The following is a 72,089-nucleotide window of genomic DNA, read 5'->3' as shown; positions in this document are numbered from 1 at the left end:
ATCACAAATCCACCCCACCCCCTACTATACTCCTTTGTGTAGTTTCAGCAGGTTGATCTATGATCATGCCCACCTGAGGACCACCAGAGGTGTAAATGGTGCTCATAGACATGGAATCCCTGCCCTTAATCCCTTTGTACTCAAGATTGCATTCCAAAAACTCCAACAGCTGATTTCTTAGGTTTAAACCCAGAGAGAAGATGCACCATATTAACACCATATAGGGGAGTCTGAACATACCTTTGAACCCGGAGAGAAGATGAGTCAAAAACATGGTCACCACAGCTTCCACTGACACCAGACCTACCACTGACACCACAGCTACTACTGACAGCCCAGCTACCACTGACACCCCAGCTACCACTGACAGCAGCACCAGCACCAGCTTTTATTATTGATGTGAATTGTATATGTTCTTGGGGTATTCTTAAAGTAATGGACATAATCATATTTGTTCAAAACCCTGAAATTGCAGTTGAGCTAGATGCAACACTGCCATACACAGTAAGGCACAAACAGATGTAATGTAACGTTTTCAGAATGAACTGGTGCACACGGCTTCACACGGTCTGATAATCAGCCTACTCTCTATTTTTATAACAATATGTTGTACACAAAATGCTTGCAGTAAAACTCACATATGCATACAGTATAAACAAGCATTGGAAGAATAGAAGATTTATTCAGTTTACCAACCCACCCCCCACCTCCCCTGTCCTTCCTCATCACTGTTCAGTTCACACCCCAGCGCCCTAACACACTCCTCTGTGGAGTTTCTGCAGACTGAACTATGGCCATCCCCACCTGACAACCATCAGATGTGTAAATGGTGATCATACTTGGAATGGAATTCCTTCCCATAATAATTTAGGATGGTTATTTGCATTCCAATAGCTCCTGCAGCTGATTGGTTAGATTTGATTCCAGGAATCTAATGGGTCAGATAGAAGATGCATTATATAACCAGATTAATCAGATTACTGAACACACATTTTTAAGGTGGCACTGATGAAAAGGTTACTGATGGGTGTGTATGATAGAATGTTTGAATGTTGGTGGTGGTCGGAGGGGCCGTAGGCGCTGATTGGTTGCCATGCTTCCGTCAGTCTGCCCCAGGGCAGCTGTGGCTACTACGTAGCTCACCGGTATGACTGTGTCTAAATGACTGGACTCCTCTGTAAAGGCGTCTTCGGGTATTCAGAGAATCGCTATACAACATTGAATTGATTGATAGATAATAGGCTTGAATCCAAGAATCTGATGGATCAGGTGGAAGAATCACTATATAAACACATCATAGGGGAATCTCACAATTGGGATAGGACAGATGAATACTCAACTCACCTTTGTAAGGGAGAAAGTTGGATATTTGTAATTCAACAACTGTAAAACTATACTGTAGTTATTTGTTTAACCATATCATCCTTTGGATTTACTTTTCAAAACTGAACTGTACTGACTGGCACTGCGATGCTCTGAAGGAGTATGTGTGTCATTTTCTGCAAGCATACTGTAGACGTGTAAGTCTCCAACAGTACAACTACACTGTAATTCTTTGTTTGCACATGTTCACTATATTAGTCTTGCATTAAATCAAGGTTTGACTTGATTTGTTTTGAAAAACAGAACTGAAGTCCGAAATGTCAGAATCTGCTGAACCATCACAACTCCTCGCGTCAGTGAAGGAGGAGTTCAAAGAAGAAGAATTTGAAGATTTCCTGCAAGAGTATCTGTCTGCCATTCCAAAAGTGGAAGAAAAGCCTGAACTGGAACTTGACTATAAGACTGAGAAAGAAGAAGAGTATTTGCCATTGGAAATTAAACAAGAGGAAACATCTGATTTGAAAGAATATGGTCACGATGACTCTACTCCTACAGGTAAGTTCCTCATTAGTTTGTATCATAAAAACTGGAAAAATATGATAGTTCATATGAATTTGACATCATGTTAATATGAAGCTGCAAGAGCACCCAGAGGGTTTCTGCCTAGCGTAGCTTTTTAACTATCTGTCTCTAGCTTAGGAAACCATCTCCACATTTGGCCGCTACTAGTGTGCGTTGACATTAACTCTTAAGGGTTTCTACCATTTCTACCTATTATAATTTGACTGGTTAAATTGAAGAGACTGCAACATAGATTACTGGTATAATATTTAAAATAATAATGATAATAAAAGCACATTATAAGTAATATTTTATTTAATTGGAACTCAGCCATTTTTATGGTTTTAGGTTAGTTAAAAGTTGATTTAAAACAAAAATTAAAACCCCCTGGCTTCATGTTCTGATTCAGTCATAGGAATGTGAGACCTATCGAGAGAAGTGAGACACCATGGGAATACTTTAATGTTGTATGTCATTTTCAGTCAGCTACATTTCAGACAATCAAAATGTCTGCCATTTTTTTGTCTCCAGAGCTCTTACTCATGTGCCTGTGTCTCAGCCTACTTTTACAGTGAAGTATCTAGGTGTTCACTGTAAGCCAAGGGACTTCCACGTGATATACTATTCTAGCAATAGCCAGTCAATCAAAATTACATTGTTTTCAGTGTTACTGCTAAATAGTGCTAATGTAATAAATAGATGAGAGAGAGGATATTATTTTAAAAACATGTTCTTATGTTATAGGACAACTTCAAAGGATCTATTCAGGCAAAAGGAGTACAGAGGAAAGAAGAAAGAAAGTCTTTAGACATCAGCAATCAAATACACGGAAGACAACACATGAATGCTCCCAGTGTTTCAAAACCTTTGCTGCACCTTCTGCTCTTGCAATTCATCAACGAACACACACAGGGGAAAAGCCTCATCAGTGTTCTCAGTGTGGAAAGACCTTTAGTCAAAAGGGTGATCTCACGACACACCAAATGATCCATACTGGGGAAAAGTCACATCACTGTTCTCAGTGTGGAAAGGCCTTTAGTCAAAAGAGTCATCTCAACACACACCAGAGAATTCACACTGAGGAAAAGCCATATCAGTGTACTACCTATGGGACGGGTTTTAAAAGTAGCAATGAACTTAAAATCCACCAGAGGATCCACACTGGGGAAAAGCCATATCAGTGTTCTCTGTGTGGAAAGGGTTTAAAAAGTAGCAGTGCACTTAAAATCCACCAGATGACACATACTGGAGAAAAGCCACATCACTGTTCTCAGTGTGGAAAGACCTTTAGTCAAAAGTGTCATCTCAAGACACACCAGAGGATCCATACTGGGGAAAAGCCATTTCAGTGTTCTCAGTGTGGAAAGTCCTTTAATCAAAAGATTTATCTCAAGACACACCAGATGATCCATACTGGAGAAAAGCCATATCAATGTACTACATGTGGGGCAGGTTTTAAAAGTAGTAGTAAACTTAGAATCCACCAGATGACACATACTGGAGAAAAGCCACATCACTGTTCTCAGTGTGGAAAGACCTTTATTCAAATATCTAATCTCAAGACACACCAGAGGATCCACACTGGGGAAAAGCCACACCAGTGTTCTCAGTGTGGAAAGGGTTTCAAAAGTAGCAGTGATCTAAGAATCCACCAGATGACACATACTGGAGAAAAGCCACATCACTGTTCTCAGTGTGGAAAGACCTTTAGTCAAATGGGTCATCTCAAGACACACCAGAGGATCCATACTGGGGAAAAGCCATTTCAGTGTTCTCAGTGTGGAAAGTCCTTTAATCAAAAGAGTTATCTCAAGACACACCAGATGATCCATACTGGAGAAAAGCCATATCAATGTACTACATGTGGGACAGGTTTTAAAAGTAGTAGTAAACTTAGAATCCACCAGATGACACATACTGGAGAAAAGCCACATCAGTGTTCTCAGTGTGGAAAGACCTTTATTCAAATATCTAATCTCAAGACACACCAGAGGATCCACACTGGGGAAAAGCCACACCAGTGTTCTCAGTGTGGAAAGGGTTTCAAAAGTAGCAGTGATCTAAGAATCCACCAGATGACACATACTGGAGAAAAGCCACATCACTGTTCTCAGTGTTGAAGGGGTTTCAAAAGTAGCAGTGAACTTAGAATCCACCAGATGACACACACAGGGGAAAAGCCACATCACTGTTCTCAGTGTGGAAAGACCTTTAGTCAAAAGGGTGCTCTCAAGGAACACCAGAGGATCCTTACTGGGGAAAAGTCACGTCAGTGTTCTCAGTGTGGAAAGGCCTTTAGTCAAAAGTGTGATCTCACCAGAGGATTCACACTGGGGAAATGCTGTATCAATTTACTATACGTGGGAAGGGATTTAGATCTATCTCAGATATCACTGTCAGTTAAACATGTCCAGTATCGTACAATTCCGTAAAAACAGCATTTTACTGCATTTCCCCCTGATATTCCAACTTTATTTGTTTACTGTGTTTTTAATTGCACAGTAGTTACACCTTGATATTAAACTGCAATTAATTTACACTTCGTTTGGCTTACTAATGGTGGTATAAGGTTATGCGTGTCCTTATTACTGCCATTGCTTCAAGTCCCATTTGTTTGATGGCATGTGTGTGATGGACTGACGATAATGCTGAAGTTAGTGTGTGGTTAGACATAAGTTTTACCTTAACAACATCCCAATGAAAAAATGTATTTGTCATGCATTTCAATAACATTTTAGTATGGCTGAAATGAGCATATAAGCAATAATAATAACATTATTATTATTGTTGTGATTGTTTTTGTTGTGTGGTCTTGGATAGGTTATACAAATTGTCTGAAACACATCTACAAATTTACAGAAAGGCTTTTGTTATAAATGAATTAAATATATTTAATAAAAATAAGACACACATACACTCATCTCCTGATCAGGGTCGTGACAGCATTATCAAGAAGGACCCAGTTCCTGACTCGGGTCATGACAACATTCTCAAGAGGGACCCAACTCCTAACTCGGGTCTCCTTTGAAAATCGACCTGCATTGACACCTGCTTTGCAGGTCTGGGCATTTTATGTAGCTGGTTTGATAACTTGTAAATACCTTTTTGATATGTTCTCGCATGTAGGTTTGAATAATAACCTGATACAGACTGAAAAAGAGGATTTAGATAGCTGGGTAACTTCAGTAGTCACTGAGGAAGAAAGAACTCATGGCTTAATGCAGACGTTTACATGAGCCACAGATGATCAAGCTACTGATGGGTGTGTATGAAATGTAGGCTCCCATTAATATTTGTATATTGTCTTTATGGATTCTTTACCTGAATGTTTTATATTATTTCTTATTGTTTTTGGAAAGGCCTTAAGCCGAATGTGCCATCTCAAAAAGTACCAGAGGGTCCATTCAGATGGTGTGCTGTCCTGCTAATACATGATGAATTATCACTTACATAAATCTTTTGATTTTATGAGTTTTAAACCAGATGTGATGTACATAATGAAGTCTTATTTCTTCATATTTGAAATGTTTAGATTAGATAGAGATTGAAATAAAAATTGAGTAAAAGAAATCATAATTTCAGTGTTTTTTTTCTTCAAATATGTATGTGTGGGATGGGGGGATGTGTGTATGTACAATATATAATCGACAAGCAAGCAGTAAGTGCTTGTACAAAAAAAAGTAATGTTTGTACAGCATCTGAATGGATGGCCTTAACAGCCCCTCATATGAAGATTATCTACAGCTCAAAGATGTGCTGAGTGTCAGAGATGGGGATGAAAGAAAGAGGACATGGGGGAGGGAGCATAGCATTGTCATTGAAAAGGGTAGACACAGAAAAACATGACTACCTCGAGAAAACAGTCTCTGCACTCACTGTATTAATGGGGTAGTGGATGATGAGTTTCTTTTCCTGACAGAATGTAATGAGGATAGAGGACATTTGCTCTGGGTTTACAAAAATATAAAGAGAAGAAATATAACCATTCTTTGGTCATTCTGTTCACATGAATATGGTTTACTCCTGTTGTAATCTTAAAGTTAGAATTAAAGATAAATCAAAGCAAACATCTTGAAAGACCACTTGAGAGCAATGACAGTATTGTTAACAGAAATTTAAAAACATTTACTCCAGTTGTGTAAAAGCCTGGGTCTGTTAATTCCTTATGGTGGAAGGACAGGTAACTTTCTGGGTAGATTCACCTACTGCTCACCTCTCATGCAGTCACAGATCCAAGTCATATTAAGTCTAAAAAAGAACAACAACCCAGAAACATCTGATAACAAACACATCTCCTCATTCTCACCAAACTCTCAAATTTCTATGGAAAAATCTCCCCAATATGAGGGTGAACCTCATAGCAAGTATACAACTTGAAAATATGATATTGTTTTTAGGAACCTCTACAGGAAAATTAATCAGATACTGCTCAAGAACCATTGACTTGATTGATTTACACAAACTAGAATGTATGTACAAACTGAATAATCTGGACTCTGCTGTATCTCCGATTTAACTAAATAAAAAAAGTAAACAACTCAAAAACAAAGAAAAAGCATTTGGCTGATGGAAAACCTCCATCGCTCTCTCTCTCTCTCTCTCTCTCTCTCTCTCTCTCTCTCTCTCTCTCTCTCTCTCTCTATCACAGGTGTAGGAACTCTCTCTATCTCTCTACCTCTCTCTCTTTCACAGGTTTAGAAACTATCTCTCTCTAAAACCCTCTCTTTAAAATACTGATGTTATTGTGTCAATCATGTCTTTATTACAATAAATCATGACAGATATAGGTGCATAAATGTTAGGATATTCGCTAATTATTCTGAAAGCTGTAACAGTTGTTGTTTTTAATATGTTCTCTGATGTTAATTGAATTAATTACCTGGTGCAGACTGAGGAAGAGGGTTTCTATAGCTGGGTAATGTCAGTAGCCACTAGGCAGGAACACATGGCTGAATACAGATGTGTCCATGAACCACTGATGATCAAGCTTCTGATGGGGACGTATGGAATGTAGACATCCAGAAGATAAGAGTGAAAATAACTTTGGCCAATGTGTGCTCTCAAGAGACACCAGAGGATCCGTGAAACTTTATAATTCTAAATATAGGGTACTTAATCAAAGCTGAGCACGTACTCTACTGTTGGTCAGCCCACCACCTCTTATGCTTTCCTTTTTTATCATTTACATGATTTGTGTTTATTTCTGTTGTATTGTTTAACCCTCCTATTATGTTCAAATTTTACTCACATTTATTACTATGCTTGGGGTCAATTTGACACACCTGGATAAAGCAGACTCACATGTGAGAATGCTTTTCATAGACTTTAGTTCAGCTTTTAATACTATAATCCCACAACAACTCATCTGTAAACTGGACCAGCTGGGGATCAACACCCCCCTTTGCAATTGGGTATTGGACCTCAGTGAGCGACCACAAGCAGTACGAGTCGGCAACAACACCTGGAGCAGCATCACACTCAGCACAGGGGCCCCACAAGGCTGTGTGCTCAGTCCCCTGCTCTTCACCCTGCTGACTCCCGACTGCACACCAACCTACAGCACCAACCACATGGTGAAGTTTGCAGACGACACAACTCTGGTGGGTAGGGGTGCAACGGATCATCATTGATCCGTGATCCGTTCGGATCATCTATTTCGGTTCGGCACACGCATGATCCGCGGATTGATTTATGAAAAAAATAAATGACCATGCTGACCAAATAAAACAAAATATGAATTTATTATGATTTTACACCAAGCGCCAAAAGCGGTACTAATGCGACGCAACGTTCCACACGGGTAAATTAAAACAGCGCACTGTAGTTTGCCATGTGTGGTGCTTGTTGGAGAGAGGAGCTACGATTTAAATGTTTAGCTCGCTCCCTATCATTAATGGATCGCTGGGTTTTAAACTTAAGCTGGTAGTCTGCCTGTGCCTGTAGTGGTAACCATAGTGATGATATACAACTGTCTACCGGCTGAGCTGGTGATTTTTCTGCCACATGAAGGCAGAGAAGATTTTTTTCAAGAACCAAAAGATGGAAATATCCTATGCCTGTTGACTTTCCCAGATGTTATGTGAATACACAGACATCCCAAGTCTCCCTGAAGTTCCGGGAGTCTCCCGCATATTGATAACAACTCCTTGATGCCCGCAAATTACTTAAAATCTCCCGGAATCTAGAGCGAGCGAGCCAGACCGCGCACACGAGACAGACGTGATCCAAACTGCGTTAGCATCTGTGTAGCGCGCTCACGACAGAGAGGGAGAGGGACCTAGAGACTGTGCGTGTGTGAGGCAGTGTGCGTGTGTGCCTCAGGAGCATCCTGATTTACCTGTTTCGGTAAGTTAACAAATTAATTTTCAGTGTGGGCGGGCTTTTATCTCTTCTCCCAACCGAATTAATCAATAATGAAATTAATCAGTTCAGTGTATCTAGGAACAGGGCACAGGGAGAGTGCCCCCCAAAAAGAAAATTTAAGACATTTTACAACAGACTATACAAAGGTGTACGTACCCCTGTCTTATAAAAGTAAACCACAATTACAGTCTTGCACACTGTACTATCTGTAACAGTGATTTCAGCATTGCCCATGGTGGGTTAAATGACTGTAAAAGACTTGTTCATTTTGTATGGCCCTACCTCTCTTGCACTTATTCTTATAATGTTAAGTTATACATGTTTATATGTTTTTAAAGTAATATAAGTTTATAATCTTTAAATATCATTTGTTGCTGGTTTTTTATGTGCCCCCCTGGTTAAACCCTGGCCCCTCCTTGGCCCCCCTAGTAAAAAGGGTCTAGAAGCGCCACTGACTGTGGCACAAGAAAGCCATACAACAGTGGAAACACATCGAGCATGGCCACGCATTTACAGCGACATCACCCCGGTGTTTCACTGACAGGAGTGAAACCGAAAGCGGCTCAACAACCGCTCATCACCGCGGCATTTAAGCAGCCCCTTCCTCCACATGTTTATTTGTCTTGTCTATTTTTTTTTTTTTTTTTTTTGCTGATCCGAAAAATGATCCGATCCGTGACTCTGATCCGAGGAACGATCCGAACCGTGAGTTTTTTGATCCGTTGCACCCCTACTGGTGGGTCTCATTACCAAGAACAATGAGACCCACTACAGGAAGGAGGTCAACCTTTTGACCACGTGGTGCAGAGACAACAAACTCCTGATGAATGTCAGCAAAACTATGGAGACTGTGGTTGACTTCAGAAGAAACCACACTGAACGACCACCACTGACCATCGATGGTGCTGCTGTGGAGCGAGTGAGCATGATGAGTTCTAGTATGAGCGATATAGGTTTTTCATTAAGACTTTATTTATCACAGTATTAGTAAGTCATTCCCTCTTAAACAGATATTGGTTAGGCTAGCTATCATTGAGACTTTAGTGGCACAGTATTAATAATGCAGTCTCTTCAGAGCTTTTCGGCAGGTCTGTGAGTTTAAAAAAATCCCATTTCATTGTGCCTGTTAGTTTTAAAATGCAGTTTTAGAAAGTGCTCACTCGGTCTGTTCCGTTTTAAAACACAGTTTTAGAAAGTGCTTACTCGTGCTTACTCTGTGTGTTCCGTTTCAAAATGCATCATTAAGTGTTTTAAAATGCTGCATCATTACATGTTTTAAAATGCTGTGTAATTAAATGTGCAGATTTTCTAAATCATCACATTGGCCCAGGAGAGGCTAAAGGAACAGGACCAGAAGCTGCTGAGAAGAACCAGTTCTGATGCAGAGATCTTAGAACTTGAGCTTAGTACACCATGACTGTATTTAGAGTGTGGCAGAGAACACAACTACAGCGAGACAGAGATCATCATGACAGCAACCACCTCTACCCATCCGCACTACAGCGAGACAGAGCTCACCATGACGGCAACCGTCTCTGCCCTTCCTCTCCTCTCTTTTCCTCTATTCCTCTCTCCTCTATTCTCTCTCCTCTCCTCTCTCTTCTCCTCTATTCTCTCCTCTCCTCTATTCTCTCCTCTCCCCTCACTTCTCCTCTCCTCTATTCTCTCTCCTCTCTCTTCTCCTCTATTCTCTCCTATCTTCCTCCCTTTTATCTTCTCCTCTATTATCTTCTCTCTTTTCTCCTCTCCTCCTCTTCTCTATTCTCTTCTCCTCTGTTCCTCTCCCTGTAACTAGTAACTGAGTAGGTGCCAGAGACCTTCATCCTGCCACACAAACATGCCACAAGCATTCTGTTAATCACAAAATCTTTTATATGAATACAATGTTATTGTTTATTATTATTATCTTTATAATAATTATTATTATAATGCCCTTCTTTGCATTCTCAGGGTTGTAATGAAAAGTTTCGGGTGGGTCACAGGGGATTTTCAGATTTCCAATTGGGCCACGGCGTACCTAAGTTTGGGAATGGCTTCCAGGAATTCTCATGAACAAAGCTGCACAGGGTCATGATTATGCCACCCCTGTGCCATAACAATTCCGATAACTGCCTGAAAACTTCAGCTAGAGTTGCTAGTAAATCACTGAAGTTGCCTTCCGTTTTTTGTTGTTGTTTTTAAAATTCGAAATTATCACGTTGCATTATGGGATGCAGAAGCCGACGATGTCAGTTTAGGCTGTACAGGAGTAGCAATGTTTGCGTTTCGGAAAGTTTATACTTTCTCATTATGCAAAACGACTCACTATTTTACGCCACGATCAGTTTACGAAACGCAAACAATACAGCGCTTAGGATTCAGCACTTCAGCGCTGTTTTACGTGTCAGGACTTTTAGTTTGGTACAGCGACTCCCGCGCCGGCTTACTACCTGCGGTTATTGTTGCTTATCGCTGCAAGCGGAAAGCACTGTACAGTCGTAACTTCACCACAGACAACACGTTGTTAGCGCGGCAACGAAATGCACAGATGTAGTAGAAATACATCGTATTGTAGCGTTTTAGGATGGATTACCCGTAGCGAATACTAAAATTGCTATAGCCCGAAAGGAACAAAAGACAGCTGTAAGAGGTCTGAAAGCGAACCTATGATCCCGACTCGCCGAAGACACATTCTTTTCTGTGGAGCACACTTTACACATAAGGTAAGTCAAGTTATGATAACAAACGTATCTGTCATGTTTTGGCCGCTGTGTGTAAAGTTTTATATGGTGCTCATATGCGTTTAGCTGTGATCAACTTGACGATGCATGGTGGCTAGCAAAATCTCTGCTCAGGACCCTGTTATGGAAGTGAACGTCCAGACATCCTAGATTCAACATGCATCCTTGCATTCTAGCAATTTTGCCTACTGCGACTCCTCAATACCCGGGCTCCAGTTCGTCTTCATCGGAGTCCTTTGCTAAGACTTCGCCATTTTCAACACACTGGTTATTCGTCGCACGCAAGGATTCCATATGTAGCCTAATGTAGTTCGTGTCGATTGTCGCCAAGTCGTCTACATTTTGCTGCATTTGAAGTGGGAGAAATTTCCGAATTTTCTGCAAAAACAAATATCTATTTTCTTAAGCTAACAGTCCGTGTCCTCGTAGAGAGGGATATGTCTGGAATTTCAAGCAGGGCTAGTTTGTATTAGTGTTTAACATTATGTGATGAGAGTATGACCTTGTTTGATTAAAGCCAGAGTTTGATATCACCAACTGCTCAGCAGAAAACCGACGGCACATTTTCTCCATCATAACAAAGACTGGTGATGCATGATCTTCTTATTGCCCAACCAGGTGCTGTTGGAACGATCAGGGGTTATATTTGCCTGGGATTTGTCTTTAATTTTTTAAAGGTAGAATGACATTAGTAGGTTGGGCAGGTGCAGATATTAAAATGGCATGCGTGATAAAAGAGAAAACATTGTTTTCTTTTGCATCCCTATATGTGCTGTATGTGTTTTGTTCTTCAGGTGTCCCTTGGAATACTGTTTCTTGTGGTCATGATAAGGGCAACGTTCCTGTTGCCACCTAAATGCTTCCGAAGTCAAAAAGCACCTTTCGTTGTCACATTCTCCTTTAACATTTGCACAACATAGTTAAACAGTCTTACAATAAACAGTAACTGAAATTTCAATTTCAAATTTCAGCCATGACACAAGACAAATGGGCAACGTTTCCTTAAAATCGTTTCCCAAAATAGCAATGATTGTGTAATAATGTTCAAATGCCTACAAAAGAACACAAAAGTCGAACATTTCTTCTTATTGCTTTCTTTGTTTTTCAAAGTGCCAACAGAATGGGTCTTTGTAGCCTACATAGTACTTAGGCTAATCTGTTGAAAAAAGCAAAGCACAAAAACTATCAAAGATGTCGGCTACGCGTCGGGCCTTACAACACCGTTGGACAGTACATTATTGACGCTGCAGTACTGCCTCTCGTACCTTATTGCTTAAATATATTTAATATATTGTTTTTCCTATGTTTGTAAAAGTACTTAATATGTGTATTGTGTAATTGTATTGTTTGCCTATGTTGCTAATATTTGACTTGCCTTGCAGAAAAGTTCACCTGGATTTCCATTGCAAGAGAGAGCTGAGGTCTACAATGTCAGAATCTACTGAACAATCACAGATGCTCATGTCAGTGAAGGAGGAGATCAAAGAAGAAGAAGAAGTTGATGATTTCCCATCTGAGTATCTGTTTGAAATTCAGAAAGTTGAAGTAAAGCCTGAACTGGAACATGACTGTAAGACTGAGAACCACACATCACCAACCTTGACCTGCAAAGCAGAACATTCTTCACTAATGGAAATTAAAGAGGAAGCGGATTTGAGAGAATATGGTGATGATGATTCTTCTACAAGTAAGTTGCTGAATAGTTGTTTTTATTAGATCTCCGATCAAGGGTTCATTCCTATGTTTTGTTTACATTTATTACACACTGAAGGGTTAGAGAATGGTTTTACTTGTGCACCTTAAGTTAAGCTCGGTATCTTTAGTCTAGTGAGACATGTAGTTTTGATCATTAGCCTTGTGCAGACTGAAGAAGAGGGTTTCTATACCTGGGTAACTTCAGTAGTCACTGAGGAGGAACACATGGCTGAGTGCAAGAGCATGATAAAAGATTAGAGAATTGGGGTAAGCACACTCAAAACACCACACACACATGAGGAACAAGATCACATACATGGGCACAAACACACACACACACACACACACACACCCTCACACTCGTACACACACACACACACACACACACCCTCACATACTCTCGTCTCTCTCTCACTCATACACACACGAAAGCACACATACACACCCTCACATACTCTTCTCTCTCTCTCACTCACTGACACACACAGACACGCACACACACACCCTCACATACTCTTCTCTCTCTCTCACACACACACACACCCTCACATACTCTTCTCTCTCTCTCACACACACACACACAAACCCTCACATACTCTTCTCTCTCTCTCACACACACACACACACTCACCTCACATACCCTTCCCCCTCTCTTGCCTCAGCTGATCCTCAGAGGCTGCTGGGATCGTCTCACACACCAGTCTTGTCTCACACGCTGGTCTCTGCTGATGCTCAGAGGCTGCTGAAGGCTCCCGTCTCTGGGATTAAAGAAGAAGATGCTGCTGCTAATGATGATGATGATGATGGAAACGGAGAGTGCAGTCAGTCTGGTAAGCAGCTACAGATTAAAGTATAAATAAATGCAAATGTAAGTGTCTACTTTTCTGTTTTTGCAGACAGAGCTGACCCCAGGACAGAACAGACCCCCTCCGCAGCTGAAGACATAAAAACTCTTGTCCTCAGCTCCAATACAGACCTGTCCCCTACAGACCCCGTGTCTCTTGTCCTCAGCTCCAGAACAGACCTGTCCCCTACAGACCCCGTGTCTCTGGCCCAGTTAAGGAGGGTGTCGGTGGTGTTGGTGGACTACTACAGGACACAAGGACGGCAAAGAAAGGACGAAGAGAGCCATACAAAACAGCCAGAGACCCGTAAGAGATCGCACACACACACACACACACACACACACACACACACACACACACCTCACATACTCTTCTCTCTCTCTCACTCGCACACGCACACAATCACACACACACACACACCCACCCTCACTCTTCTCTCGCTCTCACTCATACACGCACACACACACACACACACACACACAGTGGCTATGCCAGTGGTATCCAAACTTTTTAGGCCTAAGATCACCAACCACTGCCTGGGACCTGAAGATCTACATATTGAGGCGTTGAGAGATAATCTTGATAATGGATTTAACAGAATTCCTGGGATGTTTAGTGCCTTGGACATTTTTTTGTATCCTTCCCCTCACTTATACTTTTCAATAACCTTTTCTCTGAGTTGGTCAGAGTGTTCTTTAGTCTTCATAGTGTAAGGGTAGCCATGAATACTGATTACTGTATACTGACCAGTGAATGGACCTTCCAGACACAGTTGTCATTATACTACAATCACTTGAGACACAGTCACTGCACACTGATCCCCATTTCACTAATTGTGAGACTTCTAGCACCAATTGGCTTGACCTCTGTTGAATTAGGTCAGTCACTTCATTTTGTCTTCCAAGTGATATACTATTTTAGCAAATAGCCAGTCAATCTGAAATACATTTGTTTTCACTATATACTGTGTAGTGTTAATGTAACAAATCGAGAACATCGATGATGGAGAATCGACGATATTATTTTAAGTGTATTTTCTAATGTTTTAGGAGACATTCAAAGGATCCATTCCAGAAAAAGGAGTCCAGAGGACAGAAGAAAGAAAGTCATCAGACATCAGAAGTCGAACACAAGGAAGAAACAACATGAATGCTCCCAGTGTTTCAAAACCTTTGCTGCACCTTCCGCTCTTGCAATTCATCAACGAACACACACCGGAGTAAAGCCCCATCAATGTTCTCAGTGTGTGAAAACCTTTACTACCATTAGTCATCTCAAGAGACACCAGAGGATCCATACCTGGGAAAAGCCCCATCAGTGTTCTCAGTGTGGAAAGACTTTTAGTCAAATGTCTAATCTCAAAATACACCTGATGATCCATACAGGAGAAAAGCCCCATCAGTGTTCTCAGTGTGGGAAAACCTTTAGTCAAATGTCTCATCTCAAGTTACACCAGAGGATCCATACTGGAGAAAAGCCCTATCAGTGTTCTGAGTGTGGAAAGACATTTAATCAAAGGGGTAATCTTAAAATACACCTGATGATCCATACAGGAGAAAAACCACATCAGTGTTCTCGGTGTGGTAAGACCTTTAATCAAATGGGTGATCTCAAGAAACACCTGATGATCCATACAGGAGAAAAGCCCCATCAGTGTTCTCAGTGTGGGAAAACCTTTAGTGGAATGTCTTATCTCAAGTTACACCAGAGGATCCATACTGGAGAAAAGCCCCATCAATGTTCACAGTGTGGAAAGGCCTTTACTCTTCTGTGTAATCTTAAAACACACCAGATTATCCATACTGGGGAAAAGCCCCATCAATGTTCACAGTGTGGAAAGGCCTTTACTATATTGGGTAATCTCAAGAAACACCAGAGGATCCATACTGGAGACAAAAATCTAACCAAACTAAGTGATAAATGCAAATACTGAAATATACACCAATATAATACCACGTTTACGAGTCACTAATCACAAACCTACTGATTGGTGTGTATGAAATGTAGGTTCCCATTAATATTCATATAGTGTCTATATGGATTTTTTCTACCTGAATGTTTCGATTTTTTTCTCATTGTTTGTGAAAAAATGTGTCATCTCAGGAAGTACCGGAGGATCCATTCATATGATGTGCTGCCCTGCTTATACATGTTGGAGTCTGACTTAAATATTTTCGATTTGATGAATATATGATGTACATGATTAAGTCTTTTCTCTTCATATTTGAAACTTTTGTAGAGATTGAAATAAAAATGTAATAAAAAAAATAATACTTGGGGGTGTGTGTGCAAGATTTAAGCAATAAGGTTCGAGAGGCAGTACGGTATCGTCAATAATGTACTTGTTCGAGGGAGTTGTTAGGCCCGACGCGCACCTTATTGCTTTTATAACACGGTTGCCAGCGACTTTATAAATATTAAGTACAATTAAAGTAAACAGTAAGCTGCCTTTCAGCACAAAAAAATTTGTAGACACCAAACGTTGTGTATCGCATTTCAGTAGCCAAGAGAAAATAGTCCCCCTGTGTGTGGCTGTTGCTATGCAACAGACAAATAGCATTGGGAACTTCACGTCTGTTAGACCTAGCACAAAAGCTACGTGTGTTTCAATGGGTTTTTGGTCTAAGCGCTAAAAGTCACCTACAAATAATATTCGAGACTTTAAGTAAAGACTTACAATACTCTGCAACATTCGTGTAGCATAGAAACAACTAACCGAGTCAATTTAGACATATAAAAAGTCGTGTAGATAGCTTAATTCACATGAAACATTCCCCACTACATTAGCCACAACACGCCGCCATCTTTGTTAGATATTTTCTTTTGAGTGCGCACTGATTTGGAATGCTCAGGTAGATGAAAACAGGTCGTACAGTTACTATACTGTTGAATATAGCACACCCCGGAACTCACTCTCAGAATAGTGGATTCCATCTACCCGTGTTATAATTCCATCTACCCGTGTTATAAATATTCAATATATAATCGACATTGATGGCCTTAACACAGTGCCGCCGCTCCCATAACACGCACTACGCGCTGCGCGTAGGGCCTCGAGTCCTGAGGGGGCCTCCAAAAATAGGCAACTTAAAAAAAAATCATCATAGTTATAATAATAATAATAATGCCGATATTATTTCAGTATAGAAATATAAGGAACCTTTAAGCCATGCATATCTCCAAACAGGCAGAACAAGAGATATATTTAATTGCTCAAAAAAAAGTTACGATGGCCCCCCCCCCCCCCCCTCACAAATACACATGCAGCATCCCAAGCTCACGGTGGTTGCCCTGTCTAAAGTGGCCAGGCGAACTTGACAGGAGGCTACGTCAACTTTTCGGAATGGCCTCGAAAAGACCGCATGAGACAGGGGCAGAAAAAAGAAAGAAGAGGAAACAGCGAGATTAATCCTGTGCATCACTATCAGGTAAGTCCATGTTTAATCATTGTAAAATACAGGAAATGTGCTGCTAATTGAATGGTTAGCCTATGCATACACCCCGAACTAGCTGACGTTATCGCTAATTTTAGCACACTCAAATATGTTATAACTTAGGTGCAAGAAGGGTTGCCAACTGTCCCGAATTGTCCAGGACATCCCGAATTATGATTTTGATTTGTCCCGTCAGCGTCAGGGACAGCTACAGTCCCGTATTCCAATCAGAGCCTTTTGTATTTGTATCCGTGAAAAGAGAAAAATATAACAGATAAGTGTCTGTGCCCTGGAGACAAGCGGCTCTCAACTGCACTCCTCTCCACAACAAGCATTTGTAACGCCTATAACATTAGCTAGATAACTAGCTATAATTTCATGCAAACGGAAATCTTACATTTAGATCGTTAAAGGGTATTAAAAGTTCCCTTTGCTAGCTAGCTAGCTAGCTTAGCACCTAGATAACCATAGCAACCAGGAGTCTATGCTAAACAGGTCTATTGCTATTTCAACGAAAACAACATGAAATTTGAGAGAAACTTGTAGATTGTCTTGACTATTATTATGAACAATACATCCAAGCAAGTACAGTAGTTGTTTTGCCAAAATAACACTGAATTTAATAGGTTTATGGTATGGCTAATGAAACCTTGCAATTTCCATTATTGTTGGTCAGCTGTTGGCGCGTGTGCGCACCTGGAAGAAAGTGTCCCTCATTTGGGGTTTAGGAAGTTGGCAACCCTAGGTGCAAGCTAAATTTAGATTTTACTGTTAAATATTTTGTAGTATTGTAGCGTAGCTGGGATGCCGCTACATGGCCAAGTGTTATTGTTATGCCGCGGTGTATGATGGGAGTCAAACATCGCAGCTGTTAGCCTAGCCGCAATGCTAGGTCTTGGTTATATGTTGTTGTTATATGTGTATCTATGTAAATACCCGATTGTAATGGTTCCTGTTGTGATTTGTGATATATGTGAAGTGCCACCGTGTTTGTGTAATAGATGTAATGTCGTTATTAATCCCTGAAGTTATTGTAATCTTTGTCTAAGTTCGAAGTTCGAGACAGTAAAGAGTTTGGAACCTCATCTGTGACTCAGAGCATTCTTTACTTCGCCACATTGGTGTCAGAAGTTCGGATCGGACGAAGCCTGAAGGATGTACACGCCATGGGGAGCATCTGGAGGTGTCATCGAACCGAACTACTCGAGGACCACTCTACCAGCCTTCGGGATGGAGGAGTCACCGCTGGACGCACCACCGCGATGTCTCTTCGATGGAGCCAGCGGACTGCGGCAAGGAGCGACGCCAAGGGAGACGACATCACCCTGCCCGCCTTGGATCGACTGCCCGCCCTGGAGCCGATCTACCCGGGACCACTGCAGGATAGGCAGCTCCCGATGCCGACGCTGGACGCCCAACCCGTCTACAACCCGGCGAGGCGAGCGACGACGAAGCTGCCCAAGTACCATGGAGAGGGCCTGCTGGAGACCTACTTCATACAGGTGCAGCTGGCGGCCAACTTCAACGGCTGGTCGAGCGAGGAGACCGGCGTGCAGGTCGCACTCGCCCTGGAAGGGAAGGCGCTGCAGGCGTTGATGGACTTGACACCGGGCCAGCACGCCAGCTGGCCGGCGATCAGAGACGCTCTGCAGCGCCGTTTCGGACAGCGGGTGTTCACGGAGGATGCTCGGGAGAGGCTAGCCAACCGCTGCAGATGGGACGGAGAGATCCTCGGGGCATTCGCCGCTGATCTGCGGTTCTACACTCGGAGAGGCTACTCGACCTTTGCCGATGCCGAGCAGGAGGAACTTACGCTGCAGGCGTTTGTGCGAGGCCTGCGCCCGGAACGGCTCCGGGAGCACATTCGTATGAACTTTCCCCGCTCCCTGGCTACAGCACTGGACGAAGCCGAGCGCGTCGAGCATGTCCTGTGCGTAACCAGACATCAGGTACGACAGGCAGACGCGGCGGTGGAGCTCGGTGAGGACGAAGTGGTGGAGGCGAGGCAAGCAGCGACGACTAACCCACGGCGATACCCCGGACGGAGCCCCGGTCAACAACAGCGGCGGCGAGACGACGGCTGCTATCGGTGTGGTGAGCCTGGTCATCTGGCCCGCCATTGCTTGGCACCAGCACCACGGCAGCCGTCTTTAAACTGCTGAAGGGTGGCCTAACGGGAGGATCGCCACCCTTGCCTATCATCATAGCCCCCTCCCCCGGTCAACAGAGACTAGGCCGTATTGGCCAAACACATGGGTTGTTTGTGGACATTGACATTGATGGCGTGCCCGTGCGGGCGTTGGTGGACACCGGGTCCACCATTTCAATCATCAGACCCGGTGTCCTACCCAACACCGACCAGCCCACACCACCGGGCTGGATGGCTACAACAACACGCATCACGACAGTGACTGGAGAACAAGCGTCGAACAGTGCAACACTCATTCTGGCTGGCCAATATTCAGGACAACAGCATCATTGGCCTGGACTTATTGACTGTGTGGGGGGCTAATGTGAACTTGAAAGACTCTTTGCTTCACATAGGCAAGGTGACCGTGAGTCTGCGCGCTGTTGGGGAAGTAACAAAGACACGAAGCGCTGCAGCAGTTGGGGCTGTGCCGGCAGCAATGTCAGCAGCTGCCCGGCAAACGAAACACGGCAGTCCTCTCATAGGTCCGCTTCACAGTCAGGGCGCTCCTTCCAGTCCAGGCTGGTCCCCGCCCCCTCCCACCGCCACAGCTGAGCTAGGCTCCGGATGTACAACATCACTCCGGAAGCAAAACAAAGCGGTTCGCAGCTTCAGCGCTACAACACCACAGCCGGCGTCTGAAGAAACACTACAAGCCGTCAAAGATCTGTGTGCTCGTAGTGAGGAAGGGCTGCTGCCTGCCCAAAAGCTTTGCCTACAGCAACTTCTGCTGGGATTTATTGACATTTTTGCTGCACGGGACGAAGAGTGTGTTGGCACAAGGTTGGTGCAGCACGACATTGACACGGGTGATGCTCGCCCGATTCGCCTTCGTCCCCGGCGGCTGCCCCTAGCCAAACGGGAGGCAGCGGAGCAACAGATCGCAGAGATGGCAGCAGCTGGGGTCATCGAGCCGAGCAACAGTCCGTGGACGGCGCCGGCGGTCCTGGTGAGGAAGAAAGATCAGACATGGCGGTTCTTTGTCGATTACAGACGCCTCAACGATGTCACCCGTAAAGACTCTTACCCCTTGCCACGGATCGACGACGCGCTCGACGACATTGCCGGGTCGAGGTTCTTCAGCTCGCTGGACCTCCAAAGCGGCTATTGGCAGGTACACCTCACGCCAGCGGCCCGCGCCAAGACGGCGTTTTCCATCGGGCAGGGGCTATGGCAATTCCGAGTGTTACCCTTCGGATTGTGCAACGGGCCCGCCACCTTCGAGCGCTTGATGGAGAGAGTGCTCGCGGGTGTGCCGCGGAGTCGCTGTGTGGTGTTTCCTGACGATTTGCTATGCCATGCGGCGGACTTTGAGGGGGCTATGGCTAATCTGCAGGAGGTGTTCGAGGCCATCCGAGCAGCGGGGCTACGGCTACACCCGCGGAAGTGCCATCTATTCCGGAGGAAAACGGCTTTTCTTGGACACATCGTGAGTGAGGCCGGTGTGTCCACCGATCCGGGCAAAGTCGCTGCGGTGAGAGACTGGCCGACACCCCGCGACGTCGCTGAGCTACGCAGCTTCCTGGGGCTGGCGTCCTACTACAGGCGCTTCGTCAAGGGCTTCGCAGAGATAGCTAGCCCGCTACATCGGCTGACGCAGAAGGCTCATCCCTTCGATTGGAGTGAGGGCTGCGCCACCTCGTTCGACAGGCTGCGGGCTGCGCTGGTGGAGGCACCCGTGTTAGCATTCCCTGACCCCACTCGCTCCTTCATCCTTGACACCGACGCCAGCGACGTGGGTGTTGGGGCAGTGCTATCACAACACGGCGAGCACGGAGAGCAGGTGATCGGCTACTTCAGCAGAGCCCTCAGCCGACCGGAGAGGAACTACTGCGTGACGAGACGAGAGCTACTGGCGTTGGTGCTGGGGATTAAGCAGTTTCGGACTTACCTCTACGGTCAAAAGTTTGTCCTGCGCACTGACCATGCCGCCCTCACCTGGCTGTTAAACTTTCGCGAGCCAGAGGGGCAGCTAGCTCGGTGGCTAGAGACACTGCAAGACTACGACTTTGACATCCAACATCGGGCTGGCAAACTGCACGGCAATGCGGACGCGCTGTCTCGGCGACCGTGTGCTACAACGCAGTGTCGGCAGTGTGAGTGTCACGAGTTGAAGAGCTCGGCGGCCGAGACGACACACCATCAGCATCCGGCAGAGGCGGAGGTCCGGTCAGCCAACGCCGCGGACGCAGCTCCGATCGCAGACGACGAGGGTGAGGTCTTCGACAGTCAACAGCTGCAGCAGATGCAGGAGCAAGACCCGGTCCTCGCCAGGCTCCGTTCTTGGGTGGGAGAGGGGCAGCGTCCACCGTGGTCTGCTGTTTCCGCTCTGGATCCGGAGACCAAGACGCTGTACTCGCAGTGGCCCAACTTCACCATCAGAGAAGGGCTGCTGTATCGCCGCTGGCAACCACCATCAGGTCAGCGCGAGATCCTACAGCTGCTGGTGCCTCCCTGTGTGCGTGGCCAGGTGCTACGGATGAACCACGGCGCAGTGGGGGTAGGGCATTTCGGCATCTCAAAGACACTACACCGACTCCGGTCGCGATTCTACTGGCCGGGTTGCCGCCTCGACACCGAGCAGTTCGTGCATTGCTGTGACGCCTGCACAGCCAGGAAAGGGCCCGGGCGGCGGTCCCATGCCCCACTACAACGTTACCAGGTCGGGGCACCCATGGAACGCGTCGGCGTGGATTTCCTGGGACCGTTTCCCGTGACGGAGCGGAATAACCGTTACATCCTGGTGGCTATGGACTATTTCACCAAGTGGCCCGAGGCGTACGCCACTCCCGACCAGAGTGCAGCAACAACGGCGAAGTTCCTGGTGGACATGATGTTCTCTCGTTTCGGCGCCCCGGAGGAACTGCACAGCGACCAGGGGAGGAACTTCGAGGCAGAGGTGTTCCAGGACGTCTGCCGATTGCTGGGGGTGAAAAAGACTCGAACAACCCCACTACACCCGCAGAGCGATGGACTGGTAGAACGCTTTAACAAAACGCTGGCGGAGCAGTTGACCATCACCGGCAATCGGCAGGCAGATTGGGACCTTCACATCCCCATGGTCCTGTGGGCGTACAGGAGCGCAGTCCAGGAGAGCACCGGATGCACACCCGCTTCCCTTATGTTCGGCCACGAGCTCCGGACGCCCGTGGATCTGGCGTTTGGACCACCCCCGGAGCCAGCGGTCGAGCCGGGATTAAACTACTTCTACCGGCTGCGTGACCAACTCCGCAAAGCACATGAGCTCAACCGGGAGGCGCTACACACGGCGGGCACACGTCAGAAGCGTGCCTACGACAACCGCTCAGCTGGACAGAACTTTGCTGCGGGCGACAAAGTGTGGGTTTATTCCCCGCGGCGGAAAAGAGGTATGTGTCCAAAGTTGTCTAGCAAGTGGATAGGGCCATGTGTTGTGCTAGATAAACTTTCCGATGTGGTGTACCGTGTGCAGCTAACGGGGCGTAAGAGAACTGTGGTCCTCCACCGTGACCGTCTAGCACCCTACCGGCCCTTAGCTCGCATCAGTGGGGAATTAGAAACTGTGGGGGAATCGTCCACGGGGACTGTAACATCTCCGCCTGTAACGAGGACGCGAGTGAACCACTCAGGGCGTACCCGCAGGGCCCCTGTCCATCTCCAGGACTTTGTCATGCAGGCTGGGGTTTATGGGGACATGTAACCCGCCTGGAGGGGGCTATGTAGCGTAGCTGGGATGCCGCTACACGGCCAAGTGTTATTGTTATGCCGCGGTGTATGATGGGAGTCAAACATTGCAGCTGTTAGCCTAGCCGCAATGCTAGGTCTTGGTTATATGTTGTTGTTATATGTGTATCTATGTAAATACCCGATTGTAATGGTTCCTGTTGTGATTTGTGATATATGTGAAGTGCCACCGTGTTTGTGTAATAGATGTAATGTCGTTATTAATCCCTGAAGTTATTGTAATCTTTGTCTAAGTTCGAAGTTCGAGACAGTAAAGAGTTTGGAACCTCATCTGTGACTCAGACCATTCTTTACTTCGCCACAGTATTTTACAAGTAGGCCTAACTAGCCTATGTTCAGTATAGCTCTAGCAGATAGTGAAAGACATGTAGGTACGTATGTGTATCTGTTTAGTGCGTGTATTTATGTTTAGTATCTACAGCCGCGGAAAAAATTAAGAGACCACTTCAAAATTATCAGTTTCTCTGGTTTTACTATTTATTGGTATGTGTTAAAGTAAAATGTACATTTTTGTTTTATTCTATAACCTACTGGCAACATTCCTACCAAATTTCAAATAAAAATATTGTCATTGAGATCATTTATTTGCAGAAAAATGACAATTGGTCAAAATAGCAAAAAAGATGCAGTGTCTTCAGATCTCGAATAATGCAAAGAAAACAAGCTCATATTCATTTTTAAACTACACAATACTAATGCTTACACTTAGGAAGAGTTCAGAAATCAATATTTGGTGGAATAACCTTGATTTAAAATCACAACTTTCATGTGTCTTGGCATGCTCTCCACCAGTCTTTCACATTGCCGTTGGGTGACTTTATGCTACTCCTGGCGCAAGAATTCAAGCAGCTCGGCTTCTTTTCATGGCTTGTGACCATCCATCTTCCTCTTGATCACATTTCAGAGGTTTTTTATGGGATTCAGGTCTCGAAATTGGGCTGGCCATGACAGGGTCCTGATCTGGTGGTACTCCATCCACACCTTTACTGGCCTGGCTGTGTGGCATGGAGCATTGCCCTGCTGGAAAAAACATTTCTCAGAGTTGGGGAACATTTCAGAGCTAAAGGAAGCAAGTTTTTCTTCTGGGACAACGTTGTACTTTGCCTGGCTGAGGTTTGTAAAAGACCATAAGGATTGAAAAAAGGGGACTGGAGGGTCTTCTAGTTCGTCTTCTCTGATGAGTCCAATTTTCAGCTTTGCCCAACACATGGTCGTCTGATGGTTAGACGGAGACCTGGAGAGGCCTACAAGCCAGAGAGTCTTGCACCTACTGTGAAATCGGACTCATCAGAGAAGACGAACTAAGAAGAACCTCCAGTCCGCTTTTTCAATCCTTATGGTCTTTTACAAACCTCAGCCAGGCAAAGTACAACGTTGTCCCGGAAGAAAAACTTGCTTCCTTTTGCTCTGACAATGTTCCCCAACTCTGAGAAGTGTTTTTTCCAGCAGGGCAATGCTCCATGCCACACAGCCAGGCCAGTAAAGGTGTGGATGGAGTACCACCAGATCAGGACCCTGTCATGGCCAGCCCAATTTCGAGACCTGAATCCCATAAATAACCTCTGAAATGTGATAAAGAGGAAGATGGATGGTCACAAGCCATGAAAAGAAGCCGAGCTGCTTGAATTCTTGCGCCAGGAGTAGCATAAAGTCACCCAACGGCAATGTGAAAGACTGGTGGAGAGCATGCCAAGACACATGAAAGTTGTGATTTTAAATCAAGGTTATTCCACCAAATATTGATTTCTGAACTCTTCCTAAGTGTAAGCATTAGTATTGTGTAGTTTAAAAATGAATATGAGCTTGTTTTCTTTGCATTATTCGAGATCTGAAGACACTGCATCATTTTTGCTATTTTGACCAATTGTCATTTTTCTGCAAATAAATGATCTCAATGACAATATTTTTATTTGAAATTTGGTAGGAATGTTGCCAGTAGGTTATAGAATAAAACTAAAATGTACATTTTACTTTAACACATACCAATAAATAGTAAAACCAGAGAAACTGATAATTTTGAAGTGGTCTCTTAATTTTTTCCGCGGCTGTATATTGGAGAGCACCTTAGTTTTAAATGTTTATAATTCTTAATTCTTATAATCCTTAAGATTCTTTGTTTGAATATTTTTGTCTCTTTCTATACTGATCCTTTTTCGTTGTATTTCTAAATTATTGCAGGGTCTATGCTGAAATATGTTCAAGTGGGAGCAGGTGACCAAGACGAAGATGCAGAGGAGGAGCAACCGTCTTGCAGGTCTGTAGACACCACCACAGCAAGCCAGGATGATCAACAACCCTCAACCAGCAGTTTAGGAACAGATCCGCAGAGAACTACTGTATGTATGTTATGGCTGTTCTGTGTACTGTGTTTACAAAGTAGATTTAACTTTTGCGTTTTAATAAAATGTTAAACTGGCAGAAACTAATTCTTTTTTTCGGGGGGAGGGGGTGGCCCATAAAGGAGTTATGCTTAGGGCCCCAAAATAGCTAGCAGCGGTACTGCCTTAACAGCACCTCATTAAAATGATCCACGGCTCAAAAATGTGTTGAGTGTCTGAGGTGGGGAGAGGGAAAGAGGACATGGGGAGGGAACATAGCATTGTCATTGAAAAGGTAGAGACAGAAAAACATGGCTACCTCGAGAAAACAGGCTCTGCACTCACTGAAATAGGGTAGTGGATGATGAGTTTATTTTCCAGACATAATGTTATAAAGAGACACCAGAGGATCCATAGCACTTTGTGTTTATGTTGTACTCTAAATATAGGGAACTTCATCACAGCTATTCTTTTTTTTATAATTGACGTGATTTGTGTTTATTTCTGTTATGTTCTTCAAGAAAGGTAAACAATGAAAAGGCCCTTACTTTTTACTTCAGCTGAGCATTACATGGCCACCCTGAGTCAAAACATGAACACATAAAAAGTATTCAAAGTGGTGAAGGCTTCCATTCATATTGTTATGATGTGTAAGTGACTTAGTTTCCCAAATATTTTAATTGCTTCTCATTGTTTGCCCTTAAATCTCTATGTTGTCACAAGTCTGTTCCTGTGTTTTCAGTGGGAGTACTGCCCATAATCCCCTTTGTAATGAAGTGTATTATATATATTTATGTATTTATTTATTTATGTTCTATTATTAATGTAGGGCACTTATGCATGGTAGTGCTTCTATCATTTTATAAGGACAAGATACAACATTGTTCTTTGCCCATGGCCTCCAATTTGCTAATACAGTCCCTGCCACTGCCTCCCACATTCAAATAAAAATAAAAAAAATGAAAAGTGCTCAGTGTTGAAGGGGGCTAAACGTCCTGGATACTGGTGCCAATATACAGTATGACCCTCCCAGCACTTTATCACAACCTAAGAAACTTTAAAATTGTATATCTATTTAACTTTGATGTTTTATTTAACGTCTCCACACTGGTATGCAGTTGTAATATTTTATGTATCCTCTATCCTTATATCAATTCAGATTATATTTTATAAACTATACATTCAAGCATTCACACACAAATACACATACTGTATGCCAACATAAATTCAAACACTATCATACAGTATGAAAAGGTTTGAAATATACACCATTGAGTTTCTTTAGCTGGATAACTTCCATGGCTGAATGCAGGTGTTATCATTAATCGCTGATGATAATGCTACAGATGGGTATGTTGAAATGTAGGCTTCAAGAACTCCTCCCGCTCATTGATTATATTTTGAATCCAGAAAGCTCATTACTCAGATAGAAGATATATAATATTATCACTGGAGTCGGGTTCTTGAACTTGTATTTGTTAGGTGGCACTGATGATAAGGTTACTGATTGTTGTGTAAGACATATAGGCTCCCAATCATTCTAATGGTGTCTTTATGGCCCTTTCATCTGCATGCTTATATTATGTAAGCTGGTGGAAATATGTAAATAAAACTGTGTTCCTGTTTGACTAGTAGGAGAACAACCAAAATAAAGCTTTTTTTATCATTCACATGATTTGCATTTATTCCTGTTGTATTCTTAAAGTAAATTATACAATGAAAAGGGCCTTAATATACATATATATATGAGGGATGATCATCAGAGGACGCACACAGGGGACCAAACTTATCATAGAAAAACCTTACCAAAATACTTTGTATTTGCAAAGACCGAAATATACACCTACCAAATATCACCAACCTTGTCATGCAAAGAAGACAAGTTAATTAATTGATGGAAATTAAAGAAGAAATGCATCACCTTTGTATTTATATATAAATACATGAATTTTAGTTTTAGTTTTAATTTTAGTAAGTTGTGCTTTACTAAAACAAATTTACATATTATTGGAGAGATACTATGGGAATGTCTTTTCCATGGTCTACTATTAGTGTGACTTAGTTACCTAGGAAACATGGAAGCTCTAATCAGTTCCCAACCCCACCTGTCCTCTAATTCCCCATCACTTTTCATTTACCACCCCAACCCAATACTACCTTCCATGTTTGGAGTTTTTGCAGGCTGAGCTATGGCCATGCCCACCTGAGGACCATCAGACGTGTAAACGGTGCTCATACGCATGGAAATCCTTTGTCATTCTAGTTGGATTCTCAAATGTTACTCCAGCTAATTGGTTTTACATTTTTAATCAAGAAAGCCAATGGGTCAGATAGAAGATGCATTATAATAGCCCCACAGGTAAAGTCAGATTACTGAACTCACATGGCACTGATGATGAGGAAACTAATGGGTGTGTATGAAATGTAGGATCCCAATCATTCTAATGGTAGTTACATGGCCTATTTACTTGCATGTTTATATTATGTTAACTGGTGAGACTATGTTAATCAAACTGTTCTTCTGCCTGTTTAGTAGGACAACAGCCTAATAAACCTTTTTTTTGTGTTTATTCCTGTTGCATTCATAAAGTAAGGTAAAAAATAAAGTTAGGTACACAATAAAAAGGCCCTTAATATATATATAAAATACAATATTTGTATCCATGTGATCCTTGTTTATTCCGGTTGTTTTCTTAACACTTGTATGGTATTCGGGTCTGTGGGACCCGTTTTCATTTTTGATCAAAACAAAAATAATACTTCTAATATTTTTTTAAAAACTCAAACTCATTGGCTTTGGCTCATTTTATGCGGAGAACAGATATCAGTCTACATTTCCATTGAGCGCACACCGTAACCCACACCCCTACACATACTATGTGTTACGTACAGGAAATTCGGGTAAATAAAAGTGTGGAAATTGTAGGTCATGTGTACCTAAAGTCCGTTTTCCTCCTGTCTGGGTGTGGGTGTGTGTGTGTGTGTGTGTTTGTGTGTGTGTGTGTGTGTGTGTGTGTGTGTGTGTGTGTGTGTGTGTGTGTGTGTGTGTGTGTGTGTGTGTGTGTGTGTGTGTGCGTGTGTGTGTGTGTGTGTGTGTGTGTGTGTGTGTGTGTGTGTGTATGTGAGTATGTGAGTATGTGAGTGTGTGTGTCTGTGTGTGTGTGTGTGTGTGTGTGTGTGTGCGTGTGTGTGAATCCCACCTGCCCTCTAATCCCCATCATTTTTCAGTTCACAACCACTGCCACCCATAGTCAAAACAAAAAAATGGTGAAGAGTCCTCAAACATGAAGTATGAAAAATTCTGTTTAAGTATTGAGGCTTTCTTCAGATTTCCACCCAACTCCCACTACCCTCTCCTACCCATTACATATCAGATCACACATCCACCCCACCCCCATACTACCCTCCTTTGTGTAGTTCCTGCAGGCTAAGCTGTGCCCTTGCCCACCTGAGCACCATCAGACGTGTAAACTGTACTCATAGACATGTACTTCCTGCCCCTACTCCATTGTCATGCTAGTTTAGATCTAGTTTAGGCTCCCAATCATTCTCATGGTGGCTATATGGCCTTTTTACTTGCATGTTTATATTACATCTGCTGGTGAAACTTTATGTAGATAAAACTGTGATTATGTTTGTTGTGTATTTAATACAATATTTCTATTCATGTGAAACTTGTTTATTCCTGTTGTAGGAAGGTAGAAATGAAAAGGCCCTTAATATATAGATAATAATATCTGTTTACATTCATAGTGTTAATTTCAGTTGTATTCCTGAAGTTAGGTACACAATGAAAATGCCCTAATATATTTTTTATTTCACAGTAATAGTGTTTATTTTCTGTTGTATTCTTAAAGTAAGGTACATGATGAAAAGGCTCTTACATTGTGCTTCAGCTGAGCACTCCACTACCACCCTCAGTCAAAACATGAACAAATAAAAAACATTCAGAGTGAACTGGGGTAAATGCCTGGGATTTGGGTGCAAATGAAAATGCTCTCTTTGGATATAAAATAATTAGTTAACCAACCTACCCTCTCAACACAATCACCTTTCAGCTCACACCTCCACCCCTCCCCACTACCCTCCTGTGTGGAGATTATGCTGAATGAGCTATTGCCACACCCACCTCTGGGCCATCAGATGTGTAAACGGTGATCATACACATGGAATTCCTCCTTGGGGTTTTTTAGTTTGCATTCCAAAAGCTCCTGCAGCTGATTGGATGATCCACCTTTATAAGGCAGTCACTGGGATGGTCTGGGAGTATAATATAGAGGCGTACCACACAGGCAGTACAACTATACTGTAGTTCTTTGTGCATATGAACATATTGGTCTTGCATTGAAAGGAAATTCAAGTATTATTTTGCAAAACAGACTGATATGTCAAGTTCTACTGAACCATCACTACTGCTGATGTCAGTGAAGGAGGAGGTAAAAGAAGAAGAATTTGATGATTTCCTGCAAGAGTATCTGTTTGCAAGTAAAAAGGAAGAAGTGCCTGGACTGAGTCATGAATGTAAGACTGAAACAAAAAGATCACCAACCATGACCGGCAAAGAGGAAAATGATTCAATGATGGTAATTAAACAGGAGGATGAATCTGATTTAAGAGAATATGATTGCCTGGCCACCTCGTCTACAAGTAAGTTGCATATTATTTTGTATCATGAGAAACCAAAAAACAACAAAATCATTGCAAACTGTTATTATTTACACCATATGGAATTAGTTTGTACTTAGTTTGTAGTAATATAGCTTTGTAGACACTGTGATGCATCGATAGATACTGTATGGGTGTAATTCAACAAAAATACAATTATACTGTAGTTCTTTGTTTTAATATATAATCCTTGCATTGAAGGAATGTAACAGTGGATTTCCTTTACAAAACAAAACTGAATTTATAGGTACTGGGATGCTCTGAAGGATTATGTGCGTCATTCTTTGGAAGCATACTGTAGAAGTTTAAGTCTCCAACAGTAGAACTATAATTTAGTTCTTTGTTTGCACATTTCACTATATTAGTCTTGCATTTAATGAAGATTTGACTGTATTTTCTTTGAAAAACAGAACTGAAGTCTGAAATGGCAGGATCTACTGAACCATCACAACTGCTGATGTCAGTGAAGGAGGAGCTCAAAGAAGAAGAATTTGATGATTTCATGCAAGAGTATCTGTCTTCATTTCCAAAAGTGGAAGACAAGCCTGGACTGGAACTTGACTGTAAGACTGAATCAGAAAGATCCCCAGCCTTGGCCTGCAAAGAAGAAAAGTCTTCAATGATGGAAATTGAAGAGGAGGATGAATCGGATTTAAGAGAATATGATCGCGATGAATCTCCTACAAGTAAGTTGCAGATTATTTTGTATCATGAGCAACTAAAAGAAAAAGAAAACATTCATTGCGATGTGTTATTTATATTTACAACACCTGCATTTTAGTAAATGTCTTTAATTTAAGGTTTACTCAATAAAATGTAAGATCTGTATAGAGAGTAGGCATAATATGCATGTTACCTTAATCATGGGATACTATTATTGTAACATTTGGAGTTAAAAATATTTCATGCCATTGGAACTCAGACATAGTTATGAATAGGTTATTTAAAAGTTTATTTAAAAACCACTGTCTTTATCTTCTGCTTTACTCAATGAAATGTTAGACCTGTTGAGATAATAGATATACCATGGGAATACCATGATAAAGGGATACTTCTTGTAGTAGGTTGCATATAAAACATTTATAATGCCTACTTTAATTAGTGGTATACTATTTAAGCAAATAGCCAGTCAATCCAAAATACATTTTTACATGAGTTATACTGTGTATTGTTAATGTAACAAATCAAGGATATCAATGATCGAGAATTGAGGATATTATTTAAAAAAATATTTTGTAATGTTATAGGAGATGTTCAAAGGATCCATTCTAGAAAAAGGAGTCCAGAGGACAGAAGAAGGAAAGTCATCAGACATCAGCAACAGAACAAAAGGAACAAAAAACATGAATGCTCCCAGTGTTTCAAAACCTTTGCGGCACCTTCCGCTCTTGAAAATCATGAACGCACACACACAGGAGAAAAGCCACATCAGTGTTCTCAGTGTGGAAAAACCTTTATTCAGATAGGTAATCTCAAGAGACACCAGAATATCCACACGGGAGAAAAGCCACATCAGTGTTCTCAGTGTAGAAAGACTTTTAATCAATTGGGTCATCTCAAGACACACCAGAGGATCCACACGGGAGAAAAGCCACATCAGTGTTCTCAGTGTGAGAAGGCCTTTGCTGAAATGGGTAAACTCATCAGACATCAGAGGATCCATACTGGGAAAAAGCCACATGAATGCTCCCAGTGTTCCAAAACCTTTGCTGCACTTTCCGCTTTTGCAATTCATCAACGAACACACACAGGTGAAAAGCCACATCAGTGTTCTCAGTGTAGAAAGACTTTTAATCGATTGGGTCATCTCAAGGCACACCAGAGGATCCACACGGGAGAAAAGCCCCATCAGTGTTCTCAATGTGGGAAGGCCTTTGCTGAAATGGGTAAACTCATCAGACATCAGAAGATCCATACTGGGGAAAAGCCACATCAGTGTTCTCAGTGTGAAAAGGCCTTTTCTGAAATGGGTACTCTCAAGGAACACCAGAGAATCCATACTGGGGAAAAGCCATATCAGTGTAGTACATGTGGGAAGTGTTTCAGGAGTTGCAAATCACTAACTCTCCACCAGCTGACACATACAGGAGAAAAGCCCCATCAATGTTCTCAGTGTGGAAAGACTTTTAGCCATACGTCTTCTCTCAAGACACACCAGAGGATCCACACCGGAGAAAAGCCATATCGGTGTACTACATGTGGGAAGTGTTTCAGCAGTAGCACATCACTAACTCTCCACCAGCTGACACATACAGGAGAAAAGCCCCACCAGTGTTCTCAGTGTGGAAAGAGATTTAGTCAAATAGGTCATCTGAGTAGACACCAGAGAATCCATTACAGGGAATAGCCGTATCAATTTTCTGTACGTGGGAAGGGTTTTAAATGTAGCTCAGATATAACTGTCCTTTAAGTCACACATCAGATCCAGTTTCATATGATTCTGTAAAATCAGCAATTTCCTATATATTGCAACTTAAATTGTTAACTGTGTTTTTATTTGCACAGAAGTAGCACCTTGATGTTAAACTGACATGTATTGCTGCTTCTTTTGGCTTTGAAATGGCGGTATAAGGTTATGCACAGTCTGTCCCAACCACTACCACTACCAAATTCTAGAGCTGAATATTATTCTTGAATTATTTGCATAAAACTCACTCCTTCAACATACTGAGGGAAAACAAATGTTCAAGATATGAAGAGGCACACTAGTGGATAAATGAGCTCAAGGTTCATCAAAGGATTTATACTGGGGGAAAAGCCTTCCCAATGGTCTCAGTGTGAAAGCCTGATCGCTCCTCAGCCACAATATCACACCAGGAGTTCATACCGGAGCAAAGGCTTTCATATGTTCAGTCTGTGGGAACAGGTTTACTTAAAGCTCTAGCCACGAGAGCTATCTCCAGACACAGACACAGACAGCCATCAGTACAATGCACCCATGATTACACAAAATGTGGATTATAATATGAACTCATGGCTGAGTGGAGGTCTATCCATGAATCATTTACGATCCGGCTACTGATGGGAACGTATGGAATGTAGACACCCATTCTTGCATGTGAGGTCTGTGGTAAAATAGTAATGTCTACTAGTAAGTCGGTGCCTGTGTTTGAAGTGGGATTTCTGCCAAAAATAAAGCTATTAATTAAGTGAATTGTATTTATTATTGTTACATTTGGCACAGAAAAATGAACTGCTCTTAAGACACGTGGTCTTGCTCTAAAGCATCTGTACCGTCAGGTGGTGGCCTGGGTGACAGGGGTCTATAAGATGTACTTGGCCCTGCTAAGGTAGCGGGAGTGGGCAATGGATTCCAGGGAGGGCAGTGAGCAGCCAGTTACCTTTGGGGCTGTGTTGATGACCCTTTGGAGGGCTCTCTTGTCTGCTGCAGTGCAACCGGAGTACCAAGCCGAGTTGCCAGCACTGTAGTTAAGTGCACGTTCGAAAGAGATGTGAAGGCCACCATCAGTTTACACTCCAGGTTGTTTTTCTTGAGTACTCTCAGGAAGTGTAACTGCTGTGCTTTTTTTACTGTCTCTGAGGCGTTGGCAGACCATGAAAGGTTATCTGTTATGTGGGCTTATAGGAACTTGAAGGTGTGGACCTTCTCCACGCAGTCGCTGTTGATGTAGAGTGGGGTCGGATCTGCACTTTGCCTTTTGTAGTCCAGAATGAATTATTCCGTTTTGTGGTGTTCAGTGACAGATTGTTGTCTGAGCACCACACTGTCAGTTTCTGTACTTCATCTCTGTAGGCTGATTGTCATCTTCTGATATGAGCCTGACCACGATGGTGTCATCAGCAAATGTATTGAGGGTGTTGGTGGGATGGGCTGGAGCACAGTAGTGAGTGTACAAGGAGTACAGTAGTGGGCTCAGCACACAGCCTTGTGGAGAGCCAGAGCTTAGCGTGATGGTGGAGGAGAGGTGGGGGCCGAGTTTTACAGTTTGTGGGCGGTTTGTGAGGAAGTCCTACACTACCGTTCAAAAGTTTGGGGTCACCCAGACAATTTCATGTTTTCCACGAAAACTCACACTTGTATTTATCAAATGAGTTGCAAAATGAATAAAAAATATAGTCAAGACATTGACAAGGTTGGAAATAATGATTTTTATTTGAAATATTCATTTTGTCCTTCAAACTTTGCTTTTGTCAAAAAAGGCTCCATTTGCAGCAATTACAGCATTGGAGACCTTTGGCATTCTAGCTGTTCATTTGTTGAGGTAATCTGTAGTAATTTCACCCCACGCTTCCTGAAGCACCTCCCACAAGTTGGATTGACTTTGGATTTTGCGTACCATACGGCCAAGCTGCTCCCCCAACAGCTCATTGGGGTGGAGATCTGGTGAATTTGCTGGCCACTCCATTACAGACAGCATACGAGCTGCCTGCTTCTTCCCTATATAGTTCTTGCATAATTTGGAGGTGCGCTTTGGGTCATTGTCCTGTTGTAGGAGGAAATTGGCTCCAATCAAGCACTGTCCACAGGGTATGGCGTTGCAAAATGGAGTGATGGTCTTCCCGATTTAAAATCCGTTTTACCTTGTACAAATCTCCCGCTTTACCAGCACCAAAGCAGCCCCATGGCGTCAGGCACTCTTCCAGCATCTTTTCACCTGTTCTGCGTCTCACAAATGTTCTTCTGTATGATCTAAACACCTCAAACTTTAAATTCGTCCAGAACACTTTTTTCCAATCTTCCTCTGTCCAATATCTGTGTTATTTTGCCCATATCAATATTTTCTTTTTATTGGCCAGTCTTAGATATAGCTTTTTTCTTTGCCACTCTGCCTATAAGGCCAGCAACCCAGAGTCACCTCTTCACTGTAGAAGGTGACACTGGCGTTTTGCGGGTACCATTTCAAAACTGCCAGTTGAGGACCTGTGAGGCGTCTTTTTCTTAAACTAAACACTCTAATATACTTGTCTCTTTGCTGAGTTGTGCACCGGGGCCTACCACTTCTCTTTCTACTCTGGTTAGAGCCCGTTTCTGCTGTTCTCTGAAGAGAGTAGTATACACCGGTGTAGGAAAAGTACAGTTTCTTCGCAATTTCTCACATGGAATAGCCTTCATGTCTAAGAACAAGAATAGACTGGCGAGTTTCACATGAAAGTTATCTTTTTCAAGCCATTTTGAGAGTATAACCGAACCCACAAATTTGAAGCTCCAGATACTCAACTAGCTCAAATGAAGGCCAAATGTATAGCTTCTCACCCGCAAAACAGTTTTCAGCTGTGCTAACATAATTGCACAAGGGTTTTCAAGGGTTTTCTAGACAGCCTTAGTCTTCTAAGGCGATGAGCAAACACAATGTACCATTAGAACACCGGAGTGATAGTTGCTGGAAATGGGCCTCTATACACACCTATGTAGATATTTCATTAAAAAACATATATTTCCACATAGAATAGTCATTTACCACATTAACAAGGTATAGAGTGTATTTCTGTTTCATTTAATATCATCTTCTTTGAAAAAACGGTGCTTTTCTTTGAAAATTAAGGACATTTCTAAGTGACCCCAAACTTTTGAATGGTAGTGTATATCCAGGTTCAGATGGAGGGGGAGAGGCCTAGAGCAGTTCTTTTGCTGACTAGTTTGTCAGGGATGATTGTATTAAAAGCTGAGCTGTATTCAATGAAGAGCATTCTTATATAGGTTTCACAGAGTTCAAGGTGGCTCAGTGTGGTGTGGAGGGCTACGTTGATGGCATCTTCAGTGACCTGTTTGCTCTGTAAACTGTTGCGGATCAAATGTGGGGGGAAGGGTCGATTTGATGTGACGTTAAACCAGTTTCTCAAAGCACTTCATGATTACAGATGTAATAGGTCTATTCAAGCTGTCGATGGCTGGTTTCTTAGTGACGGGATGATGATTACTGATTTAGGGCAGGGTTGGATGGTGGTTAGACTAAGAGAAAGGATAAAGATCTTGGTTAAGACCCCAGCGAGTTGGTTTTGCATAGGAATTGAGTACCTTTCCAGATGCTCTGTCAGGGCCAGCGGCTTTCCTTGTACTCACTGATTTGAGCACACATCTCACCTTGTGTAGGGTGAGCGTGTGGCTGCTGGGGGTTGGTGGAGTGCAATTGTGGCGGGCCTGTTGACCTCTAAACGGGCAAAGAAATTATTAAGTTCCTCTGCCATTGAGGCATCAGTGTGGACAGTGCTGGTGTTGCTTTTCTTGTAGTTGGTGATGTTTTGAATTCCCTGCCACACTCTCCTTGAATTATTATTCGTGAGATGGTCTTAGATGTTTTCCCTTGTAAAGCCTTCTTGGCATCTTTGATGCCTCTCATCAGGTTGGCTCTAGCAGAACTATACAGGGCCTTGTCACCTGACCTTAAGGCGTAGTTCCGCTCCCGGGTCTCGACCTTGCTTGTCATCCATAGTTTCTGGTTAGGATACACCCGAATCCTTTTGACTGCAGTCACAGTGTCTGTACAATGATCGATGTAGGACAGTACAGTTCCTGTATTTTTCTCCAGGTCCTGTTTATCATAAGAAAGCTTCTAGCGTGTGTTAATATTAACTCATGTTACTATCTATGATTGCTAACTTGTGTCAATAAGAAGCTGCACAGGCACCCCAAGGGCTTCTACCACTTTCTATTATAATTTTACGAGTTAAATTGAGGAGAATGTAACATCAGCTAGATAACTGATCACATTTTTTAAATAATAATAATATATTTAAAATTATTTCATGCCATTTTCATTTTAACATGCCATATAAATGTCAGACCTATTGAGAATAGAGATTCCATGGGAATACCTTTATGATGGGATATAATCCGAGTCTTTAACATTTAAGACATTCAAAATGCCCGACATCCTTTTGTCTCCAGATCTCTTACTCATGTGCTGTTACATTAACAGTTTTTTCTCAGGGTGTTCACGTCTAGCCTAAGGGACTTCCAAGTGATATACTATTATAGCAAATAGCCATTCAATCAAAAATACATTGTTTTCAGTGTTCTTGTGCTAATGTTACAAATAGAAGAGAGATGGGATATTATTTAAAAATATTTTGTAATGTTATAGGAGACCTTCAGAGGATCCATTCAAGCAAAAGGACTACAGGGGAAAGAAGAAAGAAAGTCATCATACATCAGCAATCAAACACAAGGAAGGAAAGACATGAATGCTCCCAGTGTTCCAAAACCTTTGCTGCACCTTTCGCTCTTGCAATTCATCAACGAACACACACAGGTGTTAAGCCACATCAGTGTTCTCAGTGTGGAAAAACCTTTAGTCGAAAGGGTGATCTCAATATACACCAGAGGATCCACACCGGAGAAAAGCCATATCAGTGTTCTCAGTGTGGAAAGGGTTTCAAAAGTAGCAGTGAACTTAGAATCCACCAGATGACACATACTGGAGAAAAGCCACATCAGTGTTCTCAGTGTGAAAAAACCTTTAGACAAAATGGTGATCTCAAGAAACACCTGATGATACATACTGGGGAAAAGCCATATAAGTGTTCTCAGTGTGGAAAGGCCTTCACTGAAATGAGTAAACTCATTACACACCAGAGGAGCCATACTGGGGAGAAGCCATATCATTGTTCTCAGTGTGGAAAAACCTTTAGTCAAACAGGTCATCTCAAGAAACACCAGATGATCCACACCGGAGAAAAGCCATATCATTGTTCTCAGTGTGGAAAGGCTTTTAGTCAAAATGGTGATCTCAAGATACACCAGAGGATCCACACCGGAGAAAAGCCATATCATTGTTCTCAGTGTGGAAAAACCTTTAGACTAAAGGTTGATCTCAAGAAACACCTGATGACACATACTGGAGAAAAGCCACATCAGTGTTCTCAGTGTGGAAAAACCTTTAGTCAAAAGGGTGAGCTCAAGATACACCAGAGGATCCATACTGGGGTAAAGCCACATCAGTGTTCTCACTGCGAGAAGGCCTTTGCTGTAATGAGGAGTCTCATTAGACACCAGAGGATCCATACTGGGCACAAGTATTATCAGTGTTTTCAGTGTGAAAAGGCCTTTACTGAAATGGGTAATCTCAGGAGACACCAGAAGATCCATACTGGGGAAAAGCCACATAAGTGTTCTTAGTGTGTAAAGGAATTTCGTCAAAAGGGTGATCTCAAGAAACACCAGAGGATCCACACCGGCGAAAAGCCATATCATTGTTGTCAGTGTGGAAAAACCTTTAGTCAAAAGGATGATCTCAAGAAACACCTGATGACCAATACTGGAAAGACTTTTTAAATGAAAGGGTCATCTCAAGGCACACCAGAAGATCCACAGTGGAGAAAAGCCACATCAGTGTTCTCAGTGTTTGAAGGTCTTTACTGAAATGAGTTAACTCATTAGACACCAGAGGATCCATACTGGGGAAAAGCTACATCATTGGTCTCAGTGTGGTAAGACTTTTAGACAAATTCGATGTCTCAAGCCACACCAGATGATCCATACTGGGGACAAGAACCTCACAAAAATACGTGATATATGCAAAGACTGAAATATACACCAATCAAATATTACCAACCTTGACCTGCAATGAGGAAAGTCATGTATTTATGGTAATTAACAAGAAGAAATTCTTCACCATTTATATTTAATGGCCTGAATGTTAGTTTGTTGGCTTTAAGTTGTGCTCGCTTTAAGAGATGCAATGGGAATATCTTTACCATGGGCTACTATGAGCTGGGTATTGTTGCTTATTCTGGCCTCCTAATGGTTGTATATGGTAATGCACAGTCTGTCCCAGCCACGGCCATTCCCCCCATTCATCTAGTGTAAAGTGTGTGAAGGATTGAAAACTGCATTGAAGTTAACTTGATGTTATAAATTTGGTTGATATCCACAAGTTAGGTGGATCTATGCCTGTTATCTCTTTAAAAGATAAACCATCTTCTGACATATTATGTAATTCAATTGTGAAATTGGAAATACTGTAAGAAACGTGATATTGAACATATTTTTGTTTCCATGTGAAATATTGCTGTGTCTATATGCATTCAGCCATTCAACTTGCTTGGATAAAGCATGTCAAAATAAATATCTGTTCCCAACATCTGTCATATTGATGTTTTATTTGAGTGAGTCAAGGAATAGTGAACTCATTTTTATTTTTTATTTAAAATGTTAGGGGCAATGTGAGCAAACAGTTTGTGAAACACTTATATAACGAGCTAGATATGTAAGCATAATGCTGAAATGCTGAATCAACTGAAATAATATTTGTATTACCGTGTTTTTAGCCAAATATAAAACAGTGCTACGCTTGGTTTGAAAAAATCTTTGATAGCCAGCCAGATAATATCATATTATGTAAATGTACGTAGATATTGGGTGAAACATAGACAGTTTATTAATGGCTTGTTTTAAAAGTTGTGGTCAACAGTTGTATCATTAATACAAATATCACTCATATTCTAGTTGGGCAAGATACTTCACTGCTTCCCAGAGTCAAAAAAAATAAAATAAATGACAAGTCCTTGAACATGAAGTTTGAAAACTGGAGACTTTCTTCTGATTACCACTCCCCTCAGCCTTTCTCTCCCATCACATCTCAGTTCACACACCCACCCCACCCCCTGCTATACTCTTTTGTATAGTTTCAGCAGGTTGAGCTATGATCATGCCCACCTGAGGACCACCAGAGGTGTAAATGGCACTCATGGACATGGAATCCCTGGCCTTAATCCCTTGGCACTCAAGTTTGCATTCCAAACGTTCCTGCAGCTGATTGCTTAGATTTGAACCCAGAGAGAGTATGCACTATATTAGGGGAATAGGGGAATCTGAATTTACCTTTGAACCCAGAGAGAAGGAGCACTATAGTAACAACACATAGGGGGGTCTGAACTTACCTCAGTAAGTAGGCACTAGGATGCTCTGGATGAATACAGAACCCACCAATTGAGAGAAATGACAGCATTATAAACTGAAAAATCAAACAGTTACTTCAGCTAAAAGCCTGGGTCTTTTTTATTCCTGATGGTGGAAGGACGGGTGACTCTGGGTAGATTCACCTACTGCTCCCCTATCTGTAGTAATGTTGCAGCTCATGCAGTCACAGACCCAAGTCATATCAACTACTCTACAGTAAGGCCTCAGATTCCATTCTCAGATCACAGCCATGTCACATTAAGTCTCAAACCTGAAACATCCTCTGAAACAGGTAAACAAACTATATCCTCTCCAAACACAATTTCGGTCTCTCTCAATATTAGGCTGAAAAATACAAATTGAAAATAGGATCCGCACATTTTTGTTTTTAAAGACTATACAGAGATCCTGCTCAAGAACCATTGATTGATAAATTGCACAAACTAGTATCAAATTTAAAGTACAAACAAATAATCTGAATGCTCATGTATCAAACCACTAGCTGATAATGATTCCTTCTACAAAAAATCGAATTGAGCAAAAGTGTGTGAGACATTAGTGTGCAATGAAGACGTTGTATGATGAAATGAAAATGAACTGCAGGGGAGCACTACAGACAGCCACTGCTAAAACCCTGATGGCCAATGACCAGATCAAGCATAGCACTGCTGATAGCTGAATGTTGAAGATTAGTTGTATTGTAAAACGTTGTTATTTGGTCTGGTTTATTTGTTTATACGTTTTTTTAGTTGGTGTCCTGCCAAGAATAAAAGAATAAGGCTGCTACCACTCGGCGGGAGGAAACATAGCATTGTCATTGAAAAGGGTAGACACAGAAAAACATGACTACCTCGAAAAAACAGTCTATGTTTTTTAGGCTGCTACCACTCGGCGGGAGGGAACCAAGCATTGTCATTGAAAAGGGTAGACACAGAAAACATGACTAAAACAGTCTCTGCACTCACTGTATTAAATGGGGTAGTGGATGAAGGTTTTCTTTTCCTGACAGAATGTAATGAGTACAACAACATGAGGGAGACCTACTTCTCAAGAAGAGAGGACATTTGCTCTGGGTTTACAAAAAAAAAATAAGAAAAATTATAATTTCTCCTGTGTGAAGCAATGCATGTGGGAAGGATTACAAGAAAAGATCACATCTCACCACCGATCAGATCACACAAACCAAATATAAGTCATATAAGTTAAGAGTGTGGAGATACAGTAACTTAAGCCAATGTCTGCTTTTATGATACACCAGAGGGTCTGTGAAACTTCATATTTCTGTTGTACTCTTAATATAGGGAACCTAATCAAAGCTGAGCAGAATACTCTACTGTTGATTAGCCCAAACCCTCTTATCCTTTCCTGTTTTATCATTTACATGATTTGTGTTTATTCCTGTTGTATTCTTCAAGGACGGTACACAATGCAAATGCCCTTAAATTTTACTTCAGCTGAGCATTACATTGCCACCGACAGTGAAAACATGACCAAATAAATAGTAGTCAGAGGGAACTGGGGTAAATGTCTGGCATTCTAGTGCATATGATAATGCCCTCTCCATACTTAAAACAATAATAAAGATTCTTAGGTCACCTGGCTTCTATTTAACTTAGTTTTGTGCTGTTGTTTTTATAAAGTGAGGCTTCACACTGGTATGTAGGTCTGATACTACCCTTATATAATTATTATAATACAAACACAGAGGCTTCCTACAATTAACCAACCTACCCAATCCTACCCTAACACCTTTCAGTTCACACCTCCACCCCACCCCCACCTACTCTGGAGATTCTGCAGGCTGAGCTATAGCCACGCCCACCTTAGGGCCATCAGATTTGTAAACGGTCCTCATAGACATGGAATCCCTTCCCATAATCCTTTTGGCATTCTAGTTTGCATTCCAAAGATTCCTGTAGCTGATTGGATGAGCCACCCTTTTAAGGCAGACACTGGGGTGGTCTGGAACTACAGTTTGTACATGTAACTCAAAGACAGTACAGCTCTACTGCAGTTCTTGTTGGCACATCTTCATTATATTAGTCCTGTATTAAAGGACAGTTCAAGGATTTCTTTTGCAATACAGAACTAGAATGTCAGGATCTACTGAACCATCACAACTGCTGATGTCAGTGAAGGAGGAGATAAAAGAAGAAGAATTTGATGATTTCCTGCAAGAGTATCTGTCTTCATTTCAGAAAGTGGAAGAAAAGCCTGGACTGGACCATGACTGTAAGACTGAATCAGAAAGATCCCCAACCTTGGCCTGCAAAGAAGACAAGTCTTCACTGATGGAAATTAAAGAGGAGGATAAGTCGGATTTAAGAGAATTTGATCAAAATGATTCTCCTACAAGTAAGTTGCAGATTATTATGAATCATAAGAAACTAAAAGAAAAAAAAACACAAGCATTTATATGTGTTTTTTATATGGCCAATACCTGCATTTTAGTGAATGGCTTAAACTTGGGATTTACCCAATAAAATGTGAGTAGACATAATATGCATATTACCTTAATCATGGGATACTATTATTGTTACATTTAAAAGAGAGAAAGTGTCTGTCTCCAGTTCTGGCTGTTCTAGCCAATAGCAAATAATAAAAAGATATTTAGAAATATGAAGAAATTATTTGTATAATGATAGATATGATGGTTAATATGACGTGAATATGACATCATGTTAATATTAAGCTCTAAGGGCACCTAGAGGATTCCTGCCTATCATAGCTTTTTAGCTATCTTTCACAAACGTAGGGGAACCATCTAATTCTGCGGCTTCTAGTGAGTGTTTCATGCCATTGGAACTCATACATTTTTACTATTAGGGAACCATCTTCACATTTGGTCGCTTCTAGTGTGTATTTCATGCCATTTGAACTCAGAGAGTTACTGTTATGAAAAGGTGATTTAAAAGTTGATTAAAAAACCTGGCTTTATCTCCTGCTTTGCTCAATGAAATGTGAGACCTGTTGAGAGAATAGAGATACCATGGGAATACCATAAAAAGGGATATTTCTTGCAGTCGGTTGAATTTAAAACACTTAAATGCCTACGTTAAATTTGCATTTCAAGAGATATACTATTTAAGCAAATAGCCAGTCAATCCAAAATACAACTGTTTTCAGTGTTATACTGTGTATTGTTAATGTATCAAATCAAGAATATCAATAATGGAGAATCGAGGATATTATTTTAAAAAATACGTTGTAATGTTATAGGAGACGTTCAAAGGATCCATTCTAGCAAAAGGAGTCCTGAGGAAAGAAGAAAGACAGTCATCAGACATCAGCAATCGAACACAAGGAAGAAACAACATGAATGCCCCCAATGTTTCAAAACCTTTGAAACACCTTCCTCTTTAGCAATTCATCAACGAACACACACAGGAGAAAAGCCCCATCAGTGTTCTCATTGTGGAAAGGCTTTTAATCACATAGGTTATCTCAAGACACACGAGAGGATCCACACTGGGGAAAAGCCATATCATTGTTCTCAGTGTGGAAAGACCTTTAGTCAAACAAGTCATCTCAAGATACACATGATGATCCACACTGCTTTGTGTGGGAAGGGTTTCAAAACTAGCAATGAACTTAGAATCCATAAAATGACACATACTGGAGAAAAGCCACATCAATGTTCTCAGTGTGGAGAGACTTTTAGTCAGATATCTACTCTCAAGAAACACCAGATGACACATAATGGTGAAAAGCCATATCAGTGTTCCGCATGTGGGAAGGGTTTCAGGAATAGCAAATAATTTATTATCCACCAGATGACACATACTGGAGAGAAGCCACATCAGTGTTCTCAGTGTGGAAAGACTTTTATTCATACGTCTCATCTCAAGAGACACCAGATGACACATACTGGGGAAAAGCCATATCATTGTTCTCAGTGTGGAAAGACCTTTGGTCAAGCGGGTAATCTCAAAAGACATCAGAGGATCCACACTGGAGAAAAGCCACATCAGTGTTCTCATTGTGGAAAGACCTTTCCTGAAATGTCTAATCTCAAAATACACCAGCGGATCCATACTGGAGAAAATCCACATCAGTGTTCTCAGTTAAGTCAGAAGTGATAACTGCAAATACTGAAATATACACCAATCAAATATCACCAACCATGAACTGCAAAGAAGAAAGTAATGTATTAATGGAAATGTATGCAAAAAAAGAAGAAATCCATCATCATTCAATAAAATAAAGTATACAAATGTATATTTCATTCAAATTATTGAGGATCTGGATAGTGTAGACTGCTCTGAAGAATAGGAAGACACCACATGTATGACTGTCCCTTATGTGAAGGTCTATAAACTGATGGAGCATTCTTTTCCCATACACATTTAGTAAAAATCAGTGGATTTTCCCTGTGTATGTGTGTTTGAAGTGTAGACAAACATCCATTTGATGTCTTTTTTCTATAGTTTGGTATTGAAAGAATTCCATGAATCATTGATGAGCAGACTATAGATGGTGATGTTTGAAAAATAAGACACCCTTTCATTCTAATGATGCTTCTGTGACATGTAATGCATATTTGATTTTGAATGTTTGCTGCTGAATCTCTATGTCGGTTTGAGTCTGTTCCACTGTTAGTATGATTGCTGCCAAAAATAAAGGTTTTTATAGAATGCATTTATTGCTGTTGTATCATTTATACAAATATTCCACATTTTGTAATTGGGCAAGATACTCCACTGCCACCCAGAGTACAAAAAAAAAAGTCAAGTCCTCGAACATGAAGTTTGAAAACTGGAGACGGGGAAAAGTCATATTAGTTGTCACAGTGTGGAAAGACCTTCACTGATATGTCTAATCTCAAAAAACACCAGCGGATCCACACTGGGGAAAAGCCATATCAGTGTCCTCAGTGTGGAAAGACTTTTAGACAAATGAGATGTCTCATGACACACCTGATGATCCATACTAGGGACAAAAACTTAACCAAATAAATACTGAAATATACACCAATCAAATATCACCAACTTTGACCTATAAATAGTGCTTTACTCAAACTAAATGGAAAATGTTCTATTGCTGGGTAACTTCAGCAGTCACTGAAGAAGAACACATGGCTGAATGCAGGTGTTTATATGAGTCGCTAATGATCAAGCTACTATTTCAGTTTCTTTTCCTGACAGAATGCTGTAAAGAGACACCAGAGGATCCATTAAACTTTATACTTCTTTTGTACTCTAAATATAGAGAACTTAATCACAGCTGAGCAAAATTATTGTTTATCAGCCCACCCCCTCTTATCCTTTCCTTTTTTTAATCATTTACATGATTTGTGTTTATTTCTGTTGTATTCTTCAAGGAAGGTAAACAATGAAAAGGCCCTTACTTTTTACTTCAGCTGAGCATTACATGACCACCCTGGGTCAAAACATGAACAAATAAAAAGTATTCAAAGTGGTGTAGGCTTCCATTCATAGTATTATGATATCTAAGTGACTTAGTTACCCTAATATTTTCTTATTGTTTGCCTTTGAATCTCTGTTCTCACGAGTCTGTTCCTGTGTTTTCAGTGGGAATACTGCCCATGATCCCCTTTGTAATGAAGTGCATTATATTGATTTCTGTTCTATTATTAATGTAGGGCTCTTAAGCATGGGAGTGCTTCTATCATTCTATCAGGACAAGATACAACATTGTTCTTTGCCCAGGGCCTCCAATTTGCTTATAAAGTCCCTGCCACTGCCTCCCACATTCAAAGAAAAATAACAAATTAAAAGTGTTCAGTGTTAAAGGGAGCTTAATGTCCGGGATACTGGCGCCAATATATGACCCTCACAGCACTTTAGCATAACCTAAGAAACTTTTATTATTTTATTTCTGTTTAACTTTGATGTTTTCTTGTGTGTCCACACTGGTATGCAGTTGTCATATTATATGTATCCTCTATCCTCATATCAAGTTAGATTCAGTTCACTCAGGACTCTACAACAAACTGTCTCTGCACTTTTATCACTGCTGTCACTTTAGTTTACCACCACTTACTGTTCTACTTGCACTGCTAATGTAACAAATACATCTTACAGGATGCTTTTTGCTGCCATTACCAAATTGCCTTTTTTGCACTACCATAACTTCACTTTTTAAGAAAACGTGTGCTGCTGTACGTTTATCTGATGTTCTACTTAGTATTGTGTAATGCCTTGTCTGTATGCTCTACTAAGTATTAGGTAATGTCCTGTCTTATCTGTTGTGCCTGTGCGCTTTATATGTTTCACCGTGGGAGAGTGGGGAACGTTCTATCGATTATTTTGTATGTCTTGAAATGTGAAGTAATTGACAATAAAGCTACTTTGACTTTACTTATATAAAATATACACCAACCAAATATCACCAACCTTGACCTGTAAATAAGTCGTTTATTGATGGAAATTAAAGAAGAAGTAATTCATCACCCTTTTATTAACATTACATCTAGGGGTCTGTATTAAAGCTAGTTACCCACTAATTGGGTCTATGGCGTCTATATGGCTTCTTTACCCGCAGGTTTATATTATAATGTATGCTAGTGTATGGGTATGTGGATAAGAGTCTCTTCCTGTTTCTTTAGTGGGCATCTATAAAAAAAAAATTCTTTGAATTGACTCATGTGACTTGTATTTATGTCTGTTGTATTCTTAATGTAGGGTACCTAATCATAGGAGTGCATACATTGTAGTTGAGCAAGATATTCAACTGCCTGTTTAGTCTTATAAGAGCAGAATATTTACATAGAATGTACATGGATCCCAGTAAATCAAAACAGTAGACGCACTTGCAAAGCGCAGTAGACCAGAGATCAAATTAATTATTAAAGACGCCATGAACAAGATATGGAAGGAAGTATGGCATAAAGAAGATAAAGGTAGACATGTATGCATCATTAAAGTAGGTCAATTCACAATAGTATGCAGTTGGCAGGAGGAAACCTTGTTAACAATAGTGGTTTTAGTTTAATAGGTAAACATCAGTCTGGGCCATGTTTTTACCATGGGGACATTTTTAAATATTACACAAATACGTTTATAATACAAGGCATATGCGAAAAAGCTGAAGTGGCAAAATATGGGTTGGCATTAAACAGCCCACTGAGGTTAGCACCTGGGCTTTAGTTTTCTGTTTTCCAATGATATTCACACCCCAGTCCACTAGATGGCGGTAATGTGCTAAAAATGCAACCTGCTAACAGACTGAAAAGAGGAAGCAAAGAAGAATTCGAGCGTAAAACGAAGCACACGGATGTTATTGTCGAATTAGCCTGAGTTCCCGCAGGCGAACGTTAATCGTAATACCTCTAAATCCCGAGGCGTTTAAAAGGAACCGAAGACGATTGTAGGATAAGTTTAAAAGCGAGAGTATCGGACTGTTACCGCGACTGACCAACGCCTAACAACTTTGTGTGGAGTTCCCTTTTTAATAGGTAAGTCAAGTTGTGATATAATACATATGCCATGATAACGTGGGCTATGCAATACAAAGATCTGATGTGTGTAAAGTTAACAAGGGAAGCTCATAAGCTCCTAGATGCCTAACAGCACCGTGAGTAAAAGTTCGATTTTGGAAAGGTTTTCCACGTCACATGTGCCTGTTGTGCTGCTAACTAGTCAAGCTGAATACAGCGTATAAGCTATATTGTATCTACATATTTTAAGATCGATAGACTTCTGTAAAACAGGGTATACCAGTGCATGCAAGGCAACCACGTTTCAGAATCCACATTTAGTGCAATTCAATGCATGCAGACAAAGGAGAAGGAAAAGGGGAAGTGACTGCGTGTGTGTTTGTATCTGTGTCTGCGTGCGTGCGTCTGTGTCTGTCTGAACGGGAAGAGAGTTGTGTAAGTACTGATATTTTGGAGTATAGAGCGATAGAAAGATATGCAGTATGCAATGTGAAACTGTCAGAGTGATAAGGAGTTCAAGATAGATAGATCGATAGATAGATTATATTTGTGCACTCTTCTCTTCTACAAACAACTGCTCCTTCCTTTCTGTCAGACAACCATTTGGAAGTGGCATGATTCAGATTTTAATTCACATCAATGCAGTTGGACGGTAACTATTCAATGCTATTGTGTGTTCCAAATACTTTACAACATATCATGATTGTTTCTTTAAAAATTAGTTATTTTATACATTTCTATATTGTATTCTATTTTATACTTTTGTGCATACCCCCATCATCAAGCGTGGATCTTGCAGTTATTTAAATATGATAATAATAATAATGCATTTTATTTGTAACTCACTCTTCATTCAAAATCATGACTGGAGTATCTTGACTGGAGTATCTTGCTCAGCTAGAATGTTTGTATTTCTATGATTAATGAATAATACTAGTGATGGCGAAATGAAGCTTCATGAACCCTCGAAGCTTTCCAGCCAGACGTGTCGAAAAAAGGTTCACTACTCGAAGCGTCATTCGCTCTCTAGTGACACCTGCAGGTCAATAAAAATACGGTGTAAGAAAAATGTTCTCGGGACAGTGAATTTGTTAAATTTGTTGTGGTGCGCAAGGCCTGCTAAAATAACATGCACACAAACGTATGGTGGAAGAAAAAGTTTCTCCATTATTTCAAATTTCATTGTAGGCGAATACAATGACAATAAAAGATTTATTTTTGTATTCTTTGTTCTAATAATAGTTCGATCTGATCTTAAAGAAATATAAGGTGGCACAACGGTAAGCCTTCAACGTTAATCTGTTTAGTTTCGAATCCTGACCAAAGCGAATTTTAAACAGTGCTTTAGATTAAAATAAAAAGCCTGTTAATTATCTTTACTCTCTATGCCGTTGGAACAGAGTGAAAGTGCTTTTTGAATACTGGTCAGTAGGCTACTTTTGTAAAGCCAATGAGTGCTTTTGGACAACTGGTCAGTGCAGGGCAACTGGATCAAGTTATTTCTCTTCCTAACTAGCTCTATAACTCTATCTCAAATATTATATAGCCTACCTACTACCAACAACACCAAACAATCTAAATCTCCAACTACAGCTAAATCTCCAACTATCGCCAATTCTCCAACCACTGACAAGAACTACCACGAATACAAGATGAGTTTTGGGACGTCGTATAGTCGAAGCGTCCCGCGAAAAGTGAACGAACGAACCACTTGGTGAAGCACTTGATTCAAATGAGGCTTCAGACGTCACCGGTGACGTCATTTCGGCAAAACGATACAAGCCTCGATACGCGCTCCGGTGAGGAAGTGCTTCATTTTCACGACACAAGCTCCGAAGCCTCGGGTTCATTTGTAACATCACTAAATAATACAACATAAATGAATGGGAGCCTATATTTCATACAGACCCGTCAGTACCCTGATCATCAGTTATTCATGTAAACATCTGCATTCAGCCATGCATTCCTGCTCAATGACTGCTGTCTTATGACCCAAATGTATACAATGGTTTAATTTGACCATGCGTTACTGCTCAGTAACTCCTCAGTAACTCCTGAAGTTACCCAGCTATAGAAACCCTCTTCTTCAGTCTGTATTTCATGATGGATCCAGCAACTATCCACTGGGGCTTCTACAGTAACACATTATCTGAAACCCCTATCATAAGATTCTATTGACCTTGTCATGATTTTTTATTATTATTATGGGTATATGGGATCTGGCATGGGAATATGGAATATGGCATGGGTATCCCAATCTGACAAGTTGCTTAGTATTCCTTAACTTCCTAAAAGGTAGCCTACATTTTTTTTCTAATTTCCTAACCAGCTAGTATCGGACCAATACTGAGTATAGTCCCTAGTCACAACCATACCTCTCTCTTCTAGGGGTTTATAACATGTGTAATCAATTGGACTCTTCTAAGTAGCTTAACGTAGAAGTGTTTGTTAAATATTTGCTGAAATGATAAATGTTATGAAATGGCATGTGTGGTTAAGAGTTCATCATCATGGATCCGGGGGGTAACATTATGAAATGTTATTCGATGCTAAACTTTAAAGTAACACTAGGCAACAGTTTGACACCTATGATATATGGTTTTATAGGCAACTAGTTTTGGTACCATCCTCAAATTAATTTTGGTAGCATATGGTCATGTGAAGGACCTGTTTCTTCCCCAATATCCATCAGGGATACATGCACTATGTAGTTCTGTGTGACAGGCTGGTACAACCTGCACAAATGGAAGAAAAGCTTTTTCACGCATGACATTGCCAGCTAAACAGGCACCAGATAGTGTGTTGGCACGCACACACACACACACACACACACTCATTAGTCTTGTTTGAAATTACTCACAAAACTCACACAATCACACAATCAGTCACTCACTCACACTCTCACTCACACCTTGTCTCTCATACACTCTAACACACTAATTAGTTTTGTTTGAATTACTCACAAAGCACACACACGCTCGCTCGCTCACATACACACTCACATACACACACAAATTAATCTTGTTTGAATTACTCACAAAGTCAACACACAGGTATCAAATGAAAGAGCTGACCATGTGGATTGCAATGACGTCAGTAACTTGCTTGTGTGTGAGTGTGTGTGGTGACCTTATAATAACTTTTTGCTTTACAATGACGCCAGTAACGTGCTTCAGGAACAAAGCATATAGGAGTGATCATAATGTGAAAACATACAATTCAATAAGGTCACAATCATTGGTGATTATATAACCTTGGACAGCTAAAAGCGATCACCCACCCTAATGTACCTAGCGGCAGATAAAAGCTAATCACCCACCAAAATGTACCTAGCATCAGATGAAAGCTAATCACCCAACTAAATGTACCTAGCGGCAGATATAAGCTAATCACGTCTTTGTTCAAGGAAGCGAACAGGTGCAGGTCACCGCCACCAAACAAGCAAGCTTCATCATTTTGCTTATGGTGAGTAACAATAACGGTAAAACTGGAATGTCTTTGATCTGGAGCCTTAGCTAGCAGTGTCAGCAAGTTGGCAGTAAAGGTTAGCTAGCTAATGTTAATGTGATGTCAATGTATCTGCATAGACAGCAGAGGGAAATTGCTCCCCAAAATATTTGTACATTTCCTTCACTAATGAAGGCTTCCTGATTATGATGGAAGATAATAGCAGATCTGGATAGCCCTGAATGTACTGAGAAGTAAAAATTGCTTTTAGCACACACACCTCTTATATAGACCAATATATAGCACGTATGGCTACATTCTTATATAGACCAACATATAGCACGTATGGCTACATTCTTATCTAGACCAACATATAGCACGTATGGCTACATTCTTATTTAGACCAACATATAGCACGTATGGCTACATCCTTATATAGACCAACATAGTATGTATGGCTTCAGGGGTTTTTCTAGAAAAAAATAGTAGCAGGGAGCAGACCCCTGCAACGCGCCGAGGGAGCAACGCGACCGAGGTAGCGACGCGCCCGAGTCAGGGGATGGTGTGGAAGGGGGGTCTCCCCCCTTCCACGGTGCGAAGCCTTTGAAAAATGAATGATAAAATGGTACATTCTGAGGCTATCTTAGAGAGAAATTCTAGCTCTTGTGGTCATCCTGAAAAACTAAAATACTATCAACTTTTGGTAGACTTTGGTAGACCTTAAAATCTGGTAGATTTTTTTTGAAAATAACCTTTTAAATAGTGTCCTCTGGTGGGTTTTAGGAAGAGAAATTAACAAATTTAGATTTAAAATATGGCACAAATATAAACATATTGAAGACATCTGCTGGGATTTTGTTTTGGATGTGTGTGAAGCAGGAGCGTCCACACCTGGGAGAGAAAGCTTAGGAGCAGCTACCCTTTTCCTCCACATATTTATGTGAGGCCTCATTCTCTGCAATGACTGTGATCAAAACAAAGCATTGGAACAGAATGTGCCTCCAGAAGAGCTTTATCACAGCAGTTGCTTCCCCTTTTTTGAAAATAAGCTTTTAAATAGTGTCCTCTAGTGGGTTGTAGGAAGATCAATTAACGAATGTAGATTAAAAATATGGCACAAAAATAACATATTAAAGACATCTGTTGAATTATAGTTAATGTCAGATATCCTCTGCTCAATTTTCAAACTCTCCCTCACTATATTACTTTTTTGCTCGAGCAATATTCCGTCACACCTGATACGATGCCAACGTGACCGTTTCAGAGTAGCCTACTTCAGAGTACATTTCCAAAAAAACGAGTCTGTTTCTCTGACTGACGTTTCAAAGTATGTACCTTGTGCCTGCCCAGCTCTGTGCCTTTAGGAACTCCAGGGCTATGTTAGCATTGTGTGTGGAGAGACGGAGCTCCAAGTTTGAGGCTTTAAAATGCGACAGTGACGTCTGGCATATTTAGCAGAGGGGTTTAACATTTCGCTCCGCAAATAATTCCTCCCATTCAGGCAAGAACGTATCTTCATATTTTCGTTTAGCTTTACGCTTTGCTGGATCCATGGCATTCTATCAGTAGATACTGCTAGTCTGGCTAGTAACTTTCTGAGACGGTGCACACATTAGAATGTTTAATGTTTGGAACATTAACGTTACTTGAAGACATCTCTCAAGATCGCGTGAAGACAAAATATACATGAATAAATACCCCATTCAAATTAGGCAGCTTTTTGTCTGTATTTCCAAATATATTGCGTGCAAAATATGCATTTTAGATGTTTGTTTTACAATATGAAAATTCTGTACACCAAGAGAAAAGTGAGTGACCACTCGAGCTGCAGCCGAGCCGCACGTCAGCCGGCAAAGCTGCTAATAACTTTAACGTTAGCATGTCAACATGTCGACTCGGTCTGGGAAACTCCAATTCGGATCGGAATATTTTTGGAGTAATTATAAGTTATTTGAGGATCAGACACATTGTCAGGTGATGGTGTTGGGATATTTTTGCGGAGAAAAGATCGTTTTGAGAAATAGTGTATGTTGTACAGCAGCATGTAAGTACAGATCCAAGTCTGACAGGTTCAGTCGGCATTTCGGTAGGAGGGCGCACGCCGGGAGTATCGGGGCGCAGCGCCCCTGTTCCCTTGTTTAGAAAAAACCCTGTGGCTTCATTCTTATATAGACCAACATATAGCATGTATGGCTACATTCTTATCTAGACCAACATATAGCACGTATGGCTACATTCTTATCTAGACCAACATATAACACGTATGGCTACATTCTTATTTAGACCAACATATAGCACGTATGGCTACATCCTTATATAGACCACCATATAGCACGTAAGGCTACCTCTTACATAAAGCACGTATAGCTATATCTTACATAAAGGTAGCACAACTGCCTTCCTTCATATAGCATGTATGTCTACCTCTAAGTTTAGCCCGCGGCTGTAAGAGTTTAGATAAGCAATCTGACTAAAATGTGCTGCATTGATATGTTAAAGTAGAATGTGAATGTTATGCAACTAGAGACGGTGAACCAGTCCCAGTAACAGAAACTGTCTGATTTGAGCCTAGCACTTAAATCAAAGCTTAAGGTTCATCAGAAAATATATCGGATTATTTTTTAAGATTTGTTTTTGGGCTTTTATGCCTTTAATTGACAGATCAGTGAAGAATGAGAGGGAGAAGAGGTGGGGAGTGGACAGGATATTCAAACCCAATCACCAACGTTTTCTCACAAATTCAGCTCTAAACTAGGGATGCAAATGATTAATCGACTTTAGATTAATTGTCGATTAAGAGGTTGCTCGATCAAAATGTATTAATCACGATTAATCGCTAGAGGGCGCTATTGAGGGAGAAAATGTTTTTTTTTTTTTTTTTTTTTTTTTTTTTTTTTTTTTTAGGCAGAAAAAATTTGTGGAGTATTCAGTTGAGGATTGTTGAGGATTTCCCAATGAATAGCCTAGATGCAGTTTCTTCATAATCTATAGGCCCAATAATATTCTGTGTGGCTCTCTATTTAATTTCTTCTATTCTTTTTTTTTTTATGTCAAGATGCAAATGCAAGAACTGAGCCAGTCCATAATTTTTAATTTTTTTTTAAATTAAAGAATGTATTTTGTTATACCATAAAAAAACTTTTCTTCTTTCTTTTCCTAATGCATAATTACTTGAGGAATGTATAATAGAATATAATAGAATATAATTATCATAATGAAATGTAATATAATAACTCAACTATTTAGCTGATATTTTTAAAGGCCCTATTGAAGCACTGAATCTCAGGTGAAAAACGCTGCTTATCAATTAATCGAAAGTCGATCGATAAGATTATCAACTAATGATTAATGAATTAATCGATAATTTGCATCCCTACTCTAAACACTTCTAACACGTAGCGGCCAATTGGGGCATCTTGTGTTACTTTTTAGGGATTTCACTTTTTTCTTGCCCCTGTTCTGATTAACATTTCTTCCTGACTTACAGGGAGTCTTTCCTTGCCCCTGTTGCCATTGTGCTTGCACTAAGGTGGTTCAGGCTCTGGGCTCTGTAAAGCGACTAGAGACAATTGTATTGTTATGGCGCTCAGCGGCGCTATATAAGTAAAATTGAATTGAATTGATGATCGGGCTACTGATTGGGACGTATGCACTGTAGACACCCGTTCATGCATATGATGTCTGCGTTACTCTGTGACCTACATGGTTATATTGCAATGTCTGTGCCTGTGCTGTTAGTGTGATTACTGAAAAAATAAAGCTAATAATTAAGTGAATCGCTGGATCCATCATGACATTTATGCAGACTGAAGAAGAGGGCTCCTATAGCTGGGTAACTTCAGTAGAGTGAGACAAGTAGTTTGGATAGTTAGCTTTCTGCACACTGAAGAGGAGGGTTTTAGGGTATTAGTATACATACAAACATTCACAGACACATACCCATATGCCTACATAAATACACACACTAACATACAGTTTAAAAAGCTTTGAGGAACAATGGAAGGTTTCTTCAGTTTACCAGCCCAGCCCACCTACCCCATAACCTTTTAGTTCACACCTCAAACCCACCTACCCTTCCCTGCCCAATCACCTCTCAATTTACACATCCAGGAATGGCCCATCTACCCATCTTGGTGTGTCTAAAGGTTGAACCCTGACCACGCCCACTTGAGGATCATCAGACGTAAACAATGTACACAGAAGTCCTTCCCATATTCCTTTGTCATTCTAAATGGCATCCCAAAGTTCCTGCAGCTGATTGGTTAGGCTTGCATCCAATAATCTGATGGATCAGGCGGAAGAATCACTATATAAACACCACATAGGGGAGTCTCACAATTGGGAAGGGACGGACAACAGTAAAGCTATACTGTAGGTCTTTGTTTAACCATATCATCCTTCTGGATTTCCTTTGCAAAACAGGACTGAACTGAAAGGAACTGAGATGATCTGAAGGAGTTTGTGTGTAATTTTCTACAAGCCTACTGTAGAAGTGTAAGTCTCCAAAAGTACAACTATACTGTAATTCTTTGTTTGCACATGATCACTATATCTGTCTTGCATGAATTGAAGGTTTGACTTGATTTTCTTTGAAAAACAGAACTGAAGTACGAAATGTCAGGATCTGCTGTACCATCACAACTGCTCACGGCAGTGAAGGAGGAGATCAAAGAAGAAGAATTTGATGATTTCCTGCAAGAGTATCTGTCTGCAATTCCGAAGGTGGAGGAAAAGCCTGAACTGGAACACAAAGAAGAAGAGTATTTGCCATTGGAAATTGAACAGGAGGAAACATCTGATTTGAGAGAATATGGTCACGATGACTCTACTCCTGCAGGTAAGGTGCACATACGTTTGTATCATAAAAACTTGAAAAATACGATGGTTAATACGAATTTGACATCATGTTAATATGAAGCTGCAAGAGCACCCAGAGGGTTTCTGCCTATTGTAGCTTTTTAACTATCTTTCTCTAACTTAGGAAACCTGTTCACATTTGGCCGCTGCTAGTGTGTGTTGACATTAACTCATGTTAATATCTGTGAATTTTAACTTGTGTCAATATGAAACTGCACAGGTAACCAAGGGTTTCTACCTTTTCTACCAATCATAATTTGACTAGTTAAATTGAGGAGACTGCAACATCAGCTAGATAACTGGTATACTATTTAAAGTGATAATGATAATAATAACACATTAAATAAATAATATTTTATTTCATTTGAATGTTGATAAAAGTTCAAAGTTGATTTAAAACAAAAGTTAAAACCCCCTGGCTTTATCTTCTGATTAAGTCAAAGGAATGAGACCTATCGAGATACGTTAGATGCCATGGGAATACTTTATTGTGATATGTGATTTTCAGTCAGTTACATTTCAAACAATCAAAATGTCTGCCATCATTTTGTCTCCAGATCTCTAAGCCTGTGTCTCTACATTTACAGTGCAGTATCTGGGTGTTCACTGTAAGCCTTAGGGACTTGCATGTGGAATTCCACGTCCATTGTTTTCAGTGTTACTGTTAAATAGTGGTAATGTAATAAATAGAGGAGAGAGAGGATATTATTTTAAAAACATGTTCTTATGTTATAGAACAACTTCAAAGGATATATTCAGGCAAAAGGAGTACAGGGGAAAGAAGAAAGAATGTCATCAGACGTCAGCAATCAAATACAATGAAGAAAAGACATGAATGTTCCCAGTGTTTCAAAACCTTTGCTGCACCTTCTAAGCTTGCAATTCATCAACGAACACACACAGGGGAAAAGCCCCATCAATGTTCTCAGTGTGGAAAGGCCTTTACTAGTATGGGTCAACTCAAAATGCACCAGAGAATTCACACTGGGGAAAAGCCATATCAGTGTACTACATGTGGGACGGGTTTTAAAACTGGCAATGCACTTAAAGTCCATCAACGAATACACACAGGGGAAAAGCCATATCAGTGTTCTCAGTGTGGAAAGGTCTTTAGTCTAAAGGCTCATCTCAAAACACACCAACGAACACACACAGGGGAAAAGGCCCATCAATGTTCTCAGTGTGGAAAGGCCTTTACTACAATGGGTCAACTCACAATACACCAGAGAATTCACACTGGGGAAAAGCCATATCAGTGTACTACATGTGGGACAGGTTTTAAAAGTAGCATTGAACTTAAAATCCATCAACGAACACACACAGGGGAAAAGCCATATCAGTGTTCTCAGTGTGAAAAGGTCTTTACTATAATGGGTCATCTCAATCAACACAAGAGAATTCATACTGGGGAAAAGCCACATCAGTGTTCTCAATGTGGAAAGACCTTTACTCAAAAAGGTGATCTCAACACACACCAGAGGATCCACACCGGAGAAAAGCCATTTCAGTGTTCTCAGTGTGGAAAGGCCTTTACTAACAGTGGTCATCTCAAGGCACACCAGTCAATCCATACTGGGGAAAAGCCACATCAGTGTTCTCAGTGTGGAAAGACTTTTAGTCATATGTCTAGTCTCAAAACACATCAGAGGATCCATACTGGGGAAAAGTCATATCAGTGTTCTCAGTGTGGAAATGCCTTTAGGCGAACGGATAGTCTCAATACACACCAGAGGATCCATACTGGAGAAAAGCCATATCAGTGTAATACATGTGGGACAGGTTTTAAAAGTAGCTCTGAACTTAAACTCCACAAGAGGATTCACACTGGGGAAAAGCCATATCAATGTTTTCAGTGTGGAAAAGCCTTTACTACAATGAGTCTTCTCAAGATACACCAGAGGATTCATACTGGAGAAAAGCCATATCAGTGTTCTCAGTGTGGAAAAACCTTCAGGAAAAGGGTTTATCTTAACATTCATCAGATGACACATACTGGAGAAAAGCCCCATCAATGTTCTCAGTGTGGAAAGGCCTTTACTCAAATGTGTCATCTCAAGACACATCAGAGGATCCATACTGGACAAAAGCCACATCAGTGTTCTCAGTGTGGAAAGGCCTTTAGTCAAATGGGTAATCTCAAGACACACCAGATGATCCATACTGGAGAAAAGCCATATCATTGTACTACATGTGGGACAGGTTTTAAAAGTAGCTTCGAACTTAAAATCCATCAGAGGATCCATACTGGGGAAAAGTCATATCAGTGTTCTCACTGTGGAAAGACTTTTAGTAATTTGGGTAATCTTAAGAGCCACCAGAGGAGCCACACTGGGGAATAGCGTTATCAATTTACTATTCGTGGGAAGGGTTTTAGATGTATCTCGGATATCACTTTCAGATAAACATGTCCGACTTACTTACTTGTGTGTGATGGACTGACGATATTGCTGAAATTGGTGTGAGATTAGAAATAAGTTTTACGTTAACAACGTCCCTGGATGAAAATATGTTATACTTTTATTAAACCCAATGGAAAAAATTAATGTGTCATACATTTCAATAACATTCTAGTATGGCTGAAATGAGCATATAAGCAATAATAACAACATTATTATTATTTTTGTTATTGTTTTTGTTGTGTGGTTTTGGGAAGGTTGTATAGATTGTCTGAACACATCTACAAATTTACAGAAAGGCTTTTGTTAGAAATTAATTAAGTATATTGAACAAATATAAGACACATGTACACTCATCTCCTGATCAGGTTCGTGACCGCATTATCAACAAGGACCCAGTTTCTGACTCGGCTCAGAATTCTCTGGAGGGACCCAACTCCTTACTCTGGTCTCCTTTGAAAATCGACCTCCATTGAAACCTGCTCTGCAGGTCTAGACATTTCATGTAGCTGGTTTGATAACATGTGAATACCTTTTTGATATGTTCTCCGATGTAGGTTTGATTAATAACCTGGTTCAGACTGAAGAAGAGGGTTTCTATAGCTGGGTAACTTCAGTAGTCACTGAGGAGGAACCCATGGCTTAATGCAGGCGTTTACATAAGTCACTGATGATCAAGCTACTGATGGGTGTGTATGAAATGTAGGCTCCCATTAGTATTTGTATATTGACTTTATGGAGTCTTTACCTGAATGTTTATATTATTTCTTATTGTTTGTGGAAAGGCCTTAAGCCAAATGAGCCATCTCAAAAAGTACCGGAGGGTCCATTCAGATGGTGTGCTGTCCTGCTAATACTGTACATGATGAGTATCACTGACTGAAATCTTTGTGATTTTATGAGTTTAAACCAGATGTACATGATGAAGTCTTATTTCTTCATATTTGAAACATTTGATTAGGTAGAGATTGAAATAAAAATTGAGTTAAAGAAATTATAATTTGAGGTTTTTCTTTTCAAATATGTATGTGTGGGATGGGGGGATGTGTGTATGTACAATTGAAGGATGCTGCCGATGAGAATATGATCCAGTAATCCGAAGCGCCCCTTATCCACAAATGCATTGCCATTCCACCATATATTCTGTGTGACTTGGCTTGAGTGATGTTCCAATACCAATGTGTTATGCATTATTATTCATATACTCTGTGTGACTTGGCTTGAGTGATGTTCCAATACCAATGTTTTATGCATTATTATTCATATAATCTGTGTGAAATTGCTATGATTGATTAAGTCATTAAACCATATACCTTGTGTGAAATTGATAATCAGCGTACCCAGCTGAGTACGGCTTGTGTGGAGTTTAGTAACGTGTTTATGCAATATTTTTATACTTAGAGTAAGGATCTGCTTGAAGGTGAAATTTGATTAACCTGTTTTTGCAATATTATTCATATAAATTGTATTTGGGCTTTCTGAAACTAGAACAAACCAGAACATGTGTAAAGTGCTGCTATAGCCTACTTAAATTTTGACCTATGTGTTAGATCGGGGTGCTTAGCAACATACACGAAGCAGACAGGAAGAGGCCCCTTATAAAACAGGAAGCAAAGGGGTGTCGAGGGCAGGCTAAGAACCTAGGTTGCTATGACGACCCAAGGGAGGTATCAGCTGTCAAGGGAGGGATCAGCTGTTGTAAAAGTTTTAAAAGCCGAATCCGCTGTGGATTTGGCAGTCTTTTCTATTACGCGCTGAATTGACTCAATTGATTGCTCTGTACACTTTTTACTTATTTCTTAGTTTATACTTTTGTAAAGGTCCAAAGCCTATAGTCTAGTGTTTTATTTTGATTTGTGCTTTTGAGCACTTTTGCCTCTTTTATAATAAACAATCAGAGGTCTTTGATAAAATCCGTACACCTGCTTCTGTGTCTGTTCCTTGTTGGAGTACCACTGAATTCGCTGAATCACCTTACTCATAGCTTGTCCAGGAACCGTGCTGTGACTTTGATAAGGTTGCCTATTAACGAGGTGGAACTATTGATGAGCTGCAGTGTTTGGACGGACGAGTGACGGGTGAGTGTCCTTCTTATCCCTAGCGGGATAAGCATACGATAGGGGGGCTAAGAGAGTTCCCTGGTTGTATGGTGTCAGACGCAAAAAGGTGGAGCTATAAGGAGTGTCAAGATTTCCGAACTAGTCAGTACTAAATGTTAGTGACAAAGTGCCGTCTTAGTTAATTGTGAGAGCTGTCGAAAAGGCTCTCGGCGTCGAAAAGCAAACAATTAATTATTTCTTGGAGGTTACTAAAGGATACATTTAACACAATATATAATCGACAAGCAGCAGTTAGCGCTTGTACAAAGAAATAGTAATGTTTGTACAGCATCCGAAATGGATGGCCTTAACAGCACCTCATATGAAGATTATCTACAGCTCAAAGATGTGCTGAGTGTCAGAGATGGGGATGAAAGAAAGAGGACATGGGGGAGGGAGCATAGCATTGTCATTGAAAAGGGTAGACACAGAAAAACATGACTACCTCGAGAAAACAGTCTCTGCACTCACTGTATTAATGGGGTAGTGGATGAAGAGTTTATTTTCCTGACAGAATGTAATGAGTACAACAGCATAAGGGAGACCTTCTTCTCAAGAACAGAGGACATTGGCTCTGGGTTTACAAAAATATAAAGAGAAGAAATATAATCATTCTTTGGCATTTTGTTGACATGAATATGGTTTATTCCTGTTGTAATCTTAAAGTAAGAATTAAAGATAAATCAAATCAAAGCAAACATCTTGAAAGACCACTTGAGAGCAATGACAGTATTGTAAACAGACATTTCAAACAGTAACTCCAGCTGTGTAAAAGCCTGGGTCTGTTCATTCCTTATGGTGGAAGGACAGGTGACTCTCTGGGTAGATTCACCTACTGCTCCCCTCTCATGCAGTCACAGATCCAAGTCATATTAAATCTAAAAAAGAACAACAACCCTGAAACATCATCTGAAACAATAAACAAACACCTCACCTCATTCTCTCCAAACTCTCACATTTCTGTGGAAAATCTATCTCAATATGAGGGTGAACCTCATAGCAAGTATACAAATTGAAAATATGATATTGGTTTTAGAAACCTCTACGAGGAAAATATATTAGATCCTGCTCAAGAACCATTGACATGATTGATTTACACAAACTAGAATGTAATTACAAACTGAATAATCTGGACTCTGCTGTATCTCCAATTTAACTAAATGAAAAAAATAAACAACTCAAAAACAAAGAAAAAGCATTTGGCTGACGGAAGACCTCCATCGCTCTCTTTCTCTGTCTCTCTCTCTCTCTATCACAGGTGTAGGAACTCTCTCTATATCTCTCTATCACAGGTGTAGGAACTCTCTCTATATCTCTCTATCACAGGTGTAGGAACTCTCTCTATATCTCTCTATCACAGGTGTAGGAACTCTCTCTATATCTCTCTCTCTATCACAGGTGTAGGAACTCTCTCTATATCTCTCTATCACAGGTGTAGGAACTCTCTCTATATATCTCTCTCTCTATCACAGGTGTATGAACTCTCTCTATATCTCTCTCTCTATCACAGGTGTAGGAACTCTCTCTATATATCTCTCTCTATCACAGGTGTAGGAACTCTCTCTATATCTCTCTATCACTGGTGTAGGAACTCTCTCTATATATCTCTCTCTATCACAGGTGTAGGAACTCTCTCTCTCTCTCTCTCTCTCTATCACAGGTGTAGGAACTCTCTCTATATCTCTCTCTCTATCACAGGTGTGGGAACTCTATCTCTTTATCTCTCTCTCTATCACAGGTGTAGGAACTCTCTCTATATCTCTCTCTCTATCACAGGTGTAGGAACTCTCTCTATATCTCTCTCTATCACAGGTGTAGGAACTCTCTCTATATCTCTCTCTATCACAGGTGTAGGAACTCTCTCTATATCTCTCTATCACAGGTGTAGGAACTCTCTCTATATCTCTCTATCACAGGTGTAGGAACTCTCTCTATATCTCTCTCTCTATCACAGGTGTAGGAACTCTCTCTATATCTCTCTCTCTATCACAGGTGTAGGAACTCTCTCTATATCTCTCTATCACAGGTGTAGGAACTCTCTCTATATCTCTCTCTATCACAGGTGTAGGAACTCTCTCTATATCTCTCTCTCTATCACAGGTGTAGGAACTCTCTCTATATCTCTCTCTATCACAGGTGTAGGAACTCTCTCTATATCTCTCTCTCTATCACAGGTGTAGGAACTCTCTCTATATCTCTCTCTATCACAGGTGTAGGAACTCTCTCTATATCTCTCTCTCTATCACAGGTGTGGGAACTCTCTCTATCTCTCTCTCTCTATCACAGGTGTAGGAACTCTCTCTATATCTCTCTCTCTATCACAGGTGTAGGAACTCTCTCTATATCTCTCTCTCTATCACAGGTGTAGGAACTCTCTCTATATCGCTCTCTATCACAGGTGTAGGAACTCTCTCTATATCTCTCTCTCTATCACAGGTGTAGGAACTCTCTCTATATCTCTCTCTCTATCACAGGTGTAGGAACTCTCTATATCTCTCTCTCTCTATCACAGGTGTATGAACTCTCTCTATATCTCTCTCTCTATCACAGGTGTAGGAACTCTCTCTCTATCTCTCTCTCTATCACAGGTGTAGGAACTCTCTATCTCTCTCTCTATCACAGGTGTAGGAACTCTCTCTCTATCTCTCTCTCTCTATCACAGGTGTAGGAACTCTCTCTATATCGCTCTCTCTATCACAGGTGTAGGAACTCTCTCTATATCTCTCTCTCTATCACAGGTGTAGGAACTCTCTCTATATCTCTCTCTCTCTATCACAGGTGTAGGAACTCTCTATCTCTCTCTCTATCACAGGTGTAGGAACTCTCTCTCTATCTCTCTCTCTCTATCACAGGTGTAGGAACTCTCTATCTCTCTCTCTATCACAGGTGTAGGAACTCTCTCTATCTCTCTCTCTATCACAGGTGTAGGAACTCTCTCTATATCTCTCTATCACAGGTGTAGGAACTCTCTCTATATCTCTCTCTCTCTCACAGGTGTAGGAACTCTCTCTATATCTCTCTCTCTCTCACAGGTGTAGGAACTCTCTCTATATCTCTCTCTCTCACAGGTGTAGGAACTCTCTCTATATATCTCTCTCTATCACAGGTGTAGGAACTCTCTCTTTCTCTGTCTCTCTCTATCACAGGTGTAGGAACTCTCTATCTCTCTCTCTCTATCACAGGTGTAGGAACTCTCTATCTCTCTCTCTCTCTCTCTGTCTCTCTTTCACAGGTGTAGAAACTCTCTCTCTGAAACCCTCTCTTTAAAATACTGATGTTATTATGTCAATCATGTCTTTATTACAATAAATCATGACAGAGAGTATGATCATTTCATTACAGTTTTTATCCATTGCTTTAGGCAATTTCACGAAACAGAAATTACATTCTCAAAACAACACGTGCAAACCTCCAAACCACTGGGCACAGGTTCACAACAGATTGGCATTTCTCATTCCTTTAATCAAATTGCAATTGTTTTAGAAACTCCTTGCAAATGACACGTACAATTGCCTACAGTTTGCACACATTTCAAATGATTTAGCACATCTGTGCAAATGGTTAGGTACAATTGCCTTCAGTTAGCCCAATTACCAATTGAATACATCTTGCTGGTCTAAACTGACTGTTGCTTCTCAGTCAAGTGGTTGTTCTCTGCAAAACATGTTGGCATCATTTCCTTGAGTTCATCATCACCTGCAAAATAGTTCACTCTACTGTCAAAATCTTTCAGGCATATAATACCATGAAAAACATCATGGTATATCCGGTAAATATGGATCTCTTGGATCATCAGCTTACAGTAATTTTCATGTGCAAATAGAACTTACAGTAACTAATCAAGGGGGTGATTCACTCATCCGATCACCAATCACACAGTAAGTTTAGTTAGCTGACAGGTCCTATCCAGGAGTATACATGCTTCCATCAAATATCTAGAGCTTGACCAAGTTCAGTATTCATGAACATGGAAGCACCTGGCCAGGGAAACAACCAAGGGCAACTGCCTGTTAGAGGAAGAGGAGGAAGAAAAAGAGGAGCAACGGCGGATGTCCCAGGCCAGCGCGGGGGCAACATCACCATGTGTGATGCCATTTTAGAGAATAGTGTAGTCTCCCACATTCCCAGTCTTGGCCCATACAATACCCAGAAGCTCCAGGTTCTGATGTTAGTTTAGGCTATACATAACTTTAGTTTTGATATGCTTATTGTATGACAGTATATTGTGCTGTATGCATTTTCTGTTACTATAACCACGATGTATGGCAATAACTGTAACAATTTCCATGGCAGTATGAGTGCAGTATGAGTGCTACCTTGTAGGCTATGCTTGAATTATTCTTTTTTCTGTTTGATACACAAAGTATTTTGAAAAGAAAACATCTACTGCAGTAACCATTCAGTGTCAAAGGACTGAGCCAAGATTGAAATGTGCACATGAGGGATATTTCTATGGTCCACTGCATACTGACAAAACATCTAAACGTTTTGACCTGCAGTGCTTAAACAATGCCAAAGGCACTTTTCATTTTGGGGGCACTGACTATTAGTATGAGAAAAGGAATGAGTTTTAATTGATGAGTTGTCTGTTTTGGGAGAGATATGACCTTTTGCAGGTGTGCCATAGTGTTTTGATAAACCATCTAGGTTATTTTGGCAAATATATTTAAAGCTTGGAGAATGTCCTTTTCTTTTCGGGAAGGAACTTTTCATTTTGGGGGCACTGACTATTTTTATGAGAAAATGATTTGGTTTTGAAGCTTGACTTAACTGTTTTGGGTCAGATATGACCTTTTGAAGGTGATCTATGTAGTTGTGCTGAACCATATAGGCTATTTTGCCAAATGCACTAAGAGCTTTGAGAATGTAATTTCGGTTTCGTGAAATTGCCCAAAGCAATGGATAAAAACTGTTATATAGGTGCTTAAATGTAGGCATATTCGCTAATTCATTTATTTAATCAATTAAGTAATGTATATATATATATCAAATTATTCTGAAAGCTGTAACAGTTGACAGTTGAGTTGTTGTTTTTAATATGTTCTCTGATGTATATTGGATTAATTACCTGGTGCAGACTGAGGAAGAGGGTTTCTTTTAGCTGGGTAACGTCAGTAGTCACTGGGCAGGAACACATGGCTGAATCCATGAATCACTGATGATCAAGCTACTGATGGGGACGTATGGACTGTAGACATCCAGAAGAAAAGAGTTCAAATAACTTTAGCCAACGTGTGCTCTCAATAAATACCAGAGGATCCGTGAAACTTTTGAATTCTACATATAGGGTACTAAATCAAAGCTGAGCAAAGTACTCTACTGTTGACCAGCCCACCACATCGTATCCTTTCCTTTTTTATCATTTACCTGATTTGTGTTTATTTCTGTTGATTTGTTTAACCCTCCTATTATGTTCAAATTGTACTCACATCGATTATGCTTGGGGTCAATTTCGCACACCTGGAAAAAGCAGACTCACATGTGAGAATGCTTTTCATAGACTTTAGTTCAGCTTTTAACACTATGATCCCACAACAACTCATCTGTAAACTGGACAAGCTGGGGCTCAACACCCACCTTCGGAATTGGACCTCAGTGAGCGGCCATAAGCAGTACAAGTCGGTAACAACACTGTAGGTGAAAACGTGGTTGTTACATTACATTACTATGTCATCCTTGAGAAATTTAGTGGCAGCTTTGGTGTGAGGGAGGTCTGAACACCGCTGCGCTGAAAACTCTTGAGAATATTTACTGTGGTGTTAAGTTTTACGTGTGCTGTTGTATTTGTTTGTGTAGCGTGTATGCAATGCCTATGGGGTTAGCGTGGCATGCAAGGTTAGTGAGTGGAGTTAGAGTGTTAGTGTCTATCCACCCCCCTTTGGCGTGGAGACGACTCAAAGGGTAGAAAAGCTAGTAGAGCTTTTCTTTGAGTATCCAGTTAGGGCATCAGCCTTTTTCAGCTGTCCCAGGATATAATTTTCGACCCAGGATATGGCTCACATGGTGAGGAGTCTATGTCATCTTCTGATGAAACTGAACTTCTGGATGGACAGCGAGAGCATAGATAACCATATCTTTCCTGGTGGGTCGGCACGGCAGACCTGTATGTTTCGCAGTGTCTCATGTGGTTGCCATAAAAGCAACCTCTGTGGGTCTATTACATCCACATTGGATTCAACATATGAATGTTGAATATCAGCCATGGTAGGGACATGGATCTCAGGAGGGCTAAGCTGCTCCTAGTGGCAACCGATCCTGTCACACTTAACCTGTTGGCCTCCTGCTAGATGAGCAGGGTTTGGAAGGATGAGCTGCTCGTGATGGCAGTCAATGAGAGGAGCCAACACCCAAAAACTGTGAGAAAGACGCCCTATGTGTGTTAGGTCTAACCACCAGAGGGGCTCAGGTCCTTGGTGGGTGTTTACGCCTTCTTTGGGTTTATCCCCCCTTCTCACAAGGTAAACCCTTGGCGGGGGACGAGGGATCACTATTTAAACTATCAGGACCTCTTTAAGAGAATCAGTGTCCGACCAAATCTGACTCCCTGATTCAGATTGTCCTGACTCTGTTTCCATATCCCTATTACCATGCTGAGGTCCATGGTTGAACTGATCATGGGGTCTTTGAGGGAAGTGATCTCTGTTAAAATTGTGAGGGTAACGGCCCTGCTGGCGGTTACCCTTCCCTTGGTAGGGCTGTTTCCTGCGTTGATATTGACCATTGCCTCGCCAGCTCTTCCACCCACCCTGGTGGTGGTTTTGTGGAGAGCGGTTTTGGGTGGCACCTCTATGGGTTGGCCACTCCACCGGCACTTCACAGCCTTCCGAGTCAAACGGATCACCAGCTGTGGATTGTACATTGAGCACTTTAGGCTCCTCATCCGGCTGGTCAACCGGGCGCACAACTGTTTCCCATGTCCTTTGTGCTTTTTTCCTAATCTGACGCATTTTGGTTTTACCCTGTTGGCACATCAGTGCAACATGCGTGCGCACACAAGGGTGGAGGTTGTGTATAAATAGGGACCTGAAGGCCCTATGCTCTTCCAGGCCTGGGGCGCTACTGCCTTGGAAGAACGCGTGTCTTAAACGCGCATGATATTCACGTGGGGGTTCTGTCCTTCTCTGCCTGATTTGGATGGCGCTAGTGGTGGCCAATGTCTCAGCGGGGGAACTACCTCTCCGTGTTTTCCTTGACCTGGGGCGGTCACTCTCTGAGCTACCAGATGAAGAGTTCCTTAGGGGAGAGCTGCTCTCATCATAGCTATCAGAGGAAAAGGACGAGGACGAGGAAGAGGGTTCACGGTAAGTAGGTTTAGCTACTGCGTGCCTTTTCCTCTTTCTCTCCTTCTTAGCAGTCTGAGGCTTTGTGAGCCTTTCAGGTGCTGGTGGGCATGACCTGGCTCCACCAGGGTTGTGAGAGGGGGCTACAGCATGGCGCTCAGGTTTGTCTAGGAAGAGTGAGGTGTGCAGGCAATCTGAGGTATCTGCTTCTGACTCTACTCCTCTCCTAGCTACTGCCTCTGTCTCTCTGGGGGATGCTTTAAGCATTGCTTGGGCCCTGGCGCTTGTTTCGCGGCTCTCTTTCGGGGCATGGTCATAAACGGCTACTCTGGGCCATTCAGTGTCGAGCATGTTAACGCAATTTACAAGGGTCTCCATAGTGAGTTGGAGCTCCTCATGCAGTTCATCGTTGCGTGTGTCTAGTTTGTCACAACTAGAATACAGTTTCATGTTCTCCTTGCGGAGAATCTCTATCTCCAGGCGGGTGCTCTGGTGATGAAACAGGAACAATCTACCTACCACTCCTTGATGGGTGGGGACTTTACGGTAGGGATTATGAACATGCCTGATTAAGTCGCCTATCTTGGACTGACACTCATCTAGGTTCATCTGTTCAAGTGCCTCCCTTTCATCAGGGGAGGTCTTAAGGAGGTCTGCCACAAATTTAAAAAGTTGGGCTGACTCCACAGGAGGGAGGTTACTCTCAGCTCCTGGCGTGTGTGGGGTTTTCGGGCTCATCCTGTCTGCCTAGTCTGGGGCACGGAACTACGCCTGGCAAGCTAGTGACGTGATCACTGATGCTTAATTTAACCCTTTTAATGCAAGCTAATGCAAGTAGTCACAACGCAAACTACAACAATGTTATGCTTAATAACAAAACAAGGAGATGCACAGGTGAGGGACTCGAACCTGTGACTTACACTCACGGCTAGGTAACTACCGTGTTGTTTTTACAGTTCTAAAATGCTAGTTACTCTCTTGCTACAACTATTACAACTGAATGTACAGGTTGCTATGGTAACAGATGGTACTTGTGTGTCCAATGGGTTGCTGGTATCACAAGTATGGACTCCCACTAATTATACTTACAGTGTGGCTGGAACAGGGACTGTTAGATAATTAGTATGTATTAAACAGTTAGTACACAACACCTAAAATTATTCAAAACCACATTTGATCTATGCCTTAGAAGTTTCAATGGACCTGGTAAGGTCCTGGAGTTACCCAGGGGGTTGGATTCTTATTTGTTATTGCAACAATATCACTGAAGCCAACAATACCAATCCTCACACGGGCTGCACCATATTATGTAGGTGAAACCGTGGTTGTTACATTAGTTTAATTAAATCAGTCTCATAAAATGTAATAATCATTAAATTTAGTATTTAATATTGTATAATTAAATTACTAAAATAATGGAAAGCTCTAGTTGTACCACTATGCTACAGTCTAAGTATGGTATCACAATACTATCATACTACAATATCACTACAAAGTCTATAACACTTCATGGAACAACCAGAGAAGTGAAGGCATTTGGAATTCTTGATTGGCGGAAAATGGCTTTCAGTGGAATATTGGAACAACAACAGACAAGACAATTGTTTAAGTCTAAATAAACAATTTATTAAAGGTAACAGACAGTAATCAATGGCTAATACTAATCACATAAACAACTGAGTATAACAATGAAACAAGGCACAAAGTGGAGTTGGGATTACAGAGGAGGGGGCATGAGAGCCTGCCCGTCCGTGTGTGTGTGTGTGTGTTTGCGTGCGTGCGTGCGCAGGTATGCCAATATAAATTGGAGGATGGGCACAACTTTAAATGAGTAGGTTACAACAGACAAAGGATTCTTATCTCAAGGATAGAATCGGCCTTCAACTCAATACAATATATTTCAGCAGCACTGAACTAGCGATGTGGACGTGTTTGTTCAGATGGTGATTGAGGGAGTTGAGAGAGAAAGAAAAGGTGTATGCACGTTTCTAACAAGTTAGCAAAAATAAAAACAAACGCAAGATATAGCACGGTTACAAACCATGCACTGTGAATTACAAAGTAAGCATTTAAATCATGAATGAAATAAAACAACAATACTTTCACACATATATTAACACACATATAAGACTAATCTCTGCCCAGATGTCAGCCTTACGTGAAGAACGCTCTTGCTAAGCATTCAACGGTGTTTTCGCGGAATCCTTGGAACAACGCGTCACGTAGGTTCACTGGATGTCCGTCTGTCCTTTCTTTGCAGCCCGTCGGCTGAACTCGCGGAGGCCTTGCTGGAGGTCCGCTGATTTAGAAGGATGTAAAGTTCTGTCGACTTGGAGAAACGAATAAGGGAAGCCGGTCGCCTTATCCTACTCAGAGCACTGCTGGGCTGCAGTAATATTCTACCGGTATAACTTGGTTGCAACTAGACGCGTCAAAGTATTTTCTTAACTTCGGCCAAAAGTTCAATACGACTGTCGTGCGTTGTCCTTTGTTCTGCAGAGAGGGTATCTCTTAATTGAAGGATCTTCACGTGTGTGAGACCACCGTACAGAGAGACAGATTTGGGGGGTAATCACTGTTTTAAGGGGCAAAATGCGTCACCCTTTTTATGACTTTGATGTGACCAATTGCGATGTCACCGGTGTTGATAAGAATTGAAATGTGATAAGGGAATTGTGGGTAATGGAGTCTATGGTGTCTCATTCACTTACAACACCTTGAGCAGCCTCATACTCAGCACAGGGGCCCCACAAGGCTGTGTGCTCAGTCCCCTGATCTTCACCTTGCTGACTTACGACTGCACACATACCTACAGTACCAATCACATGGTGAAGTTTCCAGACGCCACAACTCTGGTGGGTCTCATCACCAAGAACGATGAGACCTACTACAGGAAGGAGGTCAACCTTTTGACCACGTGGTGCAGAGACAACAACCTCCTGATGAATGTCAGCAAAACAATGGAGACTGTGGTTGACTTCAGGAGAAGCCACACTGAACACCCACCACTGACCATTGATGGTGCTGCTGTGAAGCTAGTGAGCAGCACTACATTTCTGGGGATGCACATCAGTGAGGACCTCTCCTGGGCCACCAACTCTGCATCACTGGCGAAGAAAGCCCAGCGGCGCTCCCATACCAATCCTGAACCCTTTCTACCGAGGCACCATTGAAAGCATCCTGTCCAGCTGCATCACTGTGTGGGGAAGTAGCTGCACTGAACACAGCAGAAATGCACTGCAACGCATAGTTAACACAGCTGGTAAGATCATTGGTGTTCGACTCCCTTCCTTGCAAGACATATACAGCCGCGGAAAAAATTAAGAGACCACTTCAAAATTATTAGATTCTCTGGTTTTACTATTTATTTGTATGAGTTAAAGTAAAGTTAACATTTTAGTTTTATTCTACCAAATTTCAAATTAACATATTGTCATTTAGAGCATTTATTTGCAAAAAAATGACAATTGGTCAAAATAGCAAAATAAATGGAATATTTTCAGATCTCGAAAGATGCAAAGAAATCAAGTTCATATTCATTTTTAAACTACACAATACTAATGCTTTAACTTAAGAAGAGATCAGAAATCAATATCTGGAAACAGAGCATCTTTTTTTGTTATTTTGACCAATTGTAATTTTCTGCAAATAATGCTCTAAATGACAATATTTTTATTTGAAATTCGGTAGAAATGTTGTCAGTAGTTTATAGAATGAAAAACAAATGTTAATTTTACTCAAACACATACCAATACAAAGTAAAACCAGAAAAACTGACACATTTTTTAAAGTTGTCTCTTAATTTTTTTTCGCGGCTGTATATGTGGGCAGTTGGTCTGCATATACATGCTGGCTATTGTAATAGCTGTACAGTGGGTAGAGTGGGTTGGTCTATATAAACATGCTGGCTATTGTAATAGCTGTACAGTTGGCAGAGTGGGTTGGTTTGTATACATGCTGGCTATTGGAATAGCTGTACAGTGGGCAGAGTGGGTTGGTCTATATAAACATGCTGGCTATTGTAATAGCTGTACAGTGGGCAGAGTGGGTTGGTTTGTATACATGCTGGCTATTTTAATAGCTGTACAATGGTCAGTTGGTCTGTATACATGATCGCTATTGTAATAGCTGTACAGTGGTCAGAGTGGGTTGGTCTGTTTAAACATGATGGCTATTGTAATAGCTGCAGAGTGGTCAGAAGGGGTTGGTCTGTATAAGTGATGGCTATTGTAATAGCTGTACAGTGCAGAGTGACATGTATGCATGTAGACATATATGCATCATTTAAAAGTAGGTCAATTCACAATAGTATGCAGTTGGAGTCGGCAGGAGGAAACCTTGTTAAAAATAGTGGTTTTAGTTTAATAGGTAGCCATCAGGCTGGGCCATGTTTTTACCATGGGGACATTTTTAAATATTAAACACGTACTTTTATTATTCAGGGCATATGCGAAAAAGCTGAAGTGGCAAAATGTTGGTTGGCATTAAACAGCCCACTAAGGTTAGCACCTGGGCTTTAAAGTTTTCTGTTTTCCAATGTTCCCAGCGGTATTCACACCCCAGTCCAGTAGATGGCGGTGATGTGCTTAAAATGCAACCTGAGAACTGACTGAAAGGAAAAAGAAAAGAAGAATGCCAGCATAAAACGAAGCTCACGGATGTCTCCTCGGTTTGATCAGTATTTGTTTGTATTATTGTCGTATTTGCCTGCATTCCCCACTGGCGAACGTTAATCGTAATACTTCTGAATCCCGAGGCGTTTAAAGGAACCAAAGACGATTGTAGGAGAAGTTTAAAAGCGAGCGTATGGGACTGTTACCGCGACTGACCAACGCCTAACAACTTTGTGTGGACTTCCCTTTTTAATGGTAAAGGTTAGTCAAGTTGTGATATCAATACTTTTATGCCATGATAACT

General features: G+C 41.3%; 1 protein-coding gene across 1 annotated transcript; it reads left to right on the top strand.

The window, feature by feature from the left end:
- Positions 1-29,720: 29,720 nt before the first annotated feature.
- Positions 29,721-58,269, top strand: LOC308370564 (uncharacterized protein; the record flags this gene model as incomplete). The annotated part of the gene is made up of 4 exons (XM_080845227.1): positions 29,721-29,817; positions 37,047-37,144; positions 37,382-37,600; positions 58,162-58,269. 4 exons carry the CDS (start codon positions 29,721-29,723, stop codon positions 58,267-58,269), a joined length of 522 nt encoding a protein of 173 aa, XP_080701353.1.
- Between the last annotated feature and the right edge of the window lie 13,820 nt (positions 58,270-72,089).

Source organism: Sprattus sprattus (genome assembly GCF_963457725.1).
Source record: "Sprattus sprattus genome assembly, chromosome: 1".
NCBI lineage: Eukaryota > Metazoa > Chordata > Actinopteri > Clupeiformes > Clupeidae > Sprattus > Sprattus sprattus.
Note: the sequence above shows the minus strand (reverse complement) of the source record. Positions and strands in the feature narration are given on the sequence as shown.